The sequence below is a fragment of the Tenrec ecaudatus genome, chromosome 5 (assembly GCF_050624435.1).
Source record: "Tenrec ecaudatus isolate mTenEca1 chromosome 5, mTenEca1.hap1, whole genome shotgun sequence".
NCBI classification, from domain to species: Eukaryota; Metazoa; Chordata; class Mammalia; order Afrosoricida; family Tenrecidae; genus Tenrec; species Tenrec ecaudatus.
Window position 1 is genome coordinate 83,663,191 of NC_134534.1, and position 72,089 is coordinate 83,735,279.

Genomic DNA, 72,089 nt, shown 5'->3' on the forward strand with positions numbered 1-72,089 from the left:
TTATAGATTGTTATTTTGTCACATCTTGCCCTATCCGGAGTCTCCCTCCCCACCTTCTCTGCCGAAAGACTTTCATCTTAAGTCAATGAATTATTAAGAGTTGATAGAAATCACTAAAGAAGTAGGCTTCCAGAGCTAACGTAGGAGAAATGCTGCAGATGTTTACCAACATGCACCTGGAATCAGCGGAAGGGAAACCTGCTTATAAACACTTGCTTCATTAACCAATTGCCCCTGACAGCCATAGGAAGTGACAGTGAACAGCTTTGGGACCTCAAAACATCCCAAATGAGCGCCGTATGGTGGCCTTCTCAGTGCACAATTGAGAGTTGGAGGAAGGAAAGAGAGGACACCAAAAAAAGGCCAAAGTGATTAGGGGCCACTGTAGCGGATTAGAGCGAGCCCGAAACTGGCATGCAGTCCATGCAACTTTGGCCCTGAGTTACTAGCTACAACTGTGAGGTAGCAGGCCATCTTCCGTGAGAATGTTCCAAAGGAGGGCCCACATGAGACCGTGGGGGAGTGGTCGTGGGGTTTCTGGACCTTGGGGCACCAGGTTCGCAAAGGGCCTAAATGAATCATGGTAGTGACTGAAACAGTCAACTGACCGAACCCTGGCTCTCAGGCTCTCTCCAGCAACCCTGTTGATACCAAACTCAAAGAGCTATCTGTAAGGGAAGACATGGTCAGTATGTCCAGCTGCTTTGTGCTGGACTTCGGGGTTGCTGATTTGGTACTAAAATTCTTTGCTGATCTCTTAACCTCCTCTAATCTCCATGTTGGCATCAGTGTGTCTTGATCAAAAAGATTTTTCACCCTGTTCTTTCATTTTTTCAACTGTTTTATTGGCATATAATTCACATATTATACAATTCTATAGTTCAGTCACATCAAGATGAGTTTTACAAGCATCACTACAATCAGTTTTAGAACATTTTCTTTATTCTTGTACTCATCAATATTAGATCCCCATTCGCCCACAACGTCCCCTGCCATACTCTCAAAGAACCATTAATCCAGGTTCTGTCTCTAAATATTTACCTATCCTGGATTTCACAGGAAAACATTTTTAAAAACCCACTAACAACAATAACAAAGTAAAACATAAAAAGTGAACTGAAAAGAAAAATGAATATTAGAAACTAGCAAAACTTTAATTGAATCATAAGGGAGATAAAATGATTGGGTGCTAAATGTTAATTTAACGGTGTCTCCAACAATCCACTTTCCAATGTATTCTTCACAATGGCAAGATTATTCACATCTCACCCCTTTCTTGCCCTGCATCTGGAAGGAGTTCTTTATACTCCCACCAGTTTCTTGTCATTCTCCAGTCTCCTGGCCTCTTTTTAGGGACATATTTTTTGTTGAGACTGGGGACGCAAATAACCTTCACAGCAGAAGCTACCATGTTGCTCCTGGGTACTGCAGCTGACTTTAGGATTGGATCTCAGACTTAGGGGCAGCATGAAACCTTTATCAGGTTCTTAAAAGGGGCGAATTAGAAGAGATAGAATGAGACAAGGCCAAGAAAAGGCATTTAAAGCACTCAAACAAGTCTTCATTTGGGGCCTATCCTTAGCATTCCCTGATCAAAAACAAACAAGAACACTCTTTTTCCTATATTTGTCAGGGGGAAAAAATAACATGACAGCTAGGACTATCTTTCAACTTGTGGGATTTAAACCATGACCAATAGCATATCTTTCAAAAAACCTGGCTGCTTCTAGGACCCAATAAGAAGCTCTCTGCCTTCGGTTGTTGTCCATATACCTTTTCCATTTTGGTCAAGTTTGTCGCTTCCAGATTGCAGCAGTTCTGTGTGAGAATGATGGTGATGAACAGACACAGTCTAATGCCACTCGAGAGAGAGGACCAGGCAGCTCATAATGTTAGGGCAAATGAAGAGCATGGATATATATATATATATATATATATATATATATATATATATATATATATATATATATATATATATGGAGAGAGAGAGAGAGAGAGAGAGAGAGAGAGAGAGAGAGAGAGAGAGAGAGAGACTCCATCTGTCAACAGGAAGCCGTTCAATGGGTGATTGCCCAATATCCCAAATAAATTGAGTCCTGTTCTCTTCGGGGGGGTGGAGGTGGGGGACGTCAGGGTCAACTAGAGGTCTGGATGACCTATCTTAAACTGCATCACATGATCCATTCCACCAGTGATGTCATAGTCAGCTACAGGTCTGGATGGCCCATCCAAAATTGCCTCACATGATCCATTCCACTGGAAGTTTAGATGACTCAACATAACACTGCCTCACATGATAATAATATGCACAAGCCACGGAATACAAGACCCATCATTCTGTGTTCATTGAAAGGGAAACGGGGTCCAGAATACAGGTGTATGTCCAAGCATGCTGCAGCAGCTTCCCTAGTAGAAAGGACTCAAAGAGAAAAGAGGCAGGAGAGAGGCCTCCTGGTGCATTCACTTGATTAAATCGAAGATGAGCACCAGGCTCCAACTTGGGCACGAAAGGTTAGAATATATGTAGTAGGAAAGACAGAGAGACTCACGGGTGGAAGACAGCTTTACTGGAGGAAACCTGAGAGGGGCTCTAGCCTGAGTCAAAGGTCCTCTCCATACAAGACTAGCAGGGTTTTATAGGACTACTAAGGGGTGGAGATGTGAGATTTGTGGGTGGGGATGCATGATTTGGATAATTCTGGAAATTGGGGACATCTGTAGGTGGGTGGGAGACAACTGAACAAGATGTTTCTTCATGAGAGTGTCCTTATGGTATGAGAGAGAACTCACTCCGCAGAATGTTTCTGCAAGGGTTTCTGTGACTTGTTCACCTTTCAAGGACCAGTCAATAGGTAAAAATGAGGGCTAATGGGAAAGCCGGATCTGATCTAAGATGAGTTAGTGGGTCAATTCTCTAAAATCCAATGTTGTATCCTTGACTGGGTCTTCTTCAAATAATGAGGTGAACAGCTTTGTGATTGAAGCATACTTTGCTTATTAAACCTTTGTGCCACTTACTGTTTTGTAATGTCTTGTCTTGCTGTCTTGAGTATGTGATTCCCTCTATTGTGATGACAAACTGCTCAAGAAAACTTGTTAGCTTTTCTCCAAAGAACTAAAGCCTAGCAATGTTGACTCCCAGGACATAACAGGTAGCAAAGGCTGTTCTATGAGAATTTCATTGAGAAATCTTATTCCACCCACCTTACAGTCCTGCTCCTTCCGGTAGCCTTTCTCTTATTCCAGATATTCAAAGAACAGGTCAAAAGAACACATGTAAGTCACTCAAAGATAGCAAAACAGACATTTTTATGGGGTCTAAAGAAAAATGCACAATTCTTCAGGGAAGATTTAGAGAGATTTAAAAATTCTACCTTCACAGGCCTAGATGAGAGCTATATCTAGAAATATTAGTTTTATATTTTGACATTTATAATAAAGGTTTTTGTGATTTTTCTAGTAACATTTTTAACTTATGTTCATATAATTAATTCCTTTGGGATTCCTATGACAGTCACTGGGATTGATTAAATTGTGTCCCTTCTTGAATTAGACAAGGTTCTCTAGAAAGATAAAACCAGATTGCTGATAATTTTATATATATATATATTTATAAAGAGAGTTAGATATATAACACAAGAAATGAACTGTTAAATTATATACAGATAGGTAGATATATAATACAAGAAATGAACAGTTAAATTATAAAGCAGTACAAATGGCTCAGTGCAACTCACTCCCATGAGAGAGTTGTGAGACAATAGCAGTCCTTCAAGTCTTGAGGGCTGCCAGGTAGTCCTCTGTAGAGAGAGCTAGGCTGTATCAGCATAGGCAGCAAACAGCAAGGCAGGTCACCAACTGTCAGCCAGGTCACCAACCATCAGGCCCCAGGTCCAGAGATGTACAGTCCAATCATGAGGTCTTAAAGGGACCTCAACTTACAGCGACAGTCCACAGACTAGGCATCCCACAGGTAGTGTAGCCTGTAAATTGAGGCACAGAACAAGCAAGGCAGCCGCACACTGGTCCAATGATCAAAGAGCGAGAGCCAAGACAGGCAAGGCTCACTGAGCCATTTATCTCTCCGCCTTTCAATTAATCCCACTTGTGTTTATCAGCCAGGCTAGCACAATAAACTATCTCTCTTCTCAAAAACAATAATGTTGAAATTCTAGTCCATGTATTTATGTGTGTAGCCTTGTATATAAGACCTGGTGCTCTAGAGAAGCAAAATTTTATCTCATACAAGGTGTTTATATAAAAATTGTGGTGCCCAACAAAGAGCCAAGAAGTAAGAGTCAGAAGGACCAGACCAGGCAGGGTGGTAGCTGGGTGGTAACTCTGGGCAGCACTAGCTGTAGAGGGCAGCAGCCACTGTAGTGAAGTCAACACCAGCTGGATTAGAGAAGGAGAAAGAATGCCCCTCAAGACATTCATTTTAGAGTTAGATCAATTTTCCACAACCCCAAGGAGGCAATATCAAACTGGTACGTGATTGATAGGTTGGGCTCCACCCAGACTTTCCCACAGATATAATATGTTGGCACAAAATCTAACCATCAAACTTTAAATGGAAATCATGTCTTTGGAAATATTATAAATTGGGTAACCATAGGTAAGACTGGTGCTGGGTAGGTACTAATCAACTGTGAATGATGATGACCTTACTAAAAGGAAGAGGATACATAGACACAGGAAGATAGAGAAAGGACACTATATGACACTGCAGCTGCAAATCAGGGAATGTCTGTACCTACTAACTACAAATAAATGTATATGTCAGATGCATATATCAGAAGGCCTAATAAATGGAAGCAGAACACTGTTGGAGATAGTGCCAGAGGAGGGGACCTTCTGGTGTTGAAGGGCACTAAAAGTGTGATTGAGGTGGAGCTGATTTATCAGCGTGGAGTCCGCCATGATAACATGAGTCTAGTAAAACTTGTGGGAGTGGGACCTTTGGGATTGTCATTTGCTGATAGGGCATTACACAAGGTAGTACAGAGTGTTGCAAATGTCTGCTAATGGTCTGAACTTGGAATGTGAGAAGCATGAATCTAGGAAAATTGAAAGTGGTCAAGAATGAGATGAAACACATAAAGATGGATACCTTAGGTATTGGTGAGTTGGAATGGACTGTTATTGTCCATTCTGTATCAGAACATCATATGATATCCTAAGCTAGGAATAACACAATCAAGAGGAAATTTTTGCATTCATTACCAAAAAGACATTTAAAAGACCAATCTTGAAGTACCATGCTGTTTGTGATATGATTACATATATCACTCTTCAAAGAAATCCTATCAACACAACTATTATTGAAATTTATGCACCACATACAAGTTAGTGATGTAGAAATTGAAGAATCCCACTAAACACTTCAGTCAGAAATTGATAAAATGTATAATCAAGATGCAATGATAATGATTGATTATTGGAATGTAAATGTTGGAAACACAGAGGAAGTAATAGGAGTTGGAAAATATTGACTTGGTGATGGAAATGAAGCTTGAGATAGCATGATTGAACTTGGCAAGACCAACAATTTGTTCACTACAAATACCTTTTTCCAACAACACCGAAGGCAGTTATATACATGGATTTCTCCAGGTGGAGCACAAAAAAAATCAAATTGACTGCATCTGTGAGAAGAAAAGATGCCGAAGCTCAATATCAGCAGCTAAAATCAGGCCTGGTGCTGACTATGGAACAGATCATCAATTGTTTACATCTAAGTTCATATTAAAACAAAAGAAAATTAAAACAAGTCTATGAAAGCCAAAGTATATGAGTCTATCCTACCTGAATTTCAAGGAAATCTCAAGAACTGATTTGATGCATTGGACACTAATCACAGAAGACTTGATCTGTGGGAGGACATCAAGAACATCATTCATCATGAAGCAGGGAACCATTAGGGAGGTCTGAGGGTCTGGCTCCAATCCCAACTAAGTGGAAAGCTGCCCTGCCCCCTAATTCACTTCAGAAGATAGCACTGAAGATACAGCTCAGGAAGAGGGACAAGTCTGATTACAGCACACAGGAGCAAATGAAGAGGGACGAAGAGAGAGTGGAGCACATCCTGGCCCACAAAGCCTTGAGGATGATATCCCTGCTCAGAGCAGCCAATGTACAGAGAGGACCATATGGCCAGCTCCACTATGAGATCCTCATAGTGGGTCCTCAGTGACCCATATCCCTACAGGGGACAACAATGGAGACACAGTGTGGGAATTGCACCCAATTTGACCCCATCACACCAAGGCAAAACACCAAGGGTGTGCAACAGAACAGCAAGGGGAGAGGAGCAAGGAAGTCCTAAGGGAATACCAAAAATAGTTTGGGGACAGGGTGTGGCACCCCATCAGACTCCAAGTGAAAATACTCCTAAAGGTCAACAAACAGACCTTGAACTATTTAAAGGCTTTTCTTTTTCTTTTGTCATTGTTGTTTTGTTTTCTTTTGTTTGCTTTGTTTTTGTGCATATATTATCTCTGCAAGTCTATCTAGATAAGATTGGCTGGATAAACAATATGAAGGAGAAAACAGTGGGACCTATGGCTCAGAGGAGACATGGGGGAGAGGGAAGCAAGGGAAAGGAAGTGGGTATTAACAAACCCAGAGACAAGGGAACAAAAAGTGATCCAAAATAGGTGGTGAGGAGGGTGTAGGAGGCCTGGTAGGGCTTGATCAAGGGCAATGTAACTGAGAGGAATTACTGAAACTCAAATGAAGGCTGAGCATGATAGTGGGACAAGAGGAAAGTAAAAGGAAATAGAGGAAAGAACTAGGAGGCAAAGGGCATTTGTAGAGGTCTAAATGCAGGCATGTACATATGTAAATATATTTATATATGATGATGGGTAAGTAGATCTATGTGCACATATTTATAGGTTTTGTATTAAGGTAGCAGATGGACATTGGGCCTCCACTCAAGTACTCCCTCAATGCAAAAACACTGTTCTGTTAAACTGGCATTCCATGCTGCTCACCTTCCAGACACAATCGCTGAAGACAAAGTGGGTGCATAAGCAAAGGTGGTAAAGAAAGCTGATGGTGCCCGCCTATCAAAAGATATAGCATCTGGGGTCTTAAAGTCCTGAAGATAAACAAGTGGCTATCTAGCTCAGAAGCAACAAAGCCCACATGGAAGAAGCACACCAGCTTGTGTGATCATGAGGTATCAAAGGGATCAGGTATCAGGCATCAAAGAACAAAATATCACATTCTTGTGAATGAGGGGGAGTGTGGTGTGGGGACCCTAAGCCAATCTGTAGGCAACTGAACATCCCCTTAAGAAGGCTCCTGGGGAGGAAATGAGCCAGTCAGGGCACAGTCTAGCTCCAATTAAGCTTAAAACTTTCCTCTAGTTCTTTAGTGCTTTCCCCCCAATTATCCTGACTCAAATTCTACCTTACAAATCCAGCTAGACCAGAGGATGTACACTGCTACAGAGAGGAACTGGAAACATAGGGAACCCAGGACAGATGGACCCCACAGGACCAGTGATGAGAGTGGTGATACCAGGACGGTGGAGGGAAGGTTGGGTAGAAAGGGGAAACCATCACAAGGATCTACATATAACCTCCTCCCTGGGGGGCGGACATCAGAAAAGTGGGTAAAGGGAGACATTTGACAGTGTAGGACATGGCAAAATAATAATACTTTATAAATTATCAAGGGTTTGTGAGGAGTAGTGGGGAGGGAGGGGAAACAATGAGGAACTGATACCAAGGGCTCAAGTAGAAAGAAAATGTTTTGAGAATGATGATGATGGCAACAAATGTACAAATGTTCTTGACACAATGTATTGTGAATTGTGACATGAGTTGTATGAGCCCCAAATAAGATGATTTAAGTTTTTTTTAAGAAAACATCATTCATTAAGAATGCATAATGTCAATAAAAAGAAAAGATCCAATTGGATCAGAAGAGACTCCAAAACTTGCTTTTAATCAGTAGCTAAAGCAAATGGAGAAACAATGACATCAAAGAGCTGAATAGAACATTTAAAAGGAGAGCTTGATAAGACAAAGCCAAGTATTATAATGAAATATGCAAAGACCTAGAGTTAGAAAACCAAAAAAAGGAATATCATGCTCAGCATAAATTAAACTGAAATAGCTCAAAAAAATTTCAAGCATCAAGTTGTACTACTGAAATATTCTAGGAGCAAAATATAGAATGATGCAGGAAGTGTCCAAAGAAGATGGAAATAATACCCAGGATCACTGTACCAAAAAGAATAATCTTGATTTCCATCATTTCAGGAGATTTCTTCTGAACAAGAACCAATGCTGCCGAGGGAAGAAGTTCCAGCTGCAATGAAGGCATTAGCCAAAAACAAGGCTCTAGGAATTGATGGAATCCATATTGAAATATTTCAGCAAATTGCTGAAGCACTGGAAGCACTCACTTGTCCAAGCCAAGACGTTAGGAAGACTGCTACTTGGTCACCTGACTGTAAAAAAATGCTTATTTGTACCCATTCCAAAGAAAGGTGACCCAATAGTATTCTCAAATTATAGAACAATATCTTTGATATCCCTCTCAAGTACAATTGCCTGAAGATCATCCAACAATGGTTGCAGCAATACATTGACAGGGAGTACCAGAGGTTCTGGATGGATTCAGTAAAGGATATGGAACAAGGGGTGTCATTGTTGATGGCAGATGGATCTTGGCTCAAATCAGAGAATACCAGAAAGATCTTTAGCTGTGTTTTCTTGACTATGCCAAGCATTCAACTGCGTGAACCATTAAAAAAACACAAAAAAACTATGGTAAGCTTGAGAAGAATGGGAATTTCAGAACACTTCATTGTACTCATGCAAAACTTATACATGGATGAAGAGGTAGCTGTAATCAGAACAAGGGAATACTGCATAGTTTAAAATCAGAAAAGTGTGTGTCAGGGTTATATTTTGTCACCATATTTATTCAATCCATATCCTGATAAAATAATCAGAGAAGCTGGATTATATAAAGAAGATGGAGGCATAAGGATTGGAAAAAGGCTTGTTCACAACCTGCAATGTACTCATGACAGAACCTTGCGTGCTGACTGTCAGGAGAATTTGAAGTCTTTGCTGATGAAAAGTAAGGTTTGCAGTCTTGAGTACTGATTACAACTCAACTTAAAGAAGACCCAAATCCTCACAAATGGACCAATAACATCATGATGAATAGAGAAAGGTTTGACATTGGCAAGGATTTTGTCTTGCTTGTATCCACAATCAGTGCTCCTGGCATCAAGTCAAGAGATAATTAGATGTGTTGAATTAGGTAAATCTGCTACACAAGACCTATTTAGAATGTCCAAAAGCAAGGATGTTACTTTGAGGACTACATTGTGCCTGACCCAAGTAATCCTATCTTCAACTGCCTCAGATGCATGTGAAAGTTGGACCTTGAATAAAGACAATGAAGAACCAGTGATTTTGAATTAAGGTGCTGGAGAAAAATATTAAAAGAACCATGGGCTGCTAAAAAGACAAACTAATATGTCTTGGAAGTTGTATGGCCAGAGTGTTCCTTAGAGACAAGGACGGTCACACTTCCTTTTATATACTTTACACATGTTGTCAGGGGATACCTGACAGTCCCTGGTGAAAGATACTATATTCGGTAAAGTAGAGGGGCATCAAAAAAGAGAAGGGCCCTCGGGAGATGGAGTAATGCAGTGGCTGCAACCATAGGCTCATGTATGGTAACAATTGGAAGGATGGTGTGTGAACTGGACAGTATTTCTTCCATTGTGCATGACATTGCTATGGTGGTAGCCAACTCAGTGGTATCTAACTCCCTCACCACCAACGACACTAACCAGAAGCTATGAGAGCAGCATTAAAGGGCCTTGTACTCAATAACCCAGCAGGAATAGACCCAGTAGACACTCCTTTCTCAGACTTCTGTTTCAGAACACAACTCTTATAAAAGCAAAACTCTCTTCTCACATTGTTCTTGTTGGTAGTTGACCTTGTGTCAGTACTGATTTGTAGCAGCTTTATGTACTGCAGAAGGAAATGCTGTTGAGTCCTGTGCCGTCTTCATAATAGTTGACATGTTTGAGTACATTCCTATGACTATTGTGTCAGCATATTTCAGAGGAAGTTTCCCTCATTTTAGTTGGCCCTTTACCTTGATAGGAAATAAAGTTTGATACAAAAAAGGGAGTGGAGTCTAAGACGTCATCACTGAAGGCATGTTGTGTTCGGCTGGACTGACTAGAGAAGCAAAGTCAGTGAAACTCATGCATGTGAAAGAAAGAGCTTTATATCAAGAAAATTTTATGTACCAGAAAAACATCCCAGCCCAGTTCAACTCAAGTTCATAAGTTCGATACTAATCCTTGAGTCCCTGTTCAGACTCACAAAGTCACATACAATCATTCTGAATGCAGGAAGTTCACAGGCCAGTGGGTGCAAAGTATTTTAGATCCAATGGTGGTGGCCATATCACAGAGCTCTGGAAGTTACCATGGTCAGTTAGCAGGAAGGTGAAGGCAGAAAGATGGGAGATGTTCCCAGGATCCTCCTTATGAGAATGCCATGCCACAAGGAGGCACCATCAGGCTGTCGCCTGATTGACAGGTGGAACTCCACCCTTATACTTTTTTATATCAAGTTGATATGAAACTATGTAATTACCACATATTTGGTTCCTGCTAAAAGCAAAAATATGCCAGCCAGATGTTTACCTGAATTTATTGGATATGCAAAGACATTAAGATAAGTAGAATCATAATACATTATTTAAAATATTGCAAAAACTAAAACCACTGGCACACTTCATTGTATTCAAGTGGTATTTGTGTGTAAAAAGATGCTGATTCAAATAAACAAGGGAATACAATATGTTTTAAATCAGAAAAGTTGGGACTTCTATTAAGGTGTTATAGAAGTAGGGGTGGCTGCATTGGGAACTCCACAGCAATTGTTAGGTTTGGGGATTTGGAGACTGAGTGGGGTATCTAGAGCACACAATTGGGCCTCATAGCATCCCAGGGCTCTTCTCCAATCCGTGGGCCGATCTTCCTCATAGCACTGATCTGCCCTCATCCCGTTATGCACTGCAGAGTTGTCACGACCTGTGACCTGGTGTCCAGGCCATCCAAGCCCATACCACCTATGCTGTTGCACTTCCTGCCACCTCCAGCCCCCACCTGCAGCTGTGGGTCCCTGCTTTGGTTGCATCCTGCATTCTGCTGCCAGCTCCCTGATGCCACCAACCTTCCCTTGCTGCTGGCTCACACACCACCACAACTTCCCATGCAATTGGCTAGCCCAGTGCTACCCTTACTTCCTGCTATCACCCCACTTGTATTGCCTGAGAGGGACAGCTGAGCTGCTCTCCAAATAGGTAATCCCAGCTGTTTAGGGAGAAAGTAAAATCCCAGTGAGCAGATGCAGCCCAATTTCGCAGCACAGTTGGCTCCAGGTAGTCCATAAAATCATTCTTACCTTCCCAAAGAGAAAACTCAGAGTTCTTGGACTCCCAGGAAAATGGCAACAAGTGCCACCAAAATGACAAACAGAAAACAACCCACATCCACAACCTCTATAATAAAGCAAGAGAAACAAAATGCAGTGTCTAAGGAGGACCTAGACCTAATGGTGTGCATATTAAGGGCAAACTTTAAGCCATCAAGGAAAAAAATCTCCAGAATACTACTTAGAGTCATGCAGGATATGAGGGAATCAATACTAAAAAAGGATGAAATAATTGAGAAGATAGAGTCCACATACCAAAGGGAGATACAAGAGGTAAGGGACAAGCAACAGAATCAAGGAATAAGGTAAGAGACTTAACCAACAGGCTGGAAATAAGCAGAGAACCGTATCAGCGATCTTGAAGATAGCCAAGCAGATATCAACAAATAGGAAAAGCAGTCAAACAAGATACGCAAAGAAGATTAAGAAAACCTGAGAACAATGAATTGGGGTACCAGAACGAGACATAATGAAAAAATCAACAGCAAAAGTAGTGAGGGAGTTCTTGGAAGAAAACGTCCCCTATTTAATGCATGAGAATAGGATAATCTTCCAGGAAGCAGCGAGGACACCAATTCGACTAAACCCCAAGGAGAATACACAAAGGTATACAATAGTCAGATTATCCAACTTTGAGGAAAAGGAGAAAATCATAAGAACACCTAAAAGAAAAAATTACAGTCACATATAAGTCCACATGGAAGAAGCACACCAGCCAGTGTGATCACGAGGTGCCAACGGGACCGGGTATAAGGCATCATGCAAAAAAAAAAAAAGATATATGTGTGTATATGTATATATATATGTGTGTGTGTATATATATGTATATATATACCATATTGAATGAAGGGGGAAGTGCAGAGTGGAGACCCAAGGCCCAAGTGTCGGCCAATGGAGATCCCCTCATAGAGGGGTTTAGGAGAGGAGATGGGTCAATCAGGGTGCGAGGTAGTACCGATGAAGAACACAGCTTTCTCCCAGATCCTGGATGCTTCCTCCCCCCAACTACCATGATCTGAATTCTACCTTGCAGGGCTGGATAGGGCAGAGGTTGTACACTGGTACATATGAGGGCTGGAGGCACAGGGAATCCAGGGTGGATGATACCTTCAGGACCAAGGGTGTGAGGGGCGATGTTGGGAGAGTGGAGGGTGAGTGGGTTGGAAAGGGGGAACTGATTACAAGGATACACATATGACCTCCTCCCTGGGAGAGGGATGGCAGAGAAGGGTGGGGAAGAGAGACTCCGGATAGGGCAAGATATGACAAAATAACAATCTGTAGATTACCAAGGGCAGATGAGGGAGGGGGAGTGGGGAGGGAGGGGAAAATAAAAAGAGGACCTGATGCAATGGGCTTAAGTGGAGAACAAATGCTTTGAGAATGATTGGGCAGGGAATGTATGGATATGCTTTATACAATTGATGTATGTATATGTATGGACTGTGATAAGAGTTGTATGAGCCCCTAATAAATTGTTTTTTTTAAAAAAGTTTACTCAGATAAGAATATGCTCAGGTTTATGAGCAGACACCATTAATAAGAGGACAGAATGGAGTAGCATCTTCCAAAAGTTGAAGGAGGATAACTTTAACCTAAGAATCCTCTATCCTGCCAAACTATCCATCAAAATAGATGGAGAGGTAAGAGTTTTCCTGAACAAGGAAACATTTAGAGAATATGTTTTTTTTAAAAAAAACAGTACTGCAAAAAAATTCTTTCCAACTCACTTTGGACAGAAGATCAACATCCACAGAACACAAACATGAGATGACCACACAGAGTAACACTAAACAACACCCAATATGCCATTGATTCAGTGGTGAAAAGATGGCAAGAATGAATCCCCACACAGATACATAAACACACTGCTATGGAGGGCGGTAGGAAAATATCTAACATAAAAGACATGAGATGACACAAAAGAATCCACAGATGGATGTAATAACTCTGTCAAGATTATGAATTCACCCATAAGGAGACAAAGGCTAGCAGACTGGATTAGGAAAGAAAACCCATCAATCTGTTGTCTGCAAGAGACACATCTCCAGCTCCTAGGCCAAAAAAAAAAAAAAAAGGTTGAGGACCAAAGGCGAAAAGTATATCAAGCTAATGTCAATTTTTAAATAGCAGGAGTTGCAATCCGAAATGCTAACAAAATTGATCTCAAGATGTAAGACATAAAAAGAGATGGGCACTATATAATGCTTAAGGGATTAGTAGACCAAAAGCCAGTGAGCATACTAAATATATACATGCCCAATGAGAGACCCACACAATTGGTCAATCAAATCCTTCAGAAGATGAGGATTGGCAATCATAGAGATTTCAATACAATCATCTCCATGAAAGGCAGATCAGTGGGAAAGAAGCTCAACAAAGAGGCTAAAGAAATCACTCTATGATTAGAGAAGTCAAGCTGATAGACATATTCAGAGCTCGCACCCCAAAGGGGGGGAAAATCACATCCTTTTCAAGAGTACATGACACATGTATGAAAATAGATCACAGAGTAGGACAGAAGTCAAACTTAAATAAATTCACATATATAGAGGTCACTCTGACTTCCTTCTCTGGCCACTATGCCATAAAGCTGGTAGTCCACACAAGAAAGTTTAAAAAAAAAAGAGCAACTACTTGGAGGACGAATGACTTTCTTCGTCAAAAGGAGTGGGTATTGACCCAAATTAGAGATGAAATTAGGAAGTTTCTAGAAACTAATGAGAATAAAAATACAACACACAAAAACCTCTGGGATACAGCAAAGGCAGTTATCGGAGGGTGTTTGATAGCGATAAATGCATATATGAATAAAAAAGAGAGATTTATGGTTGATACTCTAACAAAACTTTCCAGCAGTTGGAACAGTCAACAGAATAATCTATGGTACTACGGAGGTCTGTACTCCAATGAATACAATAACTTGGAAGAGATGAACAAATACCTGGTAAAACAAACCCTCCAAAGATGATCTCATATAGACATCTAGAACCTGAATGACCCGTAGCAGAAGAAGAAGGAACTAATAGCTAAAAAGAGTCCCGGGCCAGATGGCTGAAATGGAGAATTCTACCAAGCATTCAGGGAAAACCTGACACCAATTCTACACAAGCTGTTCCAGAACATAGAAAAGGACAGTAAACTCTCAAACACGTTGTATTAAGCCAGTATAACAATGATTTTTAAAAATAGGAAAGGATCCCACAAGGATAGAACTACAGGCCAATATCTATAATGAACATTGACACAAAATTCTTTAACAAAATTTCAGCCAATAGAATACAAAAGTATAGAGAAAAAGAGTAATTCCTGGTGACCCAGTGGGATTCATTCCAGGCATGCAGGGATGGTTCAACATTAGAAAATCCATCAATATTATCTACCACATTGATAAGAAAAAGGACAAAAAACACATGATAACATCAATAGATGCAGAAAAAAACATTGGACAACATCCAACACCCATTCCTAAATAAGACACTCAAGAAAATAGGATTGGAAGGAAATTGCATCTATTTAATACAAACGATATATGAAAAACCAACAGCCATCATTACAATCATTGGAGAAAGGGCAAAAATATTCTCACTGAAAAAGGGGCCCAGAGAAGGATTTCCTTTGTCCCCACTCTAATTCAACATCATCCTGGAGGTCTTATCTAATAACACAAGGCAACAGAAGGGCATCAAAGGTATTAGTTTGGTGGAAAGAAATGAAACTATCGTTATTTGCAGATGATAAGATTTTGAATATTGAGAACCCCAAAGGCTCCCTCCACAATAGGAGTGCTGGAAGTGATAGAGAAATGTGGTAGAGTGGCGGGATACAGGATCAGCAAGCAGAAGTCAATCGGATTGCTGTATACAACTCATGGGATTACAGAACTAGAGATCAAGAAGTCATTACCCTTCACAATAGCCAAGCATAAATTGAGATAGCCTAACCAAAAAAACCCAACCCTAAAGAACTGTAGAAGGAAACAGACAGAACATTAATACAAGAAACCAAAAGGGACCTTCACAAATGAAAGAATATCCCATGATTGTGGATTGGAAGACTTACTGTAAAAATGTCAATTTTATATAAGGCACTATGTAAGTTGAAAGCAATACTGATACAACTACCAACATATTTTTGCAAAGAAATGGAAAATCTGATTACCAACTTCATATGGAATGTGAAGAAGCCCCAAATTGGCAAAGAACTCTTCAAGAAGAATAAAGTGGGAGGGCTTGCATAACCTGACAGTAAAATCATTGTACATCCACAGTTGTCAAAAACAGTATGGTACTGGAATAAATGATAGAAACATAGAAAAATGGATAGAAACAGAAAACCCAGAAATTAAAACAGCAGATTGCAGAAAACTGATCTTCAAAAAGGGCCCCACAGATATCAAATGGAAAGCAGATGCTTTTTTAGATAAATGGTGCTGGAAAAACTGAATATCAACCTGGAGGAAAATGAAGCGACACCCTTACCTCACTCCATACACAAGAACAAATTCAAGTTTGATCACAGACCTCGAGGTAAAATCCCAAACTATCAGGATCATAAATTAGAATATTGGGACAAAGTTAAGAACCTTAGTGCAGTAAATAGATGAGCTATCAGAAATAAGCAAGGAGAAACACACAGAGGAAGATAAAATAGATAAGTGGGACATACTAAAGATAAAACACTTGTATACATTGAAATAATTCAACAATAGAGTAATAAGAGAGTCCATAGGCTAGGGAAAGATATTTAGCAATGACATATACATAGGGCTTCTTAATAAAATCTACAGAATCTGCAAGCTTACAAATAGGACAAACCAAACAAATGAATAGCATACTGAGGAGGTGGGCACAAAACACTTGAACAGAGGATTCACAAGGGAGGAATCCCAAATGGCCAATAAACATATGAGAAAATGTTCCCAACCATCAGCCATCCAGGAAATATATATTAAAGCAACCATTAGATACCACCTAACACCCACAAAGATAGCCCAAGTAAAAAAATCAGAAAGCAACAAATGTTGGAAGGGCTGTGGTGAGATAGCAATTCCGATTCTCTGCTGGTGCTCTTGTAGAGACGTACAGGCACTGTGGAAAGCAATTTGGCAATACCTAAAACAGATGAAAATAAAATTATATTACAACCCAGCAATACCACTACTGGGCATATACCCAGAAGAAATAAGAAACAGGCAAACCAGATATCTGTGCTCTAGTGTTCATTGCCGTGCAGTTCACAATCACAAAGAATTGGAAACAGCCTACATTTCCATCAATAGACAAAGGGAATAAAAAACTCTGCTACATATACACAATGGAGTACTACCCATCCCTAAAAAAATAGTGTTGAAAAAATGAAGCACCTGTCTTGGAAAGATTTGGAGGATATTATGCTGAGCAAAGTTAGCTAAACACAAAAGGACAAGTACAACATGAGTCAACTGAGGTAAATTCAAACAACAGAACAGGCATAGGGGGAAATGTACATAACACAGAGTTACCTGGCTGAGGACCAGATACTCTGGCATAGACAGACCAAACCAAATGATGCATATGTCATAACAAATTATTTGTTAATGCAGCTAGCACATGTGCTGAAAGACATCTGTTCTCCTTCTCTCATATGCATTTATGGCCCACAGAGGGGTGGGGGAAGAAAAAAAGAGAAATAGGGGACCAAGACACTGATCTGCCCAAGAGAAGGGTATTGTTTATGTGTACACAGGAAAGGGCGAGAAAGAGTAGACCTCATTACAGTGCACCAATCCTTGAGGACGATGTTCCTGCTCAGAGCAGCTCATTCACAGAGAGACTGCAGGGCTGCCTCAGCTCAAGACATGATATCCCTCCCTAGATGACAGTGCTACAGAGGAAATCACTGAAGATACATTTGGGGGAGAGCTGTCTATCTGACCCCCACACATTGAAGCAATCCAAGAGAAGAGTACAACAGAACAACAATGGGAATGAATCCTCAAAGTCACTGAGGAATCCTGACTATAGACTTCTGACTCAGGGGGCAGCACTTGGCACCCCTTCTGAGGCCCTTGGGTTACTCACAGGAGTGGCATACAGAAAGACTAAAGTGTAATTGGGGGGTGGGCACTATACTGCTCCTTCCCCGACTGCAGGATTTGTAGGAGGCTCGCCTTTCAGTCACAAATGCTGATGACTATAAGGGTGTAAGTGCTGTTAGGTGGGTCATGGGATATGGGACCCAATTAAAAAGGGGTTTGGACTGATGGGATTATAACAGGTCCTGATCACTATTTAACAAAGAGACAAGCATCTACTCTTGAATTAGCAGAACAGAATTGGAAATATTTGTATGGTCTTTTTTTCTCTCTTTCAGTGTCTATCTGTATAAGATAGTCAGGATAAGCAATCCCAAGGAGATGCTTCAGGTGGGGTGTGTGTGGAGGAATGGGAGGGAAGAAGGCAGGGGGAGGAGCAGTGAGCCAGAAACGACAGAGACTGGGGAATAGCAAGGGTTCTAACATTGACAGGGAAGAGTGTTCTAGGTCATGTTTCATCAATTGAAATGTATACGATAGGAATTACTGAGAGGGGAACGATGGGTAAACATAATAGTGGGGCATGAGGAAAGAAAAAGGAAAGGAGAAGTAAAAATTATATATAAGTATAAATATAGATATGTATGTATGCAAATACATAACTATATAAAGATAACTGTATTTGTCAATGTATGTAAATATGTGTGTGTGTTTGTGTATGTGTGTAAATACAATAAAGAAGCAGATGGACTTCGGGCCTCTACTTAAATCTTACCTCAGTAGAAGAATGATTTGTTCTAATAATGTGACACTGTATAATACTCATGTTCCCGACACAATCACTGAAAATGAGTGTATAAGCAAGTGTGGTGAAGAAAGTTGATGGTGCCCAGCTACTAAAAGATATAGCATCTGGGGTCTTAAAGGCTTGAAGTTAAACAAGTGACCATCTAGCAGGGAAGCAACAAAGCCCACATGGAATAAGCACACCAGTCTCTGTGATCATGAGGTGTCTATGAGATCAGGCATCAGAAGTTCAAAAACAAATTGATATGACAGAGTGTAGACAAAGTGGAGACCCAAAACCCGCCTTTAAGATAATTGGACAGTCATTCACATTATCACCACACAGAAAGGAGGATAAATCTAGGGATCAGTATAGCACTGATGAAACATAATTATCCTCTAATTCTTTAATATTTACTTTGTTTTACCACATTAATCCTGTTAGACCTGTGCATGTTCATTTGTATAATTAAGAGTATTTGATGGATGAAACCAAGATAGATAACTCTTCAGAAACAGTAATGGTACTAATGATTCACTGAGCATATGAGAAGGTGAGGGTGCGGGGGAGGAAACTAAAGGGAGAAAGGGCAGCTGATAGCTGATGATGACTGTATAATGCCACTCGAGGGGAACAGATAACAGATGGTGTAATATATGGCAAGCATATATATAATATAATAGCAAGGGTTCCTGAGGGTAGGGTGGGAGGGAGGGGATAAAAGGGAGCTGATATCAAAGAGCTCAAGAAGAAAGAAACTGTTTGGAAAGTGGCAGTGGTAGAAATTATACAATTGTGCTCTACTTAATTTAATTATGGATTGTTATACTATCTCTAAGAGCTTCAACAAACTGAAAATAATAAATAAATAAAATGAGAAGAGTTGTTTGTTAGGGTTGTATCTTTTCACTATATTTATTAAATCTATGTGCTGAGAGAACATGGGTCTGTATGAAGAAAAACATTAATTAGGATTTGAAAACACCCATTAACAATCTGTGATATGCAAATGACAATGCTTATGTAAAGTGAGGAGACTCAAAGCACTTAAGTGATAAAGATCAATAAATACACCTTTCAGTATAGATTATATTTCAATAGAAAGAATTTTAAAATCCTCACTGGATCAATAAGTATCATGATAAACACAGGAAATTCTGAATTTGTCAAAGATTTCATTTTAATTGGATCTGTGATCAAGACACATGTGGGGAATTATCAAGAAATAAATGATATATTGTTTGGGTGTACTTTTTTTAAAGTGTTGAAAAGCAAAAATGTAACTTTGAAGATTAAGATGCACCTGACTCAAGAGTTGGCCTGTTCATTCATCTCATCTACTTGTAAAAGGTGGACAGTGAATTAGAAAGGCTAAAGAACTAATGCATTTGGATTATGGTATTATGGAAAATAATATTGTGTATATCGTGCACTTCCAGAAAAATGAACAAAATTGTTTCAGAAGACTTACAGCCAGAATGCTTCGGAGAAGGAAGTATGAGACCTTATCTCCCTTACTTTGGACATATTATCAGGAGAGACGAGACCTGGGAGAAGTACATCATACTGCAGATGGTCGCTGAGAAGGGGAAGACCTTCGACAGTATGGAATGACATAGTGGCCAAAACAATGGGCGCAAGAATACTAATAATTTTGAAGATGGTGTAGGACCAGGTAGCATCTATTGTACATAGGGTCACTGCCAGGTGAAACTGACTCAAGAGCACCTAACAGCAGCAGCTGCTTAGCAAACATGCTGTATTTTTCTAGCAATTGGTGGGTTCTGATGTAAGCGTTCAAAGTAAGCAAGCCTCATCACTCTTGCTTATAAGGAACATTCTGATTGCATTTTTCTAAAGCTAATTGGTTCATGCTTTGGGCCTTCTGCATCATAGTCAATATTCTTTGCCCAAACCATAGTTCACAAGTAAGCCGCAATAATATGTGGTATGTGATTGCAGCAACCTTTAGACTGTACCCCAGACAGACAGACAGGTCTGTCACTGTATTCTGGGTCTGTTTTGTTGGCCCTTTATTCCCTATTACATTGCATTTAGTTCCAAAATCCTTCAAGAAGTTCTTCCCTAATAAGGGATGTTTACTTTGGTAACCATAGTTGCAGACTCCTTCCCCGAAAATAGATTTATAAAGGAGGGGTACAAGGAGACAAAAGCTAGTGAATAGCTTCTTAGTATACTAAATATACTTTGAAATGTTCAGGAAGGAAGAGAAAGGGATATTCTGATGGCTTATGCACACTATGGGAGGAAGAAGGCAAGATTAAGATCTAACAGTTGTTATAGATTGAACTATTTTTCTGAAAAAGTTATGTTGACGTCTCAAGCCCTGATACCTGTAAGCATTATTGTTCTCTGACAGAATCTTCGAAGATGTTATCAGTGAGCATGATGTCATACTGGAGTAGAGTGAGTCCAATCGGAGTGATTTTCTTATAAAAGAGAAGAGCGAGAGAGAAAAAGAGGAAGAACATCATACGAAGATGGAGGCAGAGATGGAATTATGGTGCAACTGCAAGTTAAGTGACAAGTCAGACTGACAGAAACTGGTAAAGAGAAGAAAGAATCTTCTCCTAGAAGTTGCCAAGGGAACATGGTCCTGCTGGCACACTGAATTCAGACTTACAGTATCTAGAAACTGTGAGACTATATATATATTTATAAGCTACCAACTTTATGTTTCTTTATTATGCCTTAGGAAATGAATACAACATCTGAAAACTAAAATGAGCTTATTATTCTGAAAGTAAAGATAATAACCTGCTCTACTTCTGTCAGAAGTATTCTATTAATATATATTATTAGGATTTTTAACTATGTTTATAGTTCTATAAAGAAAAAATTTATTGGCATATAATCCACATATATAAGTCAATAGTTCAATCATATCAGGAAGAGTTTTACAATCACTACTACAATCAATTTTAGAATATTTTATTCTTTCTTGTATTTATTATTTTTTAAAACTCATTTTAATTGGGGTTCTTACAGTTCTTATAACATTCCATACATCAAGTGTATCAAGCATATTTGTACATGTTGTCATCATAATTTCCAAAACATTTTTTACTTGAGCCCCTTTCTTGTATTTATTATTATAAGCACCCCATTTCCCACAAGCCTATCCTGCCATAACCCCACAAAACTATTAATCCAGGTACTGTCTATAGATTTACCTATCCTGAATTTGATATAGCCAAAAAACATAAATACCAAAAAATTTTGATAGAAAATAAAGTAGAAAATATAAAAAATTAGAACAACTTAAAATGAGTCCAAAGGGGCATGAAATGATAAGATGTTACATTTCAACCTGTTTTTGTTGCTGTTCGGTGCCATGGAGTAGCAAGAGGCTGCTACGACCCCTATGGTCAAGAGAACGAAACGCTGTCTGGTGCTGAGTCAGCCTCATAACTTTTCCTGTATCTCAACCCATAGTGGCGGCCATCCTATCAATCCAGCTCATTGAGAGCCTTCCTCTTCAAAGTCCTGCTCTGCCTAACATGGTGCCTTCCGCGGGGACTGGTCTCTCCTGACGATATGTCAGATGAAGTCTCCCCATCCTTGCCTCTAAGGAGCACTGTGCCTTACTTCTTCCAATACGGAACTTGCTATATTCTTATCCTGCACCACAGTTCAAATGTACTTGACAATGAAGGCAAAGTCGATCCTCTTGATTATGTTATTCCCAGCATTGGAAATCATATGGTTTTCAGATTCAAAATGGCCAATACCAGTCCATTTCAGTTCACTGATACCTAGGCTATTGATCTTTATGTGTTCTATTTCATTTTTGACCACTTCCATCTTTTCTAGATTCATACTTCATACATTCCAAGTTTGGACCATTAGCAGATGTGTGAAGCTGCCTCTCCTTACCTTAAATCATGCTTTAACAGCAAATGAAGATCCCCAAATTTCCATTCCCTCAGGTTTTACCCAACTCACATCACCATGGTCAACTCTGAGAAATCAGCTCCTCCTCAATCACACTTTGAGTGCCCTCCAACCAGAGCGGCCTATCCTCTGACCTTTTCTCCGACAATGTTCTGCTATCATTCATTGGGCCTTCAGTATCCGTCAGTGTTTCAAGCCACCATGGCTGAAGTTTTCAGTGGCTCCTTCCTCCAAAGTGGGGAGACTAGTCGTTAACCTAACCACATCTGCCACAATCTGCTTTCCAGAGCACGCTGCAAGAGAGCAGAGCTAATCATGTTTCTGATCTATATCAGAGGAGATTTACTGGGGTTTCATCCACATTTATTTCTTCATCATGTAGAAAAAAACTGAAACAACTTTTAAATGGGTGAAAAGGAGATCAAATAAGATATTACCTTGTAACCTCACCACGTCTACAATAACGGTCTTTACAGAGCTCTCGGTCTGGTAGCAGGCCTATTCGCATCCCTCAGCTATGACCAGAGGGCACTCACCAGAGGTTTCATCCAGTTGTGGACCCTACAAATGGATTTTAAACATCCATTGTCATCCATAGCCTTCTGCAAACCTGCCTTCATGAAGGAAAAACAGAAGATCTGCGTGCCAGAGCAAAGGGTGATGAGGAAATTAGATAGAATAGTGTCTTAAAGGTTTGTTTCCAAACAAGCAGCCAACTAAGCCTCCATGGAAGAAGCACACCACCAGCAGCCATCACCCAAGCATTGAAAATGATATAATCCAAAGTCGAAGGAAGGAATACTACCAGAGCTTAAATTGTGAGATTCCGGTTTGCAAAGGGCTATGGATGACTGTGGAAGCCCAAGACACATTTGTGAGATCTGCACAGGGAATAAACTGGTTACCAAACAGAGTGCTGGTGACATGACTATAACAGATTAACATGGTAAACCTGACAAATAGTTAACACCTTGTCAGTTGATCTCCTTTGGGTTTGAGCTGGTTTTCAATATTTTCTGTGATTTAAAAATTTTCATATTGTGGGTAGCCTTCTTGAATCTTTATTAAGTTTTTCAGTGTTTGAAACCCAGGATTGATTAACCTATAGAGTCAACAATTAGAATAAGGGCTTCTGAGAGGTAAAGTCAGGGAGGGGGGGTTAATGGGGAGCTGATATCAAGGAGCTCAACAGATAAGAAAATGTTATCAAACTGATTGTGGTAGCAATTGTACAATACTGCTTGATGTAATTGAAGTATGGAATGGTATGAGATCTGGATTCGTTCCAAATAAAATGGTTTGTAAAACAGGAAAAAAAAAGATATTCATATGTCCAAATTCTGCCAATTCTTCCAAGTTCTTCTTAAAATAATTGATTGATTCCACCATTTGGATGGAAGCCCTTCCTCTTTCTATTCCTAGTTTTTGTTTGTTTTGTGTGTGTGTGTGTGTGTGTGTCCTCTTCTATGGTGCATTCTTTCAAATAGGGTGTATCAATTGGTCGGTTTGCCAGTCTACTGTGTATAAAGTGAGCCATCTCAGAAGCAGGGACAGAGAACCTCATAACCACCAAGAAAGACGTAAAATGAATGAAGTGTGTCCGCGCTCCCTGCACAGAAATGCATCCGTGAGAGCAGACGCAAAAGCACCGAAACCATGAGCTAGCGTGAAGGACGTCCTAGCCCATGAAACAGATAAAGCTAAGTGCCTTTGGGAAGGAGCCTGACTGGCAGAGTGAAGTGCTCTTTTGGAGTTTATCACCACAAAAGTCATTTTATCATGCTTGCCCGAGGAGGGTCCAGAACAAGGGGCTGTGTAGCTGAGCATCAATGGGCAAGACAGAGGCACACTGACTGGCACAAGAGAGAAAAACAAAACGAAACAATACAACAGACAAAATAACTATATCTTTAAAATTTCTGTTTCTGACTCACAACCTAGATTATATCGTCTAAGTTCCATGTGAACATTGCAACGGATAAACCCCACAGAGAAGCAGAGTGCCATGGGAAGGAATGGTTGATATTTGAATAGGGTCCAGAAAGCTGGAGGGTGGAGGTGTGTCTAACCTCTGCCATAGAAATCTGCCTTAGGCTGATGTGGAGTTGAATCGTCCTTCCTCATTGTGAAGTCAGAGGTCATTTATGGCCTCTATTCCATTCTTGTACCTCTTTTATGTGAATGACCCAGATTCAATTCCAGCCAATGCATTATATGTTCATCTACCATTGGTTTGTCGCTGCAGGTTTGCTTGTTGCTATGATGCTGAACAAGTTTCAGCAAAACTTTCATGCTGAGACAATCTTGAGAAAAAGCCTGGAATCATTTCCAAAAAACGAACCAATAAAATACCCATGAGTCACAAGAGTCTGATCCACAATTGATCACAGAGATGAGACCAAATGAGGCACCATTTCATTTTTGTTGTTCATGAGAGCACCATGAATGGGCACTTACTAGATGGAAACTAACCCAACAATGTACAAAACACCCTGTCATCCGATTACTGGTCTAGTGACATTGGAGAAGTCCAATCCTGACCCAGCAATGGCTCGGTTCGGATGTTATGTCTTCTTTCTATTTAGTAACCCCATCTCTTTTTGTTTCATTGTTTAAGGCGTTCCGTATTAAAACAAAGGTTCTGAGACAACTAGGGAGAACTAAAATTGAGTAAAGTGGCATGGGACTTTGTAAACCCCTTCTACAAAAGTTCATCGAGCTGGAGCTATCCCAGATGTCTATCAGTGTCTTTTGTATTCAAAGATCCTGTCACGAAGTGTGTTGCTAAATATGTGCACAAGGAAAGCTGAAAAGACCAATGTGACCAGCTGTCCTTTATGCAGTCTATTTGAATGAAGGCTGTTCTCTCCTTAGCAGCTGTAGATACGGTTTGCTGAGGTTGTTGCTATTTTTGATCCTGTGTCTTTTTTTTTAATAAAATGAAATGAATAAAAAAATTCATACCATCTCTGAAAGCCCCTATGCCAGCCATTCTCACTTCAATTCTCAATTCCAAGATTTCAGATTGTAAATCAGGACATGCACCTATGTAATCTATGCCTCAATTCTAATTTAACTCATAGTAATTGATATTTTTCCTTTCACAGTTGTATTCTTCATTACATCTGATACAATTGAAAAGTTGTAGGCAGCACTAGATCCGTGGCTGTATGCTAGGCCTTCAGTTTTAGTTTATTTACCTTATTTATTTAATGGATATTCGCTTCTGGATGACACTCATTAACTCTCCAGAACAATGAAGGTAATGTCTGAGGTGAATCTAGGCCCTTCTGATCTCCTATGGTTGACTGTTCTAAGAGTATGTAGCTCCCTGGTGTTCTTATTGACCTTATATGCAGGCCTGCCTATGGTTCTGCTGAAAGTTGAATCGCAGAATTGAGTTCAGTTCCAGGCTTGAAGGATGTCTAAAGGCCTTTGGCTCAGGGGCTCCACCAGTCTATATCAGAACAGTAAGTCAGATCTTTATTATTTTTTATTTTCTTCTGCATTTTTCTCCTAGTCTCTCCAGAATCTCCAATAGAAGTCAATTTCTTACATAATCCTCCAGCTTATAGACATCTCTACTTCTAGCCCACATTAACTGACATTAACAACAGATATTTATTCCTTCTTACTAGAGGTTTTGTTCCTTAAAGTCCGCTATCCACGTAAGTGATGTAGCTCAAAGATGTCCGCTGTGGCTTCCTCATGCAGCCATCATCTACAAGGACTTCCTAGAATGAAAGCAAATCAACAGCAGCGCAGTTTCCAGGGAGTTAATGCCATGTATATAAGAATCTTGATGGCAATGGTCATGTATTGATTGGGCTGCTAACTACAAGGTTGGCAGTTCGAATCTACCAGCTGCTCTCTGGAAGAAAGATGAAGCGTTTGGGTCCAATAAAGATGTACAGTCTTGAAAACCACAAGGAATAGTTCTACCTTGTCCTATGTTTTAGGGTACAAAAGACCCTAAAAGACGCTCAGCTTTTAGGGCTGAGACCACCTCGATGAATATGGCCCATAGTCAGAGCCGCTATTAATCACTCTCTTTCTCTCTCTCACAAAAATAACAAACAAACAACAAAACTTTTGAAGTCGTGGAAAGATTTTTTGAGCCCGAGTTCCAGAATGCCCTCTGAGAAAAGCAAACAATTGTCACGGGCACCTAAGGGAGAAACTGACACCCCCCCCCCCCCAAACCTGTGAAAAGGTAAAAACCACAAAACAACAAAACATGGATTTTGTTCCACCCTGGCAGAACAGTGCTATAGTACCAGGTGCTGTGGACACAGTGTTGAAGGTATAGCACCCTCCCCTCTCCTGCTGCTAATCAGTTCCCCTCCCCCAGGGTAACTGGGGAGAAGGCTGAGTAGGAATGGGGGGACACTTGGAGCTCATTGCATAATGGACGGATTGGGGGGACTTGGGTTCGCAGTGGATTGATTCATTCCTAGGGTCTGACTTGACCTACTGGGGTGTGTTTGGTTTGTGACATGATTTCCCTGAAGCACGGAGGATGACCATTTCCAAGTGGGTGCAGAATCAAGAGGGCCAGTATTAGAGATGGCAAAGTAGTGAGTGAGTGATTCTCTTTAGGCCCAGGACACAAAAGTGCTAATGCCCCTGCCCACAAGCCCACACCAAAATAGTAATGCAATGTCATTCTTCCTCAGCTGACACACAGACCCTGCACGAGACAGCTCTGGTGAGCTGTATTCTGATTGGTGACTCTGGTACCCCGTCACAACTTAGGAACCAGACTCAACCAGGACTTTGAAGAAGCACATATTTAAAAGTTCTCTGACTTTGGCCCCTGTTGAGGTTAGGTTGGTGCCTGATTCTCTAGCCACCTTTGACTACTGAAACAGGTGTAAGCATAAAGCTCTGCACTCAAGAATCAAACATTAAAAAAACAAACAAGCTAATAATAGCATAGGTCTCAGTGGCAGAAATTGATCACCATACACTGGTGGGAACAGGAGAAAAACAACTACCAGTGACTGCAGCACCCACACATGTGTAACTTTTGGAAAAGGCAAGGACTACAAATTCTTCCATGAGGGTGAGAACAGCAATGGAGTCCTGGGTCCCCTGTTACTTTTGCGACTGGAGGAAAAACTCAACAGAGGTAGAAATGGGGAAAAAAATAAAAGCTGTAATTCAACAACTCAGGAATGCTGTGAAGGAATGCCTCTTGACAAAATGAATGCAAAGTTAAAATAATACAACTACAAACAGAAACATAAAAGGCAAACACCAAAATATTAGAACTAGACACCATTGTGAAAGAATGATGCACCAGGATAGAAACATTGAGATCAAGAATCAGTGATCTTGAAAATGAATCTCTCCAGAATAACATACAAGACCAGATTATAAAAATGACAAAAATAAATAAATAACCCAAACCCTGAAGATAACCTAAGAATACTATGTGACACAATCAAAAGGAATAATATACACCTGATAAATATCCCAGAATAAAAAGAAGAAAAACTAACAGCTGAGAAAATAGTCAATAGAATATTAAGAAAGAACTTCCCCAACATTATGACAAACATAAAACAACTGTGAAACAAGTCTATAGAATTCCAAACCGAATTAATCCTAAAAGAAAATCACATCAACATATAATAATCAAGTTTTCTAATATTAAAGAAAGAGAAACTATCCTGATAGCAGCAAGGCAAAAAATAATAATTACATACAAAGGTTAAGGGATCAAAATAAATTCGCATTTTTTCATCAAAACCATTCAAACAAGAAGGCAATGGAATGATACATTCAACATTCTGAAAGGAAAAAAACAGTTAACTAAGAATCCTATATCTAGCAAAATTATTGCTCAAATATGAGGCAAAAGTAAAAACATTTACAGATAGGGTAAAACTAAAGGAATTTGTAAAAACATGACCAACTTTACCAAAAATACTAAAAGAAATTCTATGAAACATGCAACTTAAAAATATTAGAAGATAAATTATTTTGGAGAAAACATTATATTAAACAAGACTCAACGTGAAACAGAATTAAACATAATGCAAGGAGGTTTAGACAACATTCTGAAATGAATAAATAAGAGGAGAGGAAACAGAACAGACAATAATACTCAAAGAGAAGATCTTGAACCGTTCACAAAATACAACACACTGTTTTGAAGTTGGAAAGAAAACCATAAAAAATAATCTTCAAAGAAAAAATGAAAACTTCAACAAAACAAACAAGATCTAAACCATACACGCAAGACAAACTATAAGATAAAAACAAGCAAACAAAAGTATCAAGAAGACATCCAAGAAACAAATGGAACACAATAGAAAAACTCATCATGAAAACTGAAACCAGCCATACCATAAAAAATATATAACAAATTGACACCAACAAAACCATATTTATTCCCCAGGTAAAATACAAAGGCTAAAAGAAAAAAAAAACCCAAACCTGAACTGCTTACAAGAAATGCAACTTATAAATAAAGATAAGCATAGACTAAAAATCAAATGATAGAAAAATATATCAAGCTAACCGCAGTCAAAAGAAAAGACAACCCATTCTTGGCAAAGGAACCCGGACAACATTTGTCAGACAAGACAGGAAAAGTTCTCACTCTGCATTATAAAAAGGACGGCCAGAGAGGGGATGCTTTCGTAATGTACACGTACCCTTCATATAAAACTCTCTCTTATAAAATATGAGTGTCTAGGAATTGTTTCCCTAAGTCTACCCAGACTAACGCAACAATCAATAAACTTGATCTCATAGATGTATATAGTGCTTTCACCTAACAAAAATTCATTCACTTTCTTCTCTAGTGCCCATGGTAGCTATTCTAGATCAGATAATTTTTTAGATCATAAAGCAACTATAACTATTATACTTAAACCAGGCTAAGACATCACCAGAATTGAAAATTACAGACCAATATCTCTAATAAACAAGATGTCAAGATTTTCAATAACATCCTAGCCAACAGAATTCAACAAAGCATCAAAACAAAAATCAAGCCAAACAAAAAAAAAACACCACGATCAAGTGGGTCTCATATCAAATAGGCAATGATGGCTTACTGTTAGAAAACACCACCATTAAGCAAAATAAGGAGAAGAACCATATGATTATATCAATCATTACAGAAAAGGCATGTGATAAAATTTAACATCCATTCCTGAGAAAACAGTCAACAAAATAGGTATAAAAGGGACATTTCTCAACATTATAAAAGCTATGTATGTGAAACCAATGGCCTACATCTTACTGAATGGAAAGAAATAGAAAATATTCCCTCTTCAAATAGCTACTACTAGAAAGGTTGCCCCTTTTCACCAGTTTTATTTAATATCATTCTGGAAGCTGTAAGACATCAAAAAGGCATTAAAAGTATACACATAGCACAGAATAAATTAAAATCTATCTGTAAATGGTATAATCACATGCATAGAAAACCTGAAAGATTCCATTAAAAATTACTGGAACTAATTGAAAATTTGGTAGCAGAGCAGGCTGCAAGAGCATCATATAAAAATCAATTGGATTCTTGTATATTAAAGATAATACAGAAAAGATATTAAAAGAACATTACCATTTATAAAACTACACAAAAGATAAAATATTTAGAAATAAATTTTAACAAATAAACACAAGACTTATACAGGAAAAACTACAAAACACTCCTTCAAGAAACCAAAAGATATTGACACAAATGGGAGAAGTTGTCATGTTCCTGGATAGGCAGACCAAGTGTTGTCAAAATGTCCATATCACAAAAAATAATTTATAAATTTAATGCAATGCTGTTCCAAATCTCCACCACAATTCTTCAAGGAAATGGAAAGCCTAATCACTAACTTAATATTGAAAAAAATTTTAAAACCTGGATAAATTTAAAAAACTATTAAGAAAAATAAAGACAAACTAGGTAGAAGGCCTTTCACTCCCAGACTTTAAAACCTAATTATAGTCCCAATAATCAAAATAACCTAGTACAACAATAGATATGAAGACCAATGAATTAGAATTAATAACCCAGAAATACAACCAGGTACTTATAAACACCTAATTTTTTGAACAAGGAAAAAAACACAGTAAATGGGGGAAGAAATAATTTTTTCAACAAATGGTGTTGGAAAAACGGGATTTTTACATGCAGAAGAATGAAACAGGACTCATACATCATATCATGTACAGATATGAGCTCAAGATGTACCAAAGACCTAAACATAAATTATATAATCATAAAGACCATCAATGAAACATCAATGACAAATTCAGACAAGTAGGCTGCTTGATTATCAAATAATGTTGTTACTCTGAAACATGGAAATATAGGTATATATTTTAAAAGGGCATACTTAGGGACCCTAATACAAGGTATAATTACACTACCCCAGACAATGAAAGATATTCACATTATAGAAGACAAAATAAAGAAATGACACCTAGTAAAATTATGACATTAATACATATCAAGAGACTTGGCCAAAAAGTCAAGATAACCCACAAGTTGGGGGGAACATCTTGCTAATAACATATCATATAAAGAGCGAATCTCCAAAATCTGTAAAAAACTAGAACATCTTAATGAAAAAATGCAAATAATCTAACAAAAAATGGGCTTAAGACATGAATAGATCATTACCAAAAACAACATCTAGGCAGCCAACAACTGTATGAATAAATCCATTACTAATATGAGAAATACAAATTGATACATCAAATCAAAACAATCACTCACTCTGACACTTTCAGCAAAAAAACAACACAACAAAGCAGAAGGAAATAACTACTGGAGAGGATGTGAAGGGCTTGGGACACCTTTACATTGCTGGGGGAGCGGGGACAGTAAAATGTACTACCACTCTGGAAATCAGTATGGCACTTCCTTAAACAAGTGTAAACACGAGAACTTTATGATTCAGCAAATCTTTCTACTAGGTATACAACCTAAAACCATAAAATCAAAAATACAACACAAACAGACATAAGCACACCTATGTTTGTTGCAGCTATTTCCATAATAGCAAAGACCCAAAACAATAAAAAAAATTATAGAGGACTGGATAAACAAGCTTTGCTAGATTCATACTATGGAATATTATGCATCAATAAAAATCAATGACAACTCTCAAATACAAGGCATGGACAAAGCTAGAGAACCTTATGCTTAGCAAATTTAGTCTTACAAAGATAGATATTTAATAACAGCATTATTGTAAGGAAAACCGTAGAAATAGAAATGTGGTTTATACCTCAAAAGGTAAGACTTTGATGACTACACGGTGACTCGGCACGGAGACAGGAACAGAAAGAGGGGAGTGATAGATTATTGAGGAAGGAGGGATGAAGGATGGGGCAGGAGGAAGGAAGGATGAGTCAGGAGGAAGGAAGGATGGGGCAGGCGGAAGGATGAAGCAGGAGGAGGGAAGGATGGGGCAGGAGGAAGGAGGATGGGGCAGGAGGAAGGAAGGATGAGGCAGGAGGAAGGATGGGGCAAGAGGAAGGAAGGATGGGGCAGGAAGAAGGAAGGATGAGGCAAGAGGAAGAAAGGATGAAGCAGGAGGAAGGAAGGATAGGGCAGGAGGAAGCAAGGATGGGGCAGGAGGAAGCAAGGATGGGGCAGGAGGAAGGAAGGAAGGAAGGATGGGGCAGGATTTGTTGTTGACTGCATTTTTTGAGATGGGAATATATACAGTATGTTTATTTAAAAACAAATGAAATAATCTCTCCAGAGTCCTTATCCCTCAAACCTAAATAGTCATCTGAGTGACAAAAATCAATCAATCAATCAATCAATGAAAATAAAAAGGAGGAAAAGTAAAACTGAAATGGATTTGGAATCTTTCATGATAAACAAGTTCATCTCATACATACAAAAGAAAATTAAGCTTTAATACACTTATGGAGTTATCACTCGATGGCAATGGATTATTTAAGAGTAGAGCGATACTTCACTGAGGTTTCAAAGGCTGGATCTTTGATTGGAGTGCAGATCTTTCTTTTAAGATTCCTCTGGGTGGACATAAGCTTCCAACCTTTTCTTTCTTAGTCAAGTGCTTATCCCTTTGCACCATCCTGAGAGCTAAAACGATTGCTCTCCAAGCAGTACTCACTGGACAGTGTGTTTAAAACATTCAAATAAAATTGAAGAAGTGTCCATTGTCTAAGCCACAGAGCCTTTCAAAGTCAGCTTCAGTCCTCCTCCACTTAGTAGGGTGGGCACTCACGCCTGGAGGTGCTCCCAGATTGTGGTGACAAAGGTGGCTCTGGAATCGAGAGCCTGGGGTTCTAGGTGCCATATCACGTCCTTTGTGAACTGTGTGACAGAGTTGAACCCATTTAATTTTTCTCTTGTTCAGTTAAATTATATGTAAAGTGAGAATCATTAATATTATCTATCTCATAGGGTTCCAATGTGGAAAAAAAGTGTGTCATAAATATAAAAATTATGTGAATGTAAATTCACCGAGCTAAGGAAATTCTCATCTATAAAGATAATTTTGTTCATAATTATACGATAGTTATAAAATCTACAGTTCACAGAGTCCAGAATGTTTTAACTGGCCAAAATTATGTCAACATCGAAAAGTTGGCACATTGCTTTGGTCAGTTTTATACGACCAGTCCTACTCACTTAACTATGAAAAGATAACTATTTATTTGAAATTCATATTTTATCAGCAGTTTAAAGAGCAAGGATAATTATGTAAAATATTTAGGCATCTCCTTCAACCCACAACTTTAAAATACTATCTAATGTTGATAATCAATTTTTAAAAATCATTTTATTAGGGACTCTTACTGCTCTTACAACAATCCACACATCAGTCGTATCAAGCATGTTTGTACATATGTTGCCATCATTATTTTCTAAACATTTACATTCTATTTGAGCCCTTGGTATCTGCTCCCCTTTTTACCCTCCCTCTAACCTCCCACCCTCTTGACCCCTTGATAAATTATAAATTATTATTGATTTCATATCTTACACCAACCGCTGTTTCCCTTCCCCCGCAGTTTCTTCCCCCGCTCATCTCCCTACCTTCCCCCTAACCTCCCAGTATCATGACTCCCATTTCTGCTCCTGAGGGGTTTATCTGACTTGGATTCTGTGTGTCCTGAGCTCTTATCTGTACCTGTGCACATGCTCTGGCCCAGCCCTCAGTGAAAGGCAGAACTGGGGTCATGATAGTGGGGGGTGAGGAAGCCTCAAGGAACCAGAGGAATAGTGTGTGTGTTTCATCAGTGCTATACTGCACCCTGGTTGACTCATCTTTTCCTTGTGACCCTTCTGTGAGGAGATGTCCCATTGTCCACAGATGGTTTTGTAGTCTCTGCTCCGATCCCCTCCTTCTCAACAATATGTTTTGTTTGTTTGTTTGTTTGTGGTCTGGTGATGCTTGATACCTGATCACGTTGACACTTCATGATCGCAATTTTTATAAAAACAATAACCACTAAAATTAGCATGCCACACTTTTCAATCAAGTTCCAGTAAACGTTTTATAAATGAACTTAAATATCCTTTTTAAGCCTTGACAAATTGATTTGTCTATTTTGGTTAAAAAGGGAGAAAATACACTTATATTTTTCATACCTGAGGTCAGAAACTGAGGTAAACTGTACCACAAATGGTGCTAACAGCTTTAAGAAAGGTCAATTTTCCAATTTCAGTTTGAGAATTATTTATACCAGTAGTTTCTATCTTGGCTCCCCCAAATAATTAATCTATTAGTTCATTCTTTGGTCTTCCTTATTTTTAGGCTACACTTGTTTTTAGATAGTGATGCCAAGGCCTTATCTCATCAATTTTATCCCAATTTCCAGCAAAGAGAATTTAGATCATGTTATATTTTACAGTATTTTTAATATTCCGTATAAGAACATTTATTATTAAACTATAAAGAATTTAAATAAAACGCAAATTTGAAGTTAGTTTTTCTACTTCCTAAATTGCTTTTCGTAATATATTAATATACTTCTTATCTTTGGTATTAATATACTTCTTATCTTTTGACCTTTTATTTGGCAACCTTGGTAGCCGCACATATTAGTTCCAGTAGCCATTATATAATTCAATGGGATTTTCTTCTTCTTTATTTCACGTATCATAAAACTGCATTATTCTGTCCTATGGAGAACCCCACATCCAATGATCTATGTGCGACCATCACCACACTCAACTTCAGAATTCTTGTACTCATTGCTGTTAGCTCTTCATTTTCCCCGTCCTCGCTTGCCTAGGGGATTATCACTCCAGGTACTGTTCTTATCGGTCTATGTGTCCTAGATTTCAAATACAGAAAATCACACAAAACACAAACAGGAAGCAAACAAACAAGCAAAAATGTCTAACAACAATGACTAGAAAAAAACAAAAATCTCAATTGAAGAGAAAGCAGAACATATTTAAAAATTAAACAGTTTTAAAATAGGTCAAAAGGGAAATTGAATAACACTGTCTTACCTTCTAACCTGACTGCCTATGCCATAATGGGCTTTACACTGCTCTTGGTCTGAGAGCAAGGTTATTTCCATCCCTCCACCATTGGCTGAGGAGATGCTCCAGAGGCTTACACTATGTAGAGACCCTCCAAATGAATTTCGAGTTTCCACTGTCATTCATAGCCTTCTGCAGGCATTTACAATGTAAGCTGTGATATCGTTCCCTCGTTTGGATTTGGATTTTATTATTTATATCCCTAGGATCAACCAGGCTGGTGTGCTTCCATGAGGACTTAGTTGTAGCCTTCCTTAGAAGGCTGCTTGGGTGAAGACAAGAATTTAGGATCCGTGTACCGTCAGTGAGGGTGAGCACCAACGTGGACCGTGTCAGAAGGACTAATTGTTCTTAAATTGGGGCTAGGATTAAGTGTGAGCCTCCAATCCATTCATATATCTATTATATCTATCTATCTATCTATCTATCTATCTATCTACCTACCTACCTATATGCCATATGATATATATATATATATGGCTGCCTTTAGAGATATCATTATCATTTTATGATACAGAACATTATCAATCACCCCCCTGGGGCACAAGGTAGTTCCATGAGGTGTCATTAATTTAACCAATGGGACAGAATTTAAAACACCATTGAGAGTATAATCTAGCTTCAGGCCTCAATACATGAATTGTTAACTTGGACAACAATTAAACTCTTAAGTGACTGGACACTCTTCACACAATGGGTGTTGGTGACAAGGCCAAACCTTTCAGTAGCATTTATTCACTACAGCAGAAATGATCCTACCAGATTAATGCATGTCATAAAAAAGTAAGGGGACATTAAAATAGTAAATAGATGATAGTCTTGGGCCACCTTTTATTGGGCATCCTCAAAGCAAAAGTTCTGAACCAAAGTCCAATGACCACCATTTCCATAACCTTGGGAGTATCATCGACCTCTTCTCACATGAGGGCATCAGCCGTCAGTCCAAAGGAGTATTTAAATCTGCTGCAATGAATTTGAGGTAAAGCTCAGTTCACTTGGCCTAGTAGCATCTCCCCATCAAATCCTTCTGGTGTGGCCTATTAAGGATGTTGTGCACCTCAAAAGAACAGAGTACAAGGCCCAGATGTCCATAACAGAGGGCCTCAAACATGAAGAGCTAGATAGAAATGAAATCAAAACTGTCCAATTAGGAACTTAATACCGGGCCTGTTTCCCTTTGGGTTCTATATAAGAATTGTTAAATGCTTTTTTTCCCATCAACAGAAATGTAATCACCTTCTCTTCCCTCCTCCCCACCCCCATACTTCCTCCTATCTTGACTTGAATTCCCAATAAGGTTTGCTTATCACTCTTGTGATAATCAACAATCTGCTGATTCTGGCTGACCTGAGCACAATGTTGTATGACAGCCACTGAATAATCTCTCCTCTTGACATACTGACCCCAGCTGAGGTATCTGTCAAAGTGGTTTTCATGATGTATGCATGAAAGGGGTGATATATGGTTCAAGTGTACTAGGCAGGCTCATGACCTCATTGCTTGGTAGATTGGATTTGAAGATTACATAAATCGAGAGCAAAAGTCTGCCTTCTTCTTGGTGTTTGTTCTTATAGTAGTGGGCTCAGACACTATTTGTGACAGAAAGAGTGATTGATGAACTTTGCTTGAAATAGTGGTTTCCAGGCCCATTCATGTCAGGAGGTGATTCCTGGATTCATGGCTACTTTAGGGATGCATAGTATTTATTCTATTGTGTGTATGTACATAGTATTCTATTGTGTGTATTGTGCATAGTATTCTATTGTGTGAATTTCTTTATCCATTTTTTTTATTTTAACAATTTATTGGGGCTCATACAATTCTTTTCACAGTTCATACATATACATACATCAGTTGTATAAAGCACCTCTGTACAGTCTTTGCCCTAATCATTTTTTTCTCTTTTCTTCTTTTACATTTTATTAGGGACTCATACAACTCTTACCACAATCCATACATATACATACATCAATTGTATAAAGCACATCCATACATTCCCTGCCCCAATCATTCTCAAGGCATTTGCTCTCCACTTAAGCCCCTTGCATCAGGTCCTCTTTTTTTCCCCCCCTCCCTCCCTAATCCCCCCTCCCTCATATGCCCTTGGTAATTTATACATCGTTGTTTTGTCATATCTTGCCCTATCCGGAGTCTCCCTTCCCCCCCTTCTCTGCCATCCCTCTCCCAGGGAAGAGGTCACATGTGGATCCTTGTAATCAGTTCCCCCTTTCCAACCCACTCACCCTCTACTCTCCCAGCATCGTCCCTCACACCCTTGGTCCTGAAGGTATCATCCACCCTGGATTCCCTGTACCTCCAACCCTCATATGCACCAGTGTACAGCCTCTGTCCTATCCAGCCCTGCAAGGTAGAATTCGGATCATGGTAGTTGGGGGGAGGAAGCATCCAGGACCCGGGGGAAAGCTGTGTTCTTCATCGATACTACCTCACACCCTAATTAACCCATCTCCTCTCCTAAACCCCTCTATGAGGGGATCTCCATTGGTCGACACTTGGGCCTTGGGTCTCCACTCTGCACTTCCCCCTTCATTTAATATTATATATATATATATATACATACATATATACATATACACATACATACACACACTTATATCTTTTTTTTTTTTTGCATGATGCCTTATACCTGGTCCCTTGGGCATCTCGTGATCGCACTGGCCGGTTTTTTTACTGATGAGCATTTGGAACAATTTCAGCTTTTTAAAAAAAGTTGTGAACTTTGCTGCAATGAAATGGGGAGAGCATCTGACTGTTCACGCTCCTTCTCTAATTCCTTTGGGGTTCATGGCCAGCAAAGGGCGTGCTGAGGCATTTGGTGTTTCTCTTCCCACTTGTTTTAGGTAACATATTATCACTTTCCAACATGTTTGTGTATTTTTACAATCTTATTAGAAGTGTATAAGTGTTCCAACCTCTTAATATCCTCTTTAGGTAAAGAGGGTAATTTGGAGGTAAATTGGTAGCTCTTCATTGTTTTGATTTGCATCTTCTGGATATTTACTGATCATGAGCTTTTCCGCTGGGCTTATTGGCCATTCAAGTGTTATCCCTTGTCAATCGTGTATTCATGTCCTTTGCCCACCGTTTAATTGTACTATTTGTTTTTTTTCATATTGAGGTGTTGGAGAATTCTATAGCTTTTATTAATTAGACCCATGTCTATTGTGCCATTGCTAAATAATTTTTCCAGTCCATGAGCTTCCCTTGTACTGTCTTGATGAATTTTTTGACGTGCGTAAATGTTTTACTTTGAATAGACCCGTCATTAATTTTTTCTTCCACTGGGTGTGCTTCCTTTACTATATTTGGCAGTATGTCTGTTCCTTACAATAGAGCCCTTCAGTCCATCCCAATTTTCTCATTGATGAGCTGTATAGCTCTGGAGTTTACATTTAGGTCCCTAATCCATCTTGAGATTTTTTTTGTGCATGCAATGCGGTATATGTCTTATTTCATTATTCTGCAGATAGAGATTTAATTTTACCGGCACCATTTGTTGAAGAGGCTGTCCCTTTTCCATAAGTCCAATATTATCCCATATGTCTAATACCAATCTATAAAGTCCTCTTCCGAGTCATACAAAACACAGGCAATGACGCCGAATGCAGGAAGATCACGGGCCAGTGGGTGGGAAGTCTTGTGGATCCAGTGGTGGTGGAAGCATCTCAGCAGTGGCAGGGGTCTCCACGTGGCTTTTCCAGCTCCCAGGGCTTTGGCTACATCAAGGCAGTTTCATGCGGCTTCTCCTCAAAAATGTCTCATAGGGAATCAGTGAGTGTCCTTCCTCCCGCGAGTTATTTAGCTTCTTAGTGCCTCTAAGAGAGGTCATCAAGCTTCACTCTGATTGACAGGTTAAACCCCACCCCTTCACTGTAAATCTCAAATTGACAACAAATTATATAACTACCACAGCTCCTTATATGTTTAAGAGGTCAGCTGGTTTGTTGTGTTGTTCAGCTATTTTTTTGTTTAATTGAACAGTTATAATCAAATCAACTTTAATTTTTCTGTTCTCAATTTTCATTTGTATTTTTTCCTTTCTTTCACACAGCTCCTCTTTTTACATCTAAATTTTTCTCTCAAATAGATCACAGCTTGTCAGCAATTATACTTTTTGACTTTCTCGGCCATGTAGAGGTAGTTGACTCTGTCTAGTCACATGGGTGAAGTCTGATAGGAGATGGAAGATATGTGGTGGGAAATAGAGAAAAGTAGAGCTAGATGGGTAAGTGGGGGGATTGGGGGTGGTAAATAAGGGAGCGAGTAAAAGAAGAGCAATGAGATTACTAATAAAAGCTGTCTGGGTAGGATAAAATCTTATTAAAATAATGAGAAGATGGAATTTAAAAGGAATAATCACAATTAAAAAGTTTCATGGAAATGTAACTCACGAGGAAGCAGTGAAAATAGAAAGTGATCATAGGTGAATGTGCAGGAGAGAGGAACAAAAGAGATAAAACGATGTTGGTGTAGCTTAGGTGTGCATGTTGAAGTTCTGTAGCTATGGCGATGTGGATGTGGGCATCTCAGTGTCCTCAAGGGGGTGGAGGAATCCCTTGTTTGGGAGGGTGCGCTGGAATCTGTGCGCCTGCCAGGAGCTGCCTGTGGGCCATGGTGTTCTCAAGACGGTGGCGTTACACTGGAAGCAGACACCGGAAGGGAACGTGGGAGAGAACTAAGGGAAAACGAAATGTTTTATGATAGAACAAAAACACAAAAATTGGATGAAATGACTAAATAATATCAGAAATCATCTTGTCAGTCAGGATTCCTGCTCCTTTATGTGTTACATGTGTAATTTGTGGGGAGGTGGGACACGCGGGAAGGGCATCAGAGAACAAAGCATGAGAGAGGGAGAAAGGGGGAAAATGGTGGAAAGTGAAGCTTGGTACTGCCCAGACAACGTGGTTCTCCCAAGCCCCCAAGGCCAGCCAGTGCAAAGGCGGGTTGGTTGGGTTGCTTCAGGGGCTGGAAGAAATCAGCTGTGTCAGCCAGGAGTGCGCTCACAGATGCGATTCATGCGGCTGGTGAACCGTAAAGGGGAGTCTGTCAGCAGGGGTTGCTATTCTCCCACCTTAAGTAGCTGGGTCTACCTAATTTTTAAGTTGGAAATCTCAATGCCAGGACGTGCCGGATATCACGCCTGGTGGGACCCCTCTGGTAGTTGCTGGGGGATCTTCCTGTACTGGTTATCTGATGGCCATATGCCCTTTCTCCCTCCACAGTTGCACGGTAATATTCTTGACCTGCCTTTTCTTCTTTTTCTATGTGCCATAAGTCAAACCAAAGAATTAAATATCATATATTGGGGGGGAGATTGTGATAGAAAAGGATTTACTATATTTTATTATTTATTTATTTTTAAATATGTACAATATGTTTATTATATATATTCTTAGTCTCTATTCTATAATAGAAAATACTTTATATTATATCTGTTATATACAAAAGGATAGAGAATAGAGGATATTCTCTATTATATATCCATAAATACTTATAATATACCATATATAATTATCTATAGAATAATCATAACAAATCTATATTATAATGATAATAAATCTATATTATACACCATTTCTATTTTTTTTTACATTTTATTAGGGGCTCATACAACTCTTATCACAATCCATACATATACATACATCAATTGTATAAAGCACATCCGTATATTCTTTGCCCTAATCATTTTCAAAGCATTTGCTCTCCACTTAAGCCCTTTGCATCAGGTCCTCTTTTGTTTTACCCCTCCCTCCCCGCTACCCCTCCCTCATGAGCCCTTGATAATTTATAGATTGTTATTTTGTCATATCTTATCCTATCCGGAGTCTCCCTCCCCCCCCCCCCTTCTCTGCCGTCCGTCTCCCAGGGAGGAGGTCACATGTGGATCCTTGTAATCGGTTCCCCCTTTCCAACCCACTCACCCTCTACTCTCCCAGTATCGCCCCTCCCACCCCTGGTCCTGAAGGTATCATCCACCCTGGATTCCCTGTGCCTCCAGCTCCCATATGCACCAGTGTACAACCTCTGCCCTATCCAGTCCTGCAAGGTAGAAATCAACTGTTACCATAGCTTTGTCCAAGGAACTATTACTTGTATATATTAAATTCCATAATTATGCTGAAATGTTCATAAATAATGAGTTAAGTCTGTGCAAGTGAGTGGAATACATAAAACTACCTTTTGGAATATTGTGTTTATAGAAATTATGTAACACAAAGGCAATTTTTTTCTTTCTTTTTATTTGTTTGAAACTAACTTGTTTGTCACAATGAATCCAAGTCATTTTCACTTTTGCTTTCCCCCTTTTGATAACCCCTCAGACCAATGTTTAGGTCTGATGGGTAAGGGGTACACAGAGGCAATTTAGAACAATCTTAATTACCAATACATCTTGATTGTGTGTTTGATCAATTTCAGACTGAAAATGTTGGTGGAATTCTTCAACTTCTTCAATATTAACTTTGATAGTTGCTTCATTAGTTTCAATAACAATTATATTGATTGGATTTCCTTGAAGGGGAATAGGTATAATTCTATCATAAAATCAGACATCATTGCACTTCAAGACAGATCTTGAATGAAAAGCCATTCATCTTAATTGCCTTATCCCAAGCATAGTAAACCACATATTTTACTGATTCAAAATACCCAATACCAGTCCATTTCAGCTCACGAATGCCTTGAATGTCAAGTTTTATGCATTAGTTTCATTTTTTAAATTTCAATTTTTCTGCACTCATTCCTTGTACATTCCAAGTTCTAATTATTAGTTGGTGTTTGGCCCTGTTTTTTCTCGCTTTGAGTGGTGCCCAGTCAACATCTGATTGTTCTGAAGGCGTCACTCCCACAGGCGTTCATCCAGCTCATTCTGGTCGACTTATTGTGAAAAGGCAGCTCTTCCTCAGTCACATTTTGAGGGCCTTCTGATTGAGGGGCCCATCTTCTGGCACTGTTTCTCACAGTGTTCTTCTTTTCATGAAGTTTTCAGGATCTAACGATGTTTTTATTTTGTCCATAAGGTCTTGAGTGGCTCATCAGAAGTGAACATCTTAGTTATTCTTTGTGGTCTATTTTTAGTCTGGAGGCTCTGCTGAAACCTGTATATTTTTGGTGACCCTGCTGGCATGTGACATGCCAGTGACATGGGTTCCAGCATCACAGAAACACGCCAGCCACCTCGGTAAGATAAACTGACAAATGGTGGAGTGGTCACTATTAGTCTTAAGTATGTCATCAGTATTGCTATTGTGACTGTTGCTATTATTGTCTCTTTCCTGTTTTACAAGTTGATGAGTAAGAGTAGTAATTTGGGATGACAGAATACTCTTGCACTGAGAGTATGATATTACAGTTGAAATAAGTGTCTAACACCCTTTCATGAATAGCATGTCATTTAGTGTCCCAATCCCCAACGTGTTAGATAACATTAGTGTCCAATATTCAGGTGAGAAAGACCAGTCTCAGTGGGACTGCAATTTCATCATGAGTCAGGCGTTGATTTTCTGATCACAGAGTTTGTACTCTTTACTATGCGCATTATAAAGACCACTTCTTTTCCGACACCTTGGCACCTTCACAGGATCGTGCTGATCAGGCAGGCATAAAGAATAAAAGCTGACCTGGGAAGACTCTGAGAAGGCTCACTATGTCACCAAGGCTTTGCACCCCTTTCCCAGGCTTCATTTCTGAAGGTATCCATTACTGGCCGGCTGTGATTTATTTGAGGGAAAAATTTAGATGTAAAAAGAGGAGCTGAGTGAAAAAAGGAAAAAATAAACATGAAAACTGGGGAGAGAAAAATTAAAGTTGGTTTGATTATAACTTGTTACAATCAAAGCAAAATGATAACCTAGTTGAAATTGAAAACAAAGGAAATTGTTGATAAAATTATTTTCAAATTTAAAATCACAGAGTTCACAGGATTATAAATTAGGCAACCCAAGGAGCAGCTACTTCAGGGAATTTTTTTTTATAAGAAAGCACAAGAAACCAGTAAAAATTCAGTGATTGGTTGACATTTAGGTAACAACTGCATTAGGTGATTGCACATCTGATTGGTAGAAGATCACAAATGTTCTTAAAGCTTCTTGTTTCCGTTCTCTTTAAGTTAAAAAGTAGTCATACATTGGGTATGTCTGACCAATCCTAAAACCCCGTAGATGCCCGCAGGAAGAGCACACGTAATGCAAATGCTCATTGTGAGTGACCATTTGCTCTGAAAATCGTTTTCCCCTGGGTGTCCTGACCGATTCCGACATCAGCTGTTCCTCCCATGACACTTTTCTTTTCGCTTGGATTTAAAAATCTGCTGCACAGGCTGCGCAGAACTCACAGACATTCACAATTGTGTGGGGGCGGGATAGGGGTGGGGTGGTATTTGGAAGTACACAGGTTACCAGGAGCCAAGATTAGAAAAACATTTTGTCTCCAGCAGTGCCTCTCAGCAGCCAGCATCCCTGTGACTCTGATCTTCAGACTCAGCCACGTGATACCTTGGTCTCTGGCTCCAGGTACCAGGATGCCCACTACTGCTCTGTCTCAGTCTCATCGTTCCAGCACGGCTTTCTGCCTCTGGTCTCAGCGTGGCATGGTCTCTACTGCCTCTGCCACTTCAGGACAAAGAGGGATGTTAAACTTGCTCCACACGTGCCTTTTCTTCCTTGATGACCCCACGAATGCTCTGCCTGACTTCTTGAACACATCAAGTAAAACTGAAAACCCCCTCTATTAGTGTTTTACACACCCTGTTTGCATATTCCTACTCAATCATTTGGTGGGAGTGACAAGAGCATGGATATAAGAGCCATGTTAAGACATTTTCCTTTACCACACGGGTAAAGGAAAAACAATAAAAATCCAATTATCAAGGGCAACACATATTATTTAGCCTAAAAGAGAAGAAACAAAGTGAATTAAGTTTTGTTTGTGATATTTTAGAGTTTATCCTCCAAAAGTAATATCCTTTAGGGAGTTCCATAAATGCAAATGATTTTGTTTATATATTACTCTTCACAGAAATATATTCCAAAATTTTTAGATATATTCTATTATTTAAAGCACTTCCCTGTGAAATTCTTTTCACCCAATATTGATGTGATTTAATTTTTGATTATAAGTTAAAACCCGCTTTTCAACTTCCTTAAGTTTTCTTTGATGTTCAGGAATGCCAAGGGACTATTCGTTCCTTCCTATTCTCTCTTATGGAACATTCTTGAAGGTTCTAGAAGAAACCAGCAAAAATATGTAGAGAAGACATATAATACACATTGAATTTTGAGAACTATCCAATGATGCACTAGCAAGATGGATTACAAACCTGGAAAATGTTCTCCTCATTTTTATTTAAGTGATTTTCAGCTTTGTTTCTTAACTATTTCGCTCATTAAAACTTGGTCAAAAGTCAGAGAATACACTTGTATGTGCAAAATACATGGGCTGTCTCTCTAATAAAATAATAAGAAAAAAAGCTTGTGGTATTCCTTGGCCTACAAAATGTTTTTGTAGATCTCAGTCATTCATTCTCTCCAGCAAGGCTGTGAATAGGAAGAATGCAAGCACTAATGGTGTGATCACCCACTGAGGCAATTACAGTCTCACATGCGAGAAGATGCCTCTGCAGTCATGTTCTAAAGAAACTCTGAACTGAAACAGGTTTCAAGTAATAAATGCCTCCCCAAAATTTGGAAACATAAAAGACCCTTTTGTTTCAAGTAAGTTATGAAAATCTTGTTTTTTAAAAAGCAGAGGGATTTTATAAGAAAACGGGTGGGGAGAGGAAAGGGTGGACCCTGAAGCCACAGGAAAGTGCTCTGACCCTCCACCATCTGTCTCTACTGTCAATCTGTCTTCCACTCTTCACCTGGCTCCCTCCTGGATGACCCGCTGACCTTCTTGTGCAAGATGCTCCTTCAGCCAACATTGCTTTCCCAGGTACTTGTAGGGCCCACTCCTTCCCTAGTCGGGTCTATGCTCAAACGGCGCCTTCCAGAGAGGGCTTTCTTAACGACCTGGTGTAAAATCACAAGCATCCTACTTCTCGTAGGACTACCTCCAGTATCCTCCATTAGCCTCTTCACTTTTTTACTCTTGGCATTTATCAATATCTCAACATGGATGTAACTTTTATTTATTTTCTCTCTGATCCATTAGACTGGACTATATGGTATAAGTTTAGTAAATATTTTTTGGAATAATTGGATAAATAGATGAGTGAAAAATGTCCAAGTCAGTTTTAGGATTCGACCTCCTCCTCCTCATCAGCTCCTCTCTGTTGCCTCTCCCTGTGTCTGCATAATGTTTTGCTCTTTCCACCAACTCTGGCACTCTGCTCCTTCACGATGTAGAGGATGTGTGTCCTTTAACAAGCCCCAGGCCCTGTTTTCTTTCTCTCTCTCTCTCTCTCTTTTTTTTCTTCAGAATAGTGGTATTTCACCAGCGGAAACGGACAGATGCCGGGGCCTCCCACTTATTCTACACCTCTCATGTCTCTTCACCGTGCCAGACTAGAGTGAAGCTCAACAGGGTCGTCTTTCCCCGCTGATTCCGCCAAGCCCATTCCCTTGGCTGTGGTTTCGCTGCATAGTAGGTAGGGACAGTGGGAATCTCGTTCATCCATCCATGCGCGTCACTAATTAGATGACTAGGCATTTGGCTACCTTAAGAGAGTCATAGTTACTCCCGCCGTTTACCCGCGCTTCATTGAATTTCTTCACTTTGACACTCAGAGCACTGGGCAGAAATCACATCGCGTCAACACCCGCCACGGGCCTTCGCGACCCAGGCCCTGTTTTCTAACAATCGTCAACATCTCTCTATTCAGAGATGCTCCATTTGTGGAGCAGACATTAGTTGTTATTTGCTTGTTTATTTACTCAGAGCCGTGGTGGTAATCTAGATTATACATTGGACTGATAACTACAAGGTCAGTAATTCAAATCCACAAGCCACTCCTTGGGAGAAAGATGAGGCTATCTGTACCCTTAGAGATTTACAGGGGTAGCTCTACTCTGTAGTAAAGGTTTGTCCTAAATCAGGATCAATTTGATGGCAGTGACTTGGCCAGTTTGCTCACTTTTGTTTTGGGTTGTTTTATGAGGAGGGCAGAGATAACTATATATAATAAAGCTTGCCACTTCTTCGTTGCACTTAGGGATGCTTCCAGGGGAAAATGTGTGACAGAAAAGACAGAAACTCTCAAAAGTGTTTAATCTCAGCCGAAGGACGCGAAACAAGAACGCTCTATTTGTTAATCCCTGATAACTGCCGTGCCTTGCGCTCACCACGTGGGACCCACCTCACTCAGGCTGCCCACCTGCTCTCCAGGATGAGTTACTCTCGTCGCTTTCCCGGAGATGGGAATTTGTAAGAGAATATATTAGAGAAGGTGGGATGAAGACTCCAACCCTGGACATCTTATATTCAGAATTCACCTCTTCCTTTCTACAGTGTTTCCTCCTATGAAAATGAGTTTGTATTAGAAAAAGATCTTGTAAAGGATCCCGTAAAAGGAGCATTTGAAATAGGGTTCTTTAATGTGTTGCTCGGTTTTACTGGACATTCTCAGGAGGTGGAGAACGTTCTTGCCGCTGAACAGAGCAGGGTAAGTACGTGGATGTGGGGTAAAGCCAGGAAAGGGAGTCGTAACCTATTTGTCAGCTTTTTATACAGTGGTGACTTAGGTGTTGCAATGATGTTGTAATGTCGCCAATATTCCAAATACCAGCAGGCTTTCTCATGGTGGGCAAGTTCAGTGGACCTTCCAGCTTTAATACAAAATAAGAAGAAATGCCAGCAGATTTTCTTCCAACACTCAATCAATGAAAGTCCTACTAATTACAACAGAATATTGTCCTACATAAGGCTAGGAGATGAATCCCCTATTTTGGAAGCCATTCAAAATACACAGTGGTCCCAGCAATGGATCTGAGCATACCGATTATCATGAAGATGATGGAGGGCAGTGCTTTGCTGTTTGACAGGAATAGAAGAAACACCACATAGAATGAAGAGGGATGAGACCTCTCTTTGAAACTCAGAAAAGCAGAAGATAAAATGGAGCGGAGACATAATTTTCAATCTGTCATGGAGGTTTTTCAAGGCCCACATAAAAATTTTGATTGACTTCGTGCAACTGGAGATTATGGATCTCCAAGAAACAAAACCGAGCCCCAATTTTGTAGCACACGTTTTTTAGAAAGTGAAATCTCTTATTACTAGAGAGTCACACACACATACATACACACACACACACACACACACACACACACACATATTAAACTCATTGCCCTCAGGTTGATTTACTTTCATAGACTTGAGTAGGACTTCCCCTGTGGGTTTTTGAACCTGTAACTCTTCATGGAAACAGAAAGTCTCCTCTTTCTCTCTCAGAGCAGCTAGTGGGTTCAAACTGCTAAACTTGTGTTACTATAAGATCTTAAAATAGATATGCCAGTCCAAATAAAGTAATTAACATTAAGGAAATTTTATATTCATGGCCTTTTTGATTTGTCTGTTTCCTATGTGAATCAACGTGACCATCAAAGAACTGGCCACTAAAAAGGCAGATGGGAATTTAAATTAAATCTATGAAAAACAGAAGGGGCTGTTATTTAAAGTGTTGTTTCATTTTAGCTTTTCATGTCATGCTTTGTAAATGTACAGAGTGTGAACTGTTGTGCAGACTTTATCGTCCCTCCAAGCTATTTCACCCTTCCCTTTACTCCAGTGTGGCACTCAAATCCCCCCTGTCTGCTTCTCCTTCCTCGCTGCCATCTGAGATATTGAGAACCAGGAAGAAAGCCTATATGTCAGGAATTATCTCATTTACTGGAGACATAAATCAGGTTTTTTTCTCTTGTCCCGAAATATCCAAATAATCCTTCATGAAAAATGAAAGAATAAATCTCTTGCCAGGCTTTTTGTTTGGCTTTAGCTCCAGCTTTATTTCTCAATTGTTTCATCCTCGCAACTGTCTGTGTACCAATAAAACATTGCAGGCGAGGGAGGAGAATGGACCCTTCTATATAATGGTCTTTTCTACATCAGACACTTTACTTATACTCATAGTGTCATTTAAAAACCATAAACCCTGCATGGACTATTCTGGTATCTCCTTTATGCTGATGAGGAAAACAGACTCAGACTTACTCTCTTACCGAATCTCACTCACTAGTTGGTCAGAGAACTAGTCCAGGAAAGAAGGTATCATATAGCCCCACTAGTGTTGCCCATGTGGCTCCCCAGGAAGCTGCAATGGTGTTTTAGTCAATTAATGAAGAATGAGATTTCTTTTCTTTAAAAAAAATTGTTGTCAACATTTGCACAATGTTTGCTAATGTGACACCTTTCAGTGTGCCATTTAGTGGTATCAACTACAATAATCGTGCTGTACAACCATCACCAATAGCTGTTGCTAAATTCCCATCATCATAAATTAAAATAGTGCTTCCTAAATAATGACTTCCGCACCTCCTCCTCCTCTTGTCTCTGCAAATGTTAATAAACTTCAGTTTCTATACATTTGCCTATGCTTAGTATTTCATGTGAATGAGATGATACAATAATTTATTTTTCTGATTGACTTTACTCAGTGTAACATTTTCAAGGTTCATGTGGAGCATAGATTAACACCTCAATTCTCTTTATGTTTCATTGTATATATACACCATGTTGTAAGCATTTATCTACTCACCTACTGTTTCCAAGGAGGGTAGTTTCTTCACAAGTCTTAGCAAAACTTTAAAAATCCTTCCTACATCAGGACCCAGACACTGCTTACGAAGCATCCCTCGTTCTGAGGGCTACAGGCGCTGGCACCCAGCTGCCATGCAACTTTAAGCTTCTGTTTTTCATTTTACTCAAACTCTAGACAGGAAAGTATACATGGTCTCGGGATGTTATCAGTTATTCCCATAGTCTCAGTTGGAGTTGACATTCGCCTCCATAATGAGTGCACCTGACATTTTGAAGGAGCCAGATATTTAATCCTGCCACAAGATTTATTCAAAATAAATAGTTGTGACTATATGTGAAAACAAGTCCCCAATCCTTCTCTTTTACGCAATAATTTGGGAGCAGAAAGAAATTTTCCATGGGCATCAGTTGCATGTGTGGTTTGGGGAAAATATTAATATTACTATGGAGTCCATTCTGAGTCCTGGTACTATCCACGGTTCCTTTGAAGAAAAAGACAAGCAACTGCTTCTCCCAAAGTGCAGGATGAAGATAGAAGGAAAAAGTTACCTCATCTTCAAAGAATGATCAATTGACTAGATTTGGACGGAATTGGATTAGTCCTTTTGATTCATTAATATATTTACTAACTGCTAATTAGGTTCTACATGGACTATTACATTTTCTTCTCTTTCAATATGGGTGATGACTAAGTATGATAGACATCAACTCATTTTAAAGCTTTACCCTTGAATCTGTTTTTTTTCTTCCTCAGCTTTTATTCTCTGTAAACTCCTCTTGTTTCAAATAAATGCAAATTTTATTTCCCAGATTTCTTCACATGAAATTATAAGGTTTCCTAATTATTTGTGAAGACTGTCAAAACAATACATTAATAACACTGTAGAGTTTAAAACTCTTTAATATGTAATTAGTTACTGGGTAATACTGAATAGATTCACCAGAGTGAGCGGTAAAGAGAAAACAGATACCCATGCAGTGAATTTGCTGTCTCTGGGTATTTTCCATAAACTCAAGCTAGCTCATATTCAGTTATTTGTGTCAACACATTCACACTATCCTCCTACCTAGTATTTGATTATCCACATGGCTTTTAGTAAGATGGATGAAAGGAGTGATGATCAGAAAAGTGGACACACCATTTTTCTTCAAACACTTTGTAGGACTGTGTGGAAAAACAGCAGTGCATTAAACTGGTAAATTTCTTTTTTCACAGTTCCACGGTTGTACACGTTTAGCTAAAACTGACCTAATACTCCACTTTGGGGAGTCTTGACTTAGCCCAATCACTGTGTTCATCCTTCAGATACTGGTCATGGATGGACATGGGTTGCAATTTGGGTCTGTAAGACTGAAATGCTTACACACTTTGGAAAAGGAAACCGAATCTGCACTGCTGCAGCCCAGGTGCTGCAGAGTGAGAGGCTGTAGGTGACCATCACACACTGAGGACTGAACGGCAAATGAGTTCATAAATAACCATAAAGTACATTTATGCTCAATAACCAACATGGCAAAGTCCTCAGCTTGCACGTATCATTAGCTCTTATTTAAGAAGCTTACAAATTTCCCCAAATGTGTAGTAAGTGTAATGAGTGGAGACAAGGAGTGGTAGTAGGTTAAACCTTGGGCTGCTAACTGCTAGGTGAGCAATTTGATTCTACCAGGCACTCTGCTGCCGATAGATGGGGCTGTCCTTTAAGCTTGTGATGAACTGGAATGACTTGGTGATAGTGGGAATAAGCCAACCGAAGGAACACCAGTAGCTCAGTTGTTAAGCATTTGACAGCTCATGAAAAGTCTGGTGGTTTGAGCCCACCAGTTTCTCCAAAGGAAAAAGATCTGAAAATCTGATTCTGTGAAGATTCCACCCACTTCAGTTGATTCCAACTCCTAGTTTGGAGGCTGATAATCTTCATGAGATCAAATAGCCTCATCTCTCTCCCAAGACATGGATTGTGGGTTTGAACTTCTGACGACCAGGACACCTTGGAAACCCTAAAGGGTAGTTAGACGAAGTCCTTCAGGGTTAGTAGGATCAAAATGGACTTAATTGCAACAATTTTTATGTGCCTACCACGCTTTTTAAAGCGTACCTAGATCCCAGTAAGTTAGGAACCCTGATGATGTAATGGTTACACATTGGGCGGCTCATCTCAAGGTCAGTAAATCAAATCTACCCGCAGCTCTGAGGGAGAAAGATGAGACTGTCTACTCCATTAAGAGTTACCTGCTTGTGAGAAGAAGCACACAGCCTAAGCGAATACAAGGTGTTGAATGGACCATGTAGCAGACACCAAGGAACAAAAACAATCACCTTCCTCACATAAACGCTGAAGACTAAGGTGTGCATAAGCAAGTGTGGTGAAGAAGGCTGATGGTGCCCGGCTACTGAGAGATATAGCGTCTGGGGACTTAACGGCTTGAAAGCAAACAAGCGGCCACCTAGCCCAGAAGCAACAAAATCCACACGGAAGCAGCACACCAACATGGGTGATCGTGAAGGGCAGAGGAGACCAGGTCTCAAACAACAAAGGCGAGGGTGGGGGCGGGGAAATCATATCACTGTGAATGAGGGGGGAGTGCATGATGGGGACCCAATGCCCATCTGTAGACAGCTGGACATCCCTTCCAGAGGGGTAGTGGGGAGGAGATGAGTCACTCAGGGTTTAGTGTAGCAACAATGAGACTCAAAACCTTCCTCTAGTTCCTGAACACTTCCTTCCCTCCCAATTATCATGACCCCAATTCTACCTTGCGGACCTGGTTAGACCAGAGGATGCACAGTAGTGCAGTAGGGATCTGGAAACACAGGGAATCTAGGACGGACGAACCCCTCAACACCAGTGGTGGGAGTGGTCACACCAGGAGGGAAGGGGGTGTAGAAAGGGAGAACCAGTCTTGGAGATCTCTGTGTAACCTCCTCTCTGGAAGATGGGCAATGGGAAGGTGGGTGAGGGGAGACGCCGGGCAGTGTAGGATAAGATAAAATAATTATTCATAAACTATTAAGGGACCAGGGGGAAGGGGGGAGTGGGGAAGGAGGGGGAAAAGGCAAAAAAAGGAAACTGAGCTGATTCCAGGAACCCAAGTGGAAGGCAAATTTTGAGAATGACGAGTGCAATGAATGTATAAGGATGCTTTGCTCAATTGATGTATGTATGGATTGTGGTAAGAGTTGTATGAGCCCCAATAAAAAGATTTATTAATTAAAAAAAAAAGAAAAAAAGAGTTACCTGCTTGGAAGTCCACAGGGGAAGTTCTACCCAATTCTATAGGATCATCAGAATCAACATGGTAGTGAGTTTGAGTTTTTGGTGTCCCAGTAAATTGGCTAAATCTTGTGCATAATGCTTCTGGTCTACCTACTACTTTGCCCCATAATGCCCACATAAAAACTTGCAGGCAGCATCCAAAGTACACCAAGAATTCTCTATATACCTGGAGCAATAGAAGAAGGAAAGTCTAGGCTAGGAGAAAGTAATGGAATGTGTGCTTAAATGCCTCCATGGACACCAACCTCCTTTGCCATAAGAATAGAAGTATTGATGTTCAACTACCATTACTGAACATTTTGATAAAAGATTCTCTTGATGGCTCCTGACCAAAAGAGGAGAAAGGGGTAGGGGGTTTCTACACTTGAAGAGGAAGGTCTCATCTGTTCCTGGGACCTAACAAAGCAGGGACCAGTTTCCCCTGAGACCATGACAAGGAAGATGTTGGCCCTCTGCACGCCCCATTAGGGAATGTCCTAACCACCCCAGCAATGTGGCAAGGAAGGTCTTGGCTGGCCCCCTTCAAGGAAGGCTTCAACTACCTCCAGGACCCACAAAGGTACCAAATGGCAGACTAGAGAATTAAAATCCCCACCCTCAGGCAAAGAACACCACCCTTTCCACCCCATTGACCCAGCAAGAAATGTCTTGGGTACCCCTGATGTCCCTGCCAACCAAGCTCACAAGGAAGACCCTGGGCACCCCTGAGAGCCCAACAAGGAAGGTCTTGATCATCCCTGCCCCCAGCAGGGAAGGCCCCAGCCATTCCAGCAACCCAGTGTTCTGGGTGTCCCAGCCACCCTGCAAGGTGGACTCTATCATCCTTACTCTCCGACAAGGGAGGCTCTGGTTAGTCCTGCTCCCCAGCAAGGAATCCCCAGAGATCCTTGTAGCCCAGCAAGGAAGGTCTCAGCTATTCTCTGTTGGGGGATGCCCTAGTTATCCCCGTGACCAGGAAAGATAGGCCCCAGCTGATGCTGAGATACAAGTCCCTGTCTCAAAACAAATGCCCCAGGTGTTCCTACCTCTCAGCAGGGAAGGCCCAGAGAATTTTTACATCCTAGCAAGAAAGGCACTGGAAGTTCCAACAAAGAAGGTCTCAGTGTCCTTGCCACCAAATGAGGAAGGCCCCCAGATGGACCCATCCCCCAAAGGCAAGAAAAGAAGGGGGAAGGTGTCCTTCATTTCTGTAAGCAAGGTCCCAGCCATCCTTGTGCCCCCAGCATGTAAGTCCCTAGCCATCCCAGCAACCCAGCACGGGAGGCCCTGGGTGTCCCCACACTCCCAAAAGGGGGGCACTGGTTGTCTCCCAGGACCACCAATCATCCCTATCTCCTATCAAGATTGGCACCAGCTGTCCAAAGACAAAGAAGGAAGATCCCATGTGTCCCCACACCTTAGAAAGAAGGCTCCATCCATCCCAGCAATCCAGCAAGGGATGTTTGGGGCATCCTTGCCTTTCAAGGTAGGCTCCAGCAGTACCTGCACCCCAGCAATGTAGGATTTGGTCTTCTCTGACCTTTGATAAGCAAAGCTCCAGGTATGTCCATGAACCAGTATTGGAGGCCCCTAAAATCCCCACTCCCTAGCAAGAAGACACCAACCATAATAGCAATTCATCAAGTAAGAAGGCAAACATCCTTGAGACACAGTGAGGAGGACCCTTGGCATCCCCTATAAAAGAAGGCCCCATTTGTCCCTAGGGCCTGTAAGGAAGGTCCCAGCTGTCCCCAACCTCCCAGCAAGGAAGGCGACAATAATCTCACCATGCCCTAGGTGCCTTAGCCATCTTGCAATGCACGTTCCATGTGTACATGCCTCTAAGAAAGGCCGGCATCAGCTGGCTCTGTGACCTGACAAAGAAGGCCTTGGTCATCCCCACCCCTATGTATGGAGGGCCCAGGCCTTCCTTGCCACTCAGTACGGGATGGCACTACTATCATAGCAGCTTAGCAAGGAAGACCATGCCAGCACTGAGACGCCGGAAGTAAAGCCCATAGCATCTCCACGTCCTAGCAAGGAAGGGCACAGTCATCCCGAGACATGGCAAGAAAAGCCATGGACTCACATCACAGCAGGAAGGCCCTGGTTATCTCAGACCTAGCAAAGAAGGTCTTGCCACCCCCAGCAATTTGGCTTCACAAGACCCAGAAGCCCACTCAAGACTAATAGTTCTACCCTGATGCCTGAGAAATAGCAGTTAATCACAGTACACACACACACACACACACACACACACCATGAAAAACAGTTACAAATGACTGAACAACACCAAGACAGAAAGATTACCCTGAAGCAGAGGTCCTTCAAGTACCAGGAATAGAATTCAGAAGAATGGTCTTTAGATGTCTTCAATCGACCGAGGAAATAATTGAAAAACTAGAAACCTTAAATCGATTAGATGTCCATAAAAGAAATAATAACAGAAATGTTGAAAGGGATAAAAAGATCTGATTGACAGAATAGGAGAAAAGAAAACTTTAACTAGTGGGCTTGAAAAGACTTTTTCAAATATCACCAATGAGAGAAACCATCATCATCAACAACAACAAAAAACAAAGGAAGCTGAAGAAAGTCTATATGGGACACCATCAAGAGGAATAATCTCATTGGGAACCTGCTGCAAGAAGAAATAAAACAATCTACAGAGAAAATAGTACAAGAAACCGTGGACAAGAACTTTCCTGAAGCAATAAAGGAGGAGGAAATACCAATACAAGGAGCTGATTAAACGCCCCGTAAGATAGACACCAAAGGAAAACAATATGATGTAGCAAGGAGAGGAGAATCCTGTACGCAGCGTGGGATAGAAGAACAGCCACCTCCAAAGGAAAACCAACACACATAGCTCAGGCTTCTCAGGAGAAATGATGCAGGCAAGAGGACAACAGAGTGACATGTGTACAATCCCGAAAGAAACAAAACCGCCAACTAAGAACACAATATCCAGCAAAAATCTCTCTTAAATATGAGTGAACATAAGGAGATTTCCATACAAGGAAAAGGGGAAAGAATCCGTAACCAGAGCAGCAGCAGCATTATAAAAAAATCAATGCAAACACATTGGACAGAGAATCAATAACATGAGACAAACCTGAATGCAACATACGAATTAACAACACCCAAAAAGCAATGCTATGAAAACAGTATTGAAAACAGCACAGAAATAGAGGAGAAAACAAACAAAAATGAAATCACAAAACACACAGCAAAATGAAAGCAACAAACTTGCACATATCAGTAATAATGATGAATGTCAATAGGTTAAATGCACCAGCTATGAGGCAGAAAATACTCGGCTGGATTAGAAAATAAGACTCATCCATAAACTGCCTGGAAGAGAGAAACCTTAAGACTAAAAATCAAAGGATAGGGGAAAATTCTCCAACCCAATTGTTGCCAAAAAAAGAAAGAAAAACAAAAAAAGTAGCAATATAAATTGCTGATAAAATAGAGTTCAAGGCAAAAAAATGAGACACAAAAAGGATACTACATGATGATTAAAGTAACAATACAAAAGGAAGACAAAACCACATTATACATATGTACCCCAAATTAAAGATTTTCAAAATTTCACAGTGTTACAGAGAGAAATAGAATGTGGCAATCATAGTAGGAGATTTCAATAAACCACTCACAATGGGAGACAGCTCACCTGGAAAGAAAATAAAAAAGACAGAAGAACTAAAGAACACTATCAAGCAACGCAAATTCCTAGATATAAACAATCTCACAACAGCAACACACTATACATTGATCATTCCTCAGAATAGACCACATGTTGGGCCACAGAGCAAACCTTAATAAATGTGAAAACATTGAAATTCTGCAACTAATTTTCTCAGAACACACGCTTTAAAACCAGAAGTCAACAATATAAAAAACAAAGGCAAGAAAATCAATGGCATGAAAACAAAAAAAAATAGTATTTATTGATCACAAAGTCATAGATAAAATAAGGAATGGAACTTAAAATTTCTGTGAAATAAATGAGAACAAGAAAAGAGGATCTCAAAGCCTTTGGGGCATAGCAAAAGTAGTTATCAGAAGACAACTTACAGTAATGTGGGAAAAAGGAGAAAACCAAATTCAATGCCTTAATAGAGTATCTTCAACAAGAACATGAACAACAGAATAAACCCATAGCCAGCAATAGGGAAGAAATAATAAATATTAGAGCAGAAATAAATGAGCTGGGAAACAAGAAGAGATCAGCAAGATGAAAAGTTGGTTCTATGAAAGGATTAACAAAATTGACAAACCACTAGCAAACGTAGCAAAAGAAAAGAAAAATAAGATGCTAATATCTATGAAATAAAGAAACTGATAAACCACTATGAAAAAATGTACTTTAATAAGCTTGAAAACATGATGAAATAAACAAAAATTTAGAAACAAATCATTTGCCCAAATTAACACAGACTGATGTAGAGAGCGATAAAAAAAGGGAACAAATTACAGTAGGTCATTAAAAACCTCCCAACCAAGGAAAGTCCAGGATCAGAAGGCTTCATAGGGGAATGCTACCAAATATTCAGAGCAGAGCTGTCTGTCATCAATTCTACACAGACTACGCCAGAAAACAGAACAGGAAAGCAAACTCATAAAAGTATTTTATGAAGCAAGCATAACCCTAATTCCAAAACCAGGCAACAACACCAGGATAGAAAGTACAGACGAATATCCCTTATGAATGTAGGTTCCAAAATTCTCAACAAAGTCCTAGCCAATAGAATTCAGTAATATATCAAAGGAGATATATTAATAAATAAACCATGATCAAACAAGATTCATACCAAGTATACAAGAAAATAATAATAATTTATAATTTATCAAGTGGTCATGAGGAGGGGAGGGAGGGTAAAAAGAGGAGCTGATACCTAGGGCTCAAATACAAAGTAAATGTTTAGAAAATGATTACAGTAACATATGTACAAAGAGGATTGATAAAATTGATGTATGGAATGTTATGAGCTATAAGAACCCCCAAGAAAATTATTTAAAAATAAATAAATAAAGATAGAAGGGAAATTTCCCCACACAATAAAATCCCTGTACAAAAAAGGCAACAACTTATACCTCACTCAATAGAAAAATTGCAAGCATTTCCTTTGAGATCAAGAACTAGACAAGAATGTTCTCTATTATCATTCTTATTCTGCTTCTTAACCAGAACCATTAGACAACAAAAAGAAATCAAAGAAATCCAAATAGGGAAAGAAGTCAAACTCTCACTATTTGAAGAGGATATAATTTTATACACAGAAACCCTCAAAGAAGCAACAAGAACAACAACAAAAAGTTGGAAAAATCTAAAGAACTGGCAAGTGGCAGGGGATAAGATTAACAAGCGGGTCCGGGAGGGTGGAGGGAGGATGGGGTAAAGAGTGGGAACTGATTACAAGGATCTACATATAACCTTCTCCCTGGGGGATGGACAACAGAGAAGTGGGTGAAGGGAGACATTGGACAGCGTAAGACATGACAAAATAGTAATTTATAAATTATCAAGGGTTCATGAGGGAGGAGGGAGGGGAGAGGGAGGGAGGAATGAGGAGCTGATGGCAGGGGCTTATGTGGAGAGCAAATGTTTTGAGAATGATGAGGGTAACGAATGTACAAATGTGCCCCCAATAAAATGATTTTTTTAAAAGATTAACAAGCAGAGATCAATCGGATTTCTGACTACTAATGAAGACAGCTCTGAAAAAGACATCATAAAAATCCCTTTTATAATAGCTACGCCAAAGATGGAATACTTATGAATAAATTTAACCAGAGAAATAAGACTAGTACAGAAAACAAAATGAAACAAAAAACACTATTAAAAGAGACATATACTAATGGAAGAATCTCCCACACTCATGGACAGGAAGGCTTAAAATTGTGGAAATGTCAATATTACCCAAAGCAATCTATATATAATGCAATTCCAATCCAAATCCCAACTTCATTCTTCAAATAAATGTAAAAACTAATTGCTAACTTCATGTGGAGAGGGAGGCGAACTAGGATAAGCAAAAACCAAATAAGACAAACAAAAACTCACTGACCCATAGCAACCATGTATGTCAAGCTAGAACTGCAAAGAACTTCTTTAAAAGAATAACAAATGAGAAGGCCTTGCACTACTCAACCCGAGAACCCGAGAATCCATTACACGGGGTGGGGGGTGGGGGTGGGCACAGTACTCAAAACAACCCAGGACTGCTACAATGTAGGTTCACAGACCCATGGGACAGGATAGAAAACCCAGAAATAAATTTTCCCACATCCTGACAACTGCTCTTCAAAAACAGATTAAAAATATTTATTGGGAAAGAGACAGTCTAATTAAGAAATAGTGCTGACAAAATTGGCTTTTCATCTACAGAAGAATGAAACATGACCACATCTACATCTTACCCAGTGTACAAATAGCTACCTGAAGATGGAACAAAGACCTAAGTGTAAATCTCAGAGCTACAATGATGATTAATGAGAAATGATGTGTGTACACCTCTTATCAAATAGAACAAAAGGAACACATACAGGAGACAAAATAGATGACTGGGTACTACTAAAAATAAGGCACTTACTTATATCAAAAGACTTCATCAGAAGAGTACAAAGAGACTGGGAAAAAATCTTTAGGACACAATGGACAAGGGACAAATCACATAAATCTATAGAATACCAAGGACCTCAATTAGAAAAAAAAATAATCCAATTTAAAAGTGGTCACAGACATGAAGAGACAGTTCACCAAACAAGTGGCCATCTAGCAGAAAATCAATAAGCCCACATAGAAGAAACACACCAGCTTGTACAATCATGAGGTGTTAACGGGATCAGGTATCAGGCATCAGGAGACCCCAAACAAACAAACAAACAAACAAATAAACCCATATTGCTAAGAATGAGGGGGGCCAGAGCATAGACTCAAACCCATTTGTAGACAATGGGACATCCCATAACAGAAAGGTCACAAGGAAAAGATGAGTCAACCAGGGTGCAGTGTAGCACCAATGAAACACAATTTTCCTCTGGTTCTTTGAGGTTTCCTCACCCCCAACTATCAGGACTACGGTCTTGCCTTTCACTGTGGGGTAGACCAGAGCAAGTACAGATAAGAGAGAGGAGCTCATGACACATGGAATCCACACCAGGAAGGTAGGGGAAAGGTGGAGAGAGGAGGGGAGGAAGGGGAACTGATTGCAATGATTGACACATAACCACCACCACCCCATCCAGAGGGATGAGCAACAGAAACCATGGAGTAAAAGAGACAGGAGTCATGTAAGTTGGAAAATAATAATAATTTATAATTTATCAAGGGGTCACAAGGGCAGGAGTTGGGGGAGAAGGAAAAAATAGGAGCTGATACCAAGGGCTCAAATAGAAAGTAAATGTTTAGAAAATAATGATGGTAACATGTGTACAAATATGCTTGATACAATTGATGTGTGGATTGTTATAAGAGCTGTAAGAGCCCCCAATAAAATGATCCTTTAATTAAAAAAACCTAGACAAACAAAAAATGGCCAAAAACACATGAAATGATGCTTAGTCATTAGCTCATAAACAATTATGAGATATGACTTTATGCTGACAATTTAACAGAATTCAAGTTAAAATTTTTGAATTAAAACAAAAGAAAATTCAAAGACAAAAAAACAAAAATGCTGGAAAGGGAGGGAGAGATTGGAACTCTCATATACACTTGTGGAAATGTGAGTATATACAAAAGTGGTAGAAAGGACATACATGGTGGTAATAAATGTAACTAAAAATGAAAATCCCATTTTATCCAACAATATTTCTGCTGGGTATAAACAATATTTATACCTTAGAGAAATAAGACATAACATGAAAAAGCACTGCTCAAAATACCAAGAACTTGGAAATCGCCCCAAAGCACATCAGTCTCGTGGTGGGGCCAGCCCTATGGTCCTCTCTGTGCACTGGCTGCTCTGAGCAGAAATATTGTCCTCAGGGCTTGGTGGGCTAGGATGAGCTTTCTCTTTTTTCCTCCCCCCTCATTTGCTCCCATGTGCTCTAATCAGACATTCCCTCTCCTTGAGCTGTAGCTTCAGTGCTGTCCTCTGAAATGAATTCTTCTGGGGAGAAGGGGGCTGTCCACTTAGTTGGTAATGGTGCTGGCCCCCCAGGCCTCTCTATTGGTTCCCTGCTTCATGCCAGTGTGTTGCGTTCTTCTCTTGGAGCTCTGGGTTGAAGTCTGATCCCTCTTTCCCTGTGGAGATATAAACAACACCTTCTCCTTGGGTGGATTAGTGCCCCGTTCCCCCAGCTATCCATGTCTCCCCGCCCCCCTTTTATTTTAGTTGGCTACCATATATATCCCTGGGTTTAGTCTGGCCCCTGCCATATTGCCTGGACCTCACCCCCAGGAATGTATGTATACAGTAGATTCTTCTCCATGCCCTTTTTGCATTTTTTGAGCTTACCTCAGTGGATTCATGTTGTATTAGCCCTTTTGTGATTGGCTTACTTTGCTTAGCAAATTTCCTCCAGTTCTTCCCATGCGGTCATGTGCTTCATGCGTTCATCACTGCTTTTTTAGGGATGATTAATACTCCATTGTATGTATGTACCACAGGTTTTTTTTCCTGATTTGTCATTTTATTATCTTTTTTTAATAAATCGTTTTATTGGGGCTCATACAACTCTTATCACAATCCGTACATACATCAATTGAGTAAAGCACCCTTATACATTCGTTGCACTCGTCATTCTCAAAATTCGCCTTCCACTTGGGTTCCTGGAATCAGCTCATTTTCCTTTTTTCCCTCCCCCTCCCTCCCCACTCCCCCCTCCCTCACAAACCCTTAATAAGTTATAAATTATTACTCTATCCTATCTTACACTACCTGGCGTCTCCCCTCACCCACTTTCCTGTTGCCCATCCCCCAGACAGGAGGTTACATGTAGATCCCCGAGATTGGTCCCCCCCTTTATACACCCCCTTCCCTCCCTGTGTCACCACTCTCACCGCTGGTGCTGAGGGGTTCATCCGTCCTAGATTCCCTGTGTTTCCAGATCCCTACTGCACTGTTGTGCATCCCCTGTTCTAACCAGGTCCACAAGGCAAAATTGGGATCATGTTAATTGGGGGGCAGGAAGCATTTAAGAACTAGAGGAAAGTTGTGAGTTTCATTATTGCTATACTGAACCATGAGTGACTCGTCTCCTCCCCACTACCCCTCTGCAAGGGATGTCCAATTGTCTACAGATGGGCATTGGGTCCCCATCATGCACTCCCCCTCATTCACGGTGATATGATTTCCCCCCCGCCCCCTGCCTTTGTTGTTTGAGACCTGGTCCCGTCGGCCCTTCATGCTCACACATGTTGGTGTGCTGCTTCTGTGTGGGCTTGGTTGCTTCTGGGCTAGATGGCCACTTGTTTACTTTCAAGCCTTTAAGTCCCCAGACGCTATATCTCTCAGTAGCCGTGCACCATCAGACTTCACCACACTTACTTATGCACACATTCATCTTCAGCGTTTATGTGAGGAAGGTGATCACACAATGATAGCTTTTGTTCTTTGGTGTCTGCTACCTGTGTACCACAGTTTTTTAATCCATTGGTCTTTTGATGGAAATTTAGGTTGTTTCCAACTCCTTGCAATTGTGAACTGCACCACGATGAACATTGGAGTACAGATGGCTGGCCGTGGTTTCTTGCTTGTCTCTTCTGGGCATATGCCCAGTATGGGGATTGCTGGATCGTATGAGACCATTGTTTTAAGGACAAATAGCATGACAAAGAGAGGCATCTATTTTCATTCAGCTCATGCCTTGGGTTTAGCTGCAGATATTGAGCTTTTCCATGGTGTCTCCTTACTGATGTAGTCTTTTTTCCCCCTGTGTATTCATCCATGGTGTCTCCTTACTGATGTAGTCTTTTTCCCCCCTGTGTATTCATTCTGAAGAAGTCCACATATAGTTGCTGTTTGTTTACTGGCTCTTGATAGAAAAATGTTTCCCTTCCCCGATCGAATGCTTATGATCAGTTTCTCATTTCCTTATTTATATAACTTAAAAAACGGATTTAGAGGAGGCTCACTTCAGCTTCTCATTTAGGGGTGAGAGAGACAGGACCAAACAAACCCTGACATACAGTATTGTCTATGATCACGCCAGTGAATAGAACTCCTCTAAGTGCGGTCAGGGAATTCATGACCCAGGGTTGGGGGTGGGGGAGGGTGCATCTCTGTCTCTGAGAAATCGATTTCCTTTCTGTTGGTGAGTACACTAAGGATGAACAGTCTACCTACCCTTCAGGAAAACACTTAACATTGCTTATACAGACTCGCAATGGGGAAAGCCACCCAGTATTACCTTCCTAATCATGTACTTTCTATTGAGTTTCTCTTCAGCCCTGGATGACCCTGGATGCATGTTAGATGCTTCCTGGATCTTAGATTTTTTTTATCTTTACAAGGTGCACAGTTTTCTTCAACAGACCACATCAGAATTATGTGATTTGGAAACCCCACTAAAGGAACCAGACTTTTGAAAAAATATCTGTTGCAGCTTAAAGGAAGTTTCTTGCTTTTGAGGTTGCTAGATAATTGGAAATTTAAGACTACCATATACTTGCTATTTTTATACTTTCTTGCTTTTGTGATATTTCTCAGTCCTGCAGACAGTTTGCTTTGGTGAATGAGTGTGATTAAAATTTTGCCTTGTGTCCTATGTTCATGCTTTAACAGAATTCAGTTACTTACCCTTTTAATCTATATAAGTGAACATCCCATGTATTATAATCTAAAATTTTTCAAATATATGTATCTTCTTTTCACAATAGTACTTTAAAATCTATGCCACTGGGTATATTAATAATTATATTATTAGACTTACCAGATGCATCTTGGATATTATTTATATTATTCCTCAATAGGCCTATAATGCTATCTCTGAAATAGCACTTATATATGCATATATATATAAATTTTAGATATACAAATGGATTTTGAGTTCATACTTAATTGCAACTCTAATTTAAGAACAATTAGTCCTTATAATGTGACCCTGATCAGTACTTGCCCTACTGAAGTGATCACTGAAGATCTGGTGAAGCAATCAGATGGTGCCCATCTAGTAGAAAGAATAGCATCTGGTTCTTAAAAGGTTGTCTTTACACAAGCAGCCATCTAAGTGAGATATCAGCTAAGTCTATGTGGATGGATTCACACCAGTTCAAATGATCAAAGGATTATAACTAATAAACTCTGAAATAGAGAAAGGAATTGTATCAGAGCTTAAATTCTAATCACCCAGTTTCCAGAAGACTATGGATGACAATTACAGCTGAGGTACTGTTTTTGTAGTCCCCTTGCAGATGAGGCCTCCACTGAACTCCCTGGGACCATTGACTAGGGCTGTGACTAGTCTTGCCCACAGAGAGTGCACTGGAAAGTGGATGACTGAAGGTTACATTTTTAAATCTTATCATTTGCTTTCCCTTTTGATCCATTTTAAATTAGTTCTGGCTTCTATTATCTTCTGCTTTCTCTTGGGGTGAAGTGGGGTCTTTTTGGGGGGGAGGGTGAAAGAGGGCCACTGTTGGGGTTTTTGTATGATTTTCTTTATATGAAATTCAGGATCAGTAATCCTTAAAGACAGCAGCTAGATTTAATAGTTCATTAGGCATATGGCAAGGGAGGTTAGCGGTAATAGAGAGATAATAAAATAGGTAAAAGAAGGAACAAACTGGACTGTGGTGATGATTAGACAACTGTTTTTAATATACTTAAACTATTGAATTTTATAAGATGTGAATTATATGCCAATAAAACTGTTAAAAACAAGAGAGAGATGTGGGACGTAGAACCGAAGTTTAAAGTTTCTCAGTCTCCAGACTTTCTGGTGCTATTGAGGCTGGATGAATTCTGAGGTTATCTTTCTACTTTAAATAAAAATATCTCTTGAAATCTGTAAATCAAACCATAGCTTAGTTTAATAAGTAAAAAATAGTTGCTTTGACCATTGACCCTTTTAAAGAACTATCTCTAATCATCTTGACAACAGTCATTTGACAAGTTTGAAAACAATAAGTTCAGGCACTGATAGAGGTCTAAATACAGGCATGCACATATGTAAATATACTTTTATATAGCAATAGGAACATAGATCTATGCACATTAATTTATGTGTTAAGTATAAAGGTAGCAGATGGACATTGGGCCTCTACTCCAGTACTCCCCCAATGTAAGAGCATTGAGCATTTTGTTCTAATAGCCTGGAATTCCATGATGCTCATCTTCCTGACACGGCCACTAAAGACAAAATGGGTGCATAGCAAATGTGGTGGGAAAAATGACGGGGGTCTTAAAGGCTTGAAGACAAAGAAGTGGCCATCTAGCTGAAAAGCAACACAGTCCACATGGAAGAACCACACCAGCCTGTGTGATCATGAGGTGTCGATGGGATCAGGTATCAGGCATCAAAGACCCAAAACAAAAAATTATAGCAATGTGAATGAGGGAGACTGCAGAGTGGAAACCCAAAACCCATCTGTAGACAATTGGACATCCCCTTACAGAAGGGTCAAAAGGAAGAGACGAGCCAGTCAGGGTGCAGTATAGCACCGATGAAACATACAACTTCCCTCTAGTTATTTAAAGCTTCTTTCCCTCCCTCCCCTCAACTATCATGATCCCAATTCTACCTTACAAATCCAGTTAGATCACAGCATGTATGTGGGTACAGTTAAGAGCTGGAAACACAGGGAATCCAGGACCTATATGCTCCTCAGGACCAATAATGAGAGTAGTGATACCAGGAGGGTAAGGGTAAGGTGATGGGAGAAAGGGGAAACCGATCACAATGATCTACATATACCCCCTTGCCTGGGGGATGGACAACAGAAAAGAGGGTGAAGGGAGACATTGGTCAGTGTAAGACATGAAAAAATAATATTAATTTTTAAATTATCAAGGATTCATGAGGGAGGGAGGGGGAAGGGAGGGGGAAAATGAGGAACTGATACCAAGGGCTCAAGTAGAAAGTGTTTTGAAAACGATGATGGCAACAAATATACAAATGTGCTTGACACAATGGATGGATGTATGGATATTGAAAATAGCTGTATGCACACCCAATAAAATGATTAAAAACAATAAGTTCATGTTAATGAAAAATTCTGATAAGGAGGGTGATAATATTGAACATCTTATAGAATTTAATCCCTATCACATATAGAAAATTGCTGAATTAATGTGTGTTCTGTTGTGTATATTTTCAATCCAAAATTTTTTTATAGAAGAGCACATCTGTTTTGTTATTTGAGATCTATATAGTATTCATTAAATACAGGTTGTCCGTACCTTATGAGCACCCAACTTCTATGTACAGCCCCAAATTATGACCCAACCACCATAAAGTCTATTATATTAAGATGTTGAGAAATATAGAGGGGTTGACAATAACAAACAGGTATTATTTTACAGCACACATTGTGATGTCAACTAGACACTCGTGGGTAAGGCTAGGGTTGGAGTCAGCTTATCAATCTGGTTGAAACTTGACAACTCCCCCTTGGGATTGTGGCCTAGCGTAGAAGAAAGAGCCTGAGCAGAGTCAACTCGTCTTTGACCCTTAACTTTCTGCTGGAGCTGAATCTTGCATCTGGTTACCTTGGTCTCCTGTTGTGCTGCCTTCCAATCCCAAGACCCGTCAGTGGGCTACAATGGGTAGATTCATTTGGCCTACATCAGATTCCTGTACCTCTTCTGGCCTGGGGTCCATTGCCAGCTCTCCTTTGACATCCTGCTTCCTCTTCATCAGTTTCCACAAATCAAGAGAAGCCTGACTTTACGAGACTGTACTTGATTTACTTCTACAACTGTGTAAGCCATTTCTTGATATAAATCTCTTTCTTTCTACAAATTCAAGCATTCCCTAGAGGACACAAACTACCACACACATCAAAACATTATTATTATTACTGTATTTTTATGTTAAAGATGTTTTAGTGTATCTGTATGAGTTTCTTCAGTGTTTTTATAGAGAGAAAGTACATTAAATAATATGTAATAAGACAAGCATTTGACTAACTGACATAATACACTGCACTTAACTACTCCAATTACTTACACATTTTATTTAGAAGGATATATTTAGGATCAGAATTTTTTTAAATCCAAGAATTACCTGTATGTGCATTACTGAACCTCATCTTATAGATTACAGTCATGTGGCAAGTTTCCTAGTGAGAATGAAATTCCTGGATTTTTGACTCATGATTCAGTGTCCTGTTCATTGTGTTCTCCTGCCTCTTCTTATTATTTGCCATTATCCTTAGTGATTCAAATATTATTAGTTTCTGCAGGACATTATTTTACATTTGGTGTATAAATTTTGCACTGGAAAGCAGGACAGAATTAACTTTCTGATGAAATTTCTAAAATTTCTAGCACTTGCTATTTTCAGACAGGCCAAAAATACCCTGTGAACAGTCTCTCTCATAAAATTTTGGCATCTGCCTCTTTCTATAATGAAAGATGAAGAGTATAGAGAGTTTGAGAAAATTGACTATAATAATGTACCTGAAAAATCAATTCTATAAATGTGTGTTGTGTGTACTTCAGAAGGATCAGGAAATTCAAAGGCACTTTCAAATATCAAACCTAGACACTGATATTGCCCACACTTTTAATTTTTTTTCTCTATGATAAACATTTAGCCTGACTCATCCTAGTTTTACAGGGGTTGTTGGTTATACATGGTAAAAGAAGATCATCTTTTTTTTTGTTTTGAACAGTCAGACTCAGGAGGGATCACTGACTGATTGTTACATGATAGCTGTTGCTTCATTCCCAACAGAAAACCACAGTGTCTTCTTGTAAGTTGACATTTATTTCTCTAAATCCTGCTAATAACTCAGATGACCCCTGACAGGATCCAAGTGGACAAAATTATATAACTTTGTCATTGTTAGGTGCCATTGAATTGCTTCTGACACATAGCGACCCTGTGCACAACAGATCAACACTGCCTGGTCCTGCACCATCCTTAGAATCATGTACTGAGTCCCCTCTGCTCATAGTTGGGGGATGTGAATAACCTCGTTATCACACAAAGCACTGTAGAGATGATAGGAGATAGAGTCGGGTTAAAATGTAACATCGTATTTGACTCCCTCTTTTGACCCATTTAAGAGTTGTACCAGGGGAAGTTGGGGAAAAAACGAGGAGCTAATGACACAGGAGTACAATAAGAATGAAATGTTCTAAAATGTTCTAAAGTTGATTTTGGTAATGATTGTACAACTCTTCTTGATATGGTTGAACTATTGAACTGCATGATATGTGGATGAAGTGCCAATAAAACTGTGTTTAAAAGAAAAGTGGACCCATGAGCAAATTGTAAAAGCTGTAGGTCTGCATGTACATCTAAGAAAAATAAGTAAGAGACTCAGTGAAGTCTGGGTGCATCCCAGTCCAAGTACATTGCCACTACTCAAGTAACAGCAAACAAACACTCCCAAGATGTAACGTGATACGGGAATATGCACCGCAAAGATCAGCCACTGCCAAGTTTGGGGCTTCCAGCTGGTACGTGAGAAAGGGGGTTAAATATGAATTCTTTTGCCCAAGGGAGGGAATCCGACACTTAATTATACTCATATATATAGACATAGGGCCAGTCCTTCAAACATACCAAGGAGATGCTTTGTGGCTTAAAAACAATAGATGTGTGTGTGTGTGTGTGTGTGTGTGTGTGAAGTTTGGGTCTTTTCACCATCCATAACCAATTGGTATGGTACACAAATGATATAAGAAGGTAGACTATATAAAGAAAATGTGCCATCAGTTTTGAACCAAGATATTAAAAATCTGTGATCTATAGATTACACAACATGAATGGGACTTCAAGTACTTAATCTTGAAGACGGAAGTCCTTATCATTTTCAAAATTACTAGGGGGGTGGGGGTAAAGGTTTGGAGGTATTGACTTGAATGCCAGTGGGGTGGTGGTGTCCCACAGCTTTTTAGGAACTGAGACAATCAGAGGGAAAAAGGTAGCAGAGGAGCTTCCTCTCTGTAGGAGCGGAGGAAGCACTTGTAAGTAAAAGCAAAGTAAGACAACCCCCTTGTGCAAGCTCACCCATACATGCGTCCGTGCGCGTGTATACACACTCATCACCTGCCTCTTGCAAATTGCCCTCATTTTGTGGTGGATGCCAGGAAGTTCTAACAATAGTTCCCCTTTTCGTTATTATGACACTTCCATTTACCTAGAGTTTTCCTATTAAGATAAGTGAGGTATAGTAACTAAGGACACAAGAATTAGATCCTCGATGGTACTGAGATTTATAGGAATGAGCTGAGAGCAGTCACTTGGCTTCTGATCCCCCACTCCCAAATTTTAGAGACTTGGTACTCTGAGATTTTGCAGAGGCTTTTGCAAACATGCCAGCTGATTTCATCCAGTTGGGTATATTCCGCCAGGTTGGCAGCATGGCGGAGTAAAGGTTTGTACAATTTCCAAATGACTTTTTTCTTTAACTTCCATTCGTGAGTGCGTGACGGCTCACAGAACAAATCATTAGTTCTGCATCTGACTCCATGCACCTTTGGCTGACTTACTTGGCATTTCATTTGATTTCGATCGGATTTTGTATAGTGAGAGATTGCTCATTGTATTATTTAACTTTATACAACCCTTCTTAATGCAATGATAACAGGGACCAGGTTGAGTGCCTCCAAAGGACCGAAACCACTTTTGATTTGGTGAGGGTGATTTCCATAATGGTAAAGCTATCAATATATATTCTTGACAGTTTGTTTAGTTTCTAAGGTTTGAGCAAGCTCATGAGCTAAACCAGTCAGATATGCCACTGGGACAGCCTTCTAATCCAGCTGATGACTTGGCACTAAGACGGAGAGTTCAGGGTTAAGGCTGGACACAAAGATTGCATTAAAAGCTTCTAATGCCTCTAGGGTAAAATTGGTAACCCCAAAATGTGCAGTAAAGCTCAGAAGGAGCAAATTTGGTAATAAAATAAGGGCCTTCATTTGTACTCTGTATGCAAGAGTGGATTGTCGTCCAGGCTGTTGTAGGAGATAAGGCGTTACTAAGGGCGCCAAATAAAATCTTCCCTTTCCTCCAGGTTTCTCACGCAAATCATAAGCTTTATTACTTCTATTTAAGGGTAGACTAAGTTGAGAATCTTCCCAATCAGCATAGTTCAAGCATAAATGAGTCTCTCCAGAGTTTGTCAATATGTGAACTAATAGATAAACATCAAATAACTCAGTTTGGTAGACTTCAACTACTTAATCTTTTCATGCATCTTAAAAAGGATTTTTAGAAGCTATGTAATTGACTACATATCCAAGGAACAAAGGGCAGTCTTAGCTAGGTCTTCGGGAGTTTCCTATTACCAACTCCAGGATATGGAGGTCAAATTGAAAGAAAACATTTCAGGGATTTTTTAAAAAGGAAGTTCTGAGGTGTTAGAGATGAGCAACAGTAAGAGGAGAGGGATAGACACAGAAAGAATACATCTGGATAAAGAAAAGAGGAGATGGAGGTAGGCAGCGGAGAATTTGAACTCGTTTTATCTTTTAATCAGTTTAGAAACTGTATCATGCATGGAAACTAGCCTGCTTTCTTGGTATCGTGTAGAGGCTTTTAGGTACCCATCCAAATAATCATCCTATCGAGATATCATTTTTTAACTGTTGGCACAGCAAAACTACTTTTTCTAGGTCAAAAGAACTACAAAAGAGCCTTTGATGTTCCAAACTAGCCTTAATAGAGTTTTGCCAGCTCTCCAGAAGCAGGTATAAGGAATGAAAGGTTTATTCTCAAATGAGGGCCTTGTCTGCCTGACGATGCTCTAGTTGAGACCTTAGAATTGGCCATTGCTGTCCCAAGGTGAATTCATCACCATCTTACAGTGACTTTTATGTGCCAGAAAACCTGAACATGCACTAAAGAAAAATAGATGAATTCAAACTTACTGATCTGAGACTAACCATTCACACCACCAAATACATGGGAAGGACACAAATATTTGAGGGCCAGAGATCGGGGTGGTATTAATTGAATTGTGTGCCCTAAAACAGTAGGTTAAATCTCAACCCCGGGTACCTGTGGCATTGTTTGGAAAGAGAGTTTTTAGAGATGTTATGGATGAAGTTAACCTGATGCCGTACTGGAGTAGGACGGGTTCTAGTTCAGTCTCAGGGGTGTCCATACAGGATGCTAATGTGCTCTTTGCCTTGCAGTCTGCTCTACGATCACAGCGGCACACATTTAGAGAGCATAGATCAATGTCTGTTGGATTACTAAAGTATTTGCTTTGTAAACTTCTAACTGCTCTTCAGACAGGTGATGTCCACTCTATGCAGCATGACCGGCCTATGGCCAATGGAAAGAGATGGCTGTCTGTAGAACGATCAGTTCTAGAGCACAGAGCTACTGTGTCTTTTCTCTTTACCCTGAACTCCTTGCCCAAGAGAAACCTAAAGTCTACAGAACATTGAGTATATTCCTTGGTTTTAGTTAGACTAAAGCCACAAGAGGCTGAATGGCATGCTTTCTATTGACCAGCTATTGACCATAAGTGGAAGAGGACTAGAGATGGAAGAGCACGGAGTAGAATTGTCAGGGATTTGGACTTCATGAAGAAGAATGAAGTAAGTACAGAGGCTGGGTCTCGATGCAGTAAGATTGCTCTGATTTCTGCTTGTTCCTTCTTGTTTTTTGATCCAAATGCAATACCATTGAGTAGATTCTGACTCATAGCAACCCTATAAAACAGAGTAGAACTTCCCCCATAGTGTTTCCAAGACTGTAAGCCATATGGGAGTAGGCTATCAGATCTTCCTCACGTGGAGTGATAGGTAGGCTCAAGTCATTGGCCTTTCACTTAATAGCCAACCATCTAACTACTGCATCCCTAGGGTTCCTGTGTTCTTCACCACTAGGTATAATTTAGAATTTCATTGATCTCTTTGTTAAATAGAACCAAATTTCTGATAGCCTATATTCTCTTTTGCTTTAAACAGCTATCTCTCAATTTGGGGCTCTCAGATCTTTCTCTTGTGGTTAGACTGGGGCTGTAGGTTTGGGGGAAGAAGACTGTAGGCTATAGTATAGAGGTAAATTGTTCTCATCCCACTATTTCAGGACTTCCTGCTTTCCACAAGATTTATCACCCTCAGTAAGCCACTGGTGACAAAAGTAGTGTTTGCCAGGTTTATTTTCTCTTCCCCCTCCATTATATAATCTTTTGTCAGCAAGACACTGATTTGAGTACAGAGTGTAGGAAGGAATTAAACTTTATTTTCTGATATGGCTCATATATTTATTAATTCTTTTTTGAATCATACCTACTTGTTTCTCAAATAGCAGCATCTAATATAAATACAACTCTTATTCTATAATTCTACTCTTATTCAACTCTAGTATTTTTTAAATTGTCTAAGTGTTAGTAATGGAAATGATGTGTTTTCTACTTTTTATTGAAAGTGTACATTTCGGTTATGTCAAGCATTAAAAGGATTTTACTGATTGACTTGGGGACTTAATCACCATTTATCATTTTGTTCCTATGGAGAAAGGCAGTTTAAGGACTTACTGACATACTTCAGAAACAAAACACATTTACCACTTGCAGGCTATTATGTGGTATAGAGAGAAGCCCAGGAGCCCCCTACTTCTTTCTTCATTAAATATAAAACTATATTTCCATCAGCTCTTAAGGCTCTTCATTTTGAACCTTAGACTACATCCCATTTAATTTTAAGTTACTTAGCTTATATTGCGTTACTACTTTGGATATTAAAATATTGGGGCAGTCCACCCACTAAATTCCTCTAATGGCCATTTTTGATACTTATATCCTCTAGCACTCGTGGTGAAATCACTTAGCACTTGGCTACTGACTAAAAGGTGGGCTCACTGGAAGGAAGGCCTGGTGACCTGCTTCCATAAAGATGACAGCCAGGAATTCTCCTCTGTCATATAAGATTGCAATGAATGACAATTTACTCAATGGTACCCTGTATGGGTGAAACTGTGCCACCTTAAGACAGTTATCAATAGCAGTAGATCATGAGTCTGAATATTCTGAAGTTCTCCATTGTTTTTAGACTTTCATTTTACATAATGGCTTCATCCTAAGCATTACGACATCAATGAGGCAGAATTACTAGCAGTTATGTTAATAAGGTAAGACACAATCTACATGGTTAGATTGTATCTGGGTCAATCTCTTACAAGATATTAAAGAAGATTTTTAAGAGGAGAACAGGGATGAGAGGAGTCCTCTTATGATGAAGAAAGACGAGCTAGGAGCGGAATACATCACTGGGCTCCAGGCGCTCTATGCTGGAAACTTTTTCGACCTAGGAGGAGATTGATGCCAAAA